At 43.0% G+C, this 67,829-nt stretch overlaps 4 protein-coding genes across 4 annotated transcripts; all 4 read right to left on the reverse strand.

Moving 5' to 3' along the window:
• Positions 1 to 2,656: 2,656 nt before the first annotated feature.
• Positions 2,657 to 33,693, reverse strand: mark4a (MAP/microtubule affinity-regulating kinase 4a). Its single transcript, XM_028421043.1, has 19 exons — positions 33,575 to 33,693; positions 24,199 to 24,262; positions 22,972 to 23,262; positions 20,667 to 20,864; positions 19,892 to 19,945; positions 16,407 to 16,455; positions 15,981 to 16,046; positions 12,771 to 12,841; positions 12,621 to 12,677; positions 11,929 to 12,165; positions 10,101 to 10,220; positions 9,916 to 10,015; positions 9,712 to 9,821; positions 8,247 to 8,433; positions 7,791 to 8,002; positions 6,809 to 6,912; positions 6,085 to 6,369; positions 3,600 to 3,644; positions 2,657 to 3,502 (listed from the first exon to the last, which is right to left on the reverse strand). The coding sequence occupies exons 3-19, from the start codon at positions 23,023 to 23,025 to the stop codon at positions 3,166 to 3,168; spliced, it is 2,286 nt and encodes a 761-aa protein (XP_028276844.1). The 5' UTR covers positions 23,026 to 23,262; positions 24,199 to 24,262; positions 33,575 to 33,693; the 3' UTR covers positions 2,657 to 3,165.
• A 3,349-nt stretch (positions 33,694 to 37,042) lies between these two features.
• Positions 37,043 to 45,963, reverse strand: exoc3l2a (exocyst complex component 3-like 2a). Its single transcript, XM_028422401.1, has 13 exons — positions 45,758 to 45,963; positions 43,643 to 44,203; positions 42,864 to 43,081; positions 41,713 to 42,463; positions 41,519 to 41,633; positions 41,336 to 41,446; positions 41,150 to 41,250; positions 40,945 to 41,055; positions 40,712 to 40,847; positions 40,474 to 40,596; positions 40,246 to 40,401; positions 39,304 to 39,425; positions 37,043 to 38,162 (listed from the first exon to the last, which is right to left on the reverse strand). Exons 2-13 carry the CDS (start codon positions 44,176 to 44,178, stop codon positions 37,850 to 37,852), a joined length of 2,793 nt encoding a protein of 930 aa, XP_028278202.1. The 5' UTR covers positions 44,179 to 44,203; positions 45,758 to 45,963; the 3' UTR covers positions 37,043 to 37,849.
• A 4,035-nt stretch (positions 45,964 to 49,998) lies between these two features.
• Positions 49,999 to 54,611, reverse strand: ppp1r14aa (protein phosphatase 1, regulatory (inhibitor) subunit 14Aa). The gene is made up of 4 exons (XM_028422233.1): positions 54,306 to 54,611; positions 52,741 to 52,821; positions 52,581 to 52,613; positions 49,999 to 51,053 (listed from the first exon to the last, which is right to left on the reverse strand). Exons 1-4 carry the CDS (start codon positions 54,501 to 54,503, stop codon positions 50,841 to 50,843), a joined length of 525 nt encoding a protein of 174 aa, XP_028278034.1. The 5' UTR covers positions 54,504 to 54,611; the 3' UTR covers positions 49,999 to 50,840.
• A 1,863-nt stretch (positions 54,612 to 56,474) lies between these two features.
• Positions 56,475 to 60,228, reverse strand: dlb (deltaB). The gene is made up of 7 exons (XM_028422232.1): positions 60,138 to 60,228; positions 59,809 to 60,048; positions 59,661 to 59,718; positions 59,292 to 59,549; positions 57,867 to 58,228; positions 57,554 to 57,770; positions 56,475 to 57,361 (listed from the first exon to the last, which is right to left on the reverse strand). Exons 1-7 carry the CDS (start codon positions 60,186 to 60,188, stop codon positions 56,646 to 56,648), a joined length of 1,902 nt encoding a protein of 633 aa, XP_028278033.1. The 5' UTR covers positions 60,189 to 60,228; the 3' UTR covers positions 56,475 to 56,645.
• Between the last annotated feature and the right edge of the window lie 7,601 nt (positions 60,229 to 67,829).

A 67,829-nucleotide genomic window follows, 5' to 3' on the forward strand; every position in this document is an offset into this window, starting at 1 on the left:
CACTGAACCTATTCAACAAGTTGGAGTGAATTCACTGTATCTTGCCTGAGCCCTTCTGTTTGTTTTTGTGAAAGGGGAAGAATCTGGAGCTTCATCTAGCAATTCATGGCTAAAAACTGACTGTGTGTCTGCATTTCACAAAGCTTCTGATCCAAGGTGTGCATCATGTTTCATTTTTTCCCCCCTAAAACCCAAACTCTGACGACATGCAGGATTGCAGGTTGGTTTTGTTCCTCATTGTCACTGACAGAAACAGCTTTAATCTAGATTTACTTCCCTTGCTCTAGCTATAAATAAACCTTGAGCTCTAAGATATATACTATATTCATATATTTTATATACAGCCATCAACTGACTGATATAAATCCTGTTTTTTTAATGATATTATTCTAAAAAATAAATAAAGTACCTGTGCAAATATCCACAAATTGAAGTGTTTCACATTTAAGACATTGGCGCCCTCCAGTGGCTAGTTCTGGGTATTACCTATACAGGTACACTGGAAGGAGCTGATTCAAGTCAAAGCAAAGTGCATTGAGGTCTATATTACCAGATGCTAATATACACCACAATGAGAAACGTCCAGGGAGAGGACGAGGACAGACTCCTGGTGTCCACTTTGGTGTCTGCGTCTCACCTAGAGGGAAGGGGGTGGAAGGGCAGGTCAGAACCTGGCCTGAAACAGCACACACCAAACAGGACTGAGAAGACGTCACGCGACGTGAGAGAGTGGATGAGAGCCTCAGTGTGACGACAGAAAAAAGTCGGTGGTACAGTATGAAGGTGACGGACAGATGAGGTCGGCGTCCCCGTTAAAGGCAGGGAGTTTATGATGGGTGGGAGTGGGATGGGGTGGGTGGTTGGGGTCACCATGAGCAAAGCCACAACTGAGAGATAGTACTAACAGTAAATCAGCAGCCAAACAACATGATCTCTGTAGCCTACGTAAATATCACAGTACGTTATTCACTAAAAACAGGGAGGGAGAATAGAAAGCTTTCTCCGTTTTTTTCTCTCTTTTTGTTTTTTTTTACATTAATATGTACTGTATGAAGGCGCTGGGGGTACTTCACTTTAAAGGCAACTGAACTAACAAGAAGAAAACACTGTCCACACTGCCTTCACTTTGCCTTCCTAGATACAGAACACTCCCCCTGATCCCCACAGTCATCAATAATGGACAGAGCGGTTTATATAGTGTGCCACTAGAAGAAGAGGGTGGACATTTTGGCGTGTATGTTACTGTATATGTGTGTGTGTGTGTGTTAAGGTGAGTGTGTAATCTGAGAGGTTTCGCTACTTGGCTGATCCATTTGAGTGTTTCCCTCTGACATACTGAGATGATGACTAAGGTGAGATCACATGGCACAAAAGAAGACTAATAGAAAAGTGACACTGCACTGGAAATACAACAGCATCACTCTTGTTAAATTTGCAGTGGGGTGATTTGTGGGGCCCATTGAAAGTTTCAACAGCTGATTTGTTTTTTTTTTTACTGCTGCTTATATGAAGAAAGGTAAAGGGATGAAACAGGAAGAGGATGGAAAAACTGAATGTCTGATGTCACTGACGAGCACTGACAGACAGCGAATCCAGCCAATCAGAGAGCAACTAGTTCTTGTTCCAAGCCATTTGGTTTGACTCTTGACCCTTTATGGTATTAAATTGTGGAGTCCTAAAATATGTAGAGTATGACAGTGTATTAGGGCTGTGTTAAAAAAAAAAAACCCGTACATTAAAAAAACAAAACCATGGGGGAATGGGGTAACAATAAAAATTAAATTAAATTAAATAAAAAACATTTTCCTTTGATATTAAAGTGTTACATTTTTAAGCTAATTAAGAACGTGTTTTCACACTTTAGTGAGACATTGGAGCTGCAAATACATAAGAAAATTCACAAATTGATGAGAAAAATTTCAGATATTCTGACATCAAACTCACAAATTACAAGAAAAAACATGGGATATTCTGTGACATTGTAGTCATAAATTTCCATGTCAAATTGCCAAATACTTAAAAGGGAAAAAATTGGAAATTTAAAAAAAAAAAAAACCCTGACCAAAAAAAACAAAAAAACCTCAATGTTCTCTGACATTAAAGCGATAAATTTAATGTCCATTTGTAAGAGAATCTAAGAAAATACTGGTGATTTTAGCTGAGCTTATCATCCTGACACCTTAGGATTGGGGTCTGTTCAGGTGAAAAGATAACTCTGGACAGTTGTAGTCATGACTTTCTCTGAAAACCTAAATGTTTTTTAGGAATTTACAACTCCCATCTAAACAATTCTATGTTTCTGTGTCCCTGGATTACCCCACCCCCACTGCGTGTGTTTTTTTTAATATGCTACTAAGAGTAAACAGAGCGAGAGGACAACAGTTCATGAAGCCCCAATCTGGCCTATTACGCTAGGAATACACCACTGATTGGCTGTCTGCTCCCCACACCCACCTCTGATTGGCTGTTTCAAAGGCCTGTCAACCCTGCTCCCACTGACCTTAATCCAGTGCAGTCGTCACTACTATATGTACACGAATCAAAGCACTGCGGCTGCTCGTCTGATCACTGAGTCAGACCATCTCCGTGTTTGTGCACGTTATTGTCCCCAGGTGATAAAAGAGTCAGCAGATAACCAGCGGTGAGGAAAGAAATGTGAACATAAAGGTGACATAAAAAAGAACAGCAAGACTGGTTGGTCGATGGTGTCAGATAGACAAGAGATGTTGTTCAGTAGTGGTTGAAAGTGACAGTGGGTAAAAACAAATATCGGAGCAATAAATAACAAAATAAAGAGTCATTATGGCTAAGAGTAGCAATAAAAAATATTCAACTAGATTCCATCTGATCCAGGTCCAGTTGGTGCAGCAGCTCAGTGAAGACGTTGGCTGAGCTTGGTGAGGGTGATTTTGGGTGGACGAGGGGGTGCTTCAGTCTGTGTGACTTCATGGATCGTCAGGTGTGTGTGTATCAGTGTATGTGTGTGTGCATGTGTGTGCAGGGGTGGGGGTAGTCTTGAAAGAGACAGAAGGAGAAGTCTTTTCTCTTGGGTCCAGCCCCTTTGCCCCTTCTCTTGTGTAATTTTTTTTTCTTCTTTCATTCCCTTTGCGCACACAAAACACACCCTCACACAGACACACACTCATACACAAACACACCCTTCGTTCAAAGTTCAAGGTCCTTAGAGATTTGGGTGGCAATGTCTCGAAAAGCTAGCGGTGCCCCCCAGAGTCGTGTGTAGCGCACCCCGTTAGAAGTCTCGGAGGTGCCCGTGGAAAGATGGCACACCTCAGCCTCGAAAGCCACGCGGCCCCCTGCCACGCCATGGGTGCAGGAGAGCAGAAAGGGGCCAGCATGGTGGACCTGACAGCCACATCCGAGTGCTGCCTCCCGCAGAGCCAGTACCACCTCTGCAGGGTCCCGCCGCCTACCGCCTCTCAGATCCCAGCCACGTCCGACGGCCCGGGGCTCGGACGCTTTTTGATACCCAGGTAGATGGCAACTGTGGAGAGGAGGAAAACAATGATGCACCGGACCACGACTCACACTACTAATCTCGTATCTTGTATTTTCTGAGCAGGTGGAACACCTGTACTAACCTTGTGACCGCAAATCTCCTGATTCCCTCAGATTCATTTGTGACCCTGTAGGACAAACAGGCAGAGTAAGAGGTAATCCACCGATGCACGAGCCTCATGACCAACTCACAGCTCTCAGATGAGATGGCATCCAGCAGCGAATAAAATATAGTGAGACCAAGCAAGCATCAGCAACAACAAGCACATGATGTGCAGAACAGTGTGTCCTCGCCTTACAGGAATGCACTGATTTTCCCTTTCTCTTACTCATAACTCTGAAAGCATGCAGAGAAGTGCTGTCCTCATCACTTCTGTGCTACACATTCTGACTGTCCCCAACAACACACACAGTTTCAACACAGCGACAACCACAAAATCAAAACATCACTTCAAAGGGTAACAGGAAGAGTCAAAGTCTTGATGTCTTCTTATGACAGTGATCGTGAGACTTTGAAACATAATGAATCTTCCTTGCTTGCAACCATGCTTTAGTGTGCAGGACCTATAAGCAGAATGAAGATGATTCACAAGGCATGCACACAAACTCCAGTTCCAGTGTGACCAGGCAGACAGATGGGGCAGCACAGGCAGACAAGAAAGAAGCGAGAGACATGGGAACTTACTAACTGTTTTTGATCCTTGTGGAAGAGTACAACCCGAGACTGATTTGTTTGAACCCTGGCGCTTGGAGGGGTCAAGGTTGACCCTGATGCCATGACAGTGAGGAGGAGGATGGGGAGAGGGGAGGAGCAGAACAAGATAAAGATGGGGGAAAAAAGAGGGGGAGTAAAAGCAGGGGTGGAGGGGGAGGGAAGCAAGAGAGAATATAATTGAATCACAGGAGAGCAAGTGGTGGAAAAGAGCGCAGCGCGAGAGCTGATTGGCAAGGATAAAGCTGAGGTTTGATAAGATTAGACATGTGTGATTATGACGACTGGGGAGGGAGAGGGGAGCAGAGGATAATCCAGCGCCACAGAAGGGCTTGCCAAAAGGCCTGGGTGAACAAAATGTTTTGATAAGCATGGATCCATACCGGGCCTGTGCTCAAGCTGGAAGGCAGAACTTCACAACGCTACATGATTTCATATCAGATGTTCGTTGACCTCAGACTGGTTTAAGGAGAATCTATTTAATTATTAATTTATCTTATTACCACTTTTGTAATGTGAAAGGAAGCATGCAAGTAATGTATGAGACAATACACTTCTTTGAATTTTGAAGAGACACAAATCTTAAACAATAAATATATGTGAGAAATACATAGAAGTATGTGCTATTTTCAGCTGAGAATGACCCTATATATCTGACTTCATGCCTGCAGCAGCAACTATAAATGCCTCATTTCATGTAATAATAATGCACAACAACATTATTTTAACCTTCATGCCCAACGGATTTGTTTGTTGAGCAGCAAACGAGGGAACTTTCCCTGACAATCCCTCCTGTGTGACATGAACATAAGACACAGGGCCTGTTTCAGACTGGAATGTGATAAAAAAACAGCTAACTAACAATACACATGGAGGTTTGTTGTGTGGCTGCCAGCTTCTAGTGTTTATACTAAGCTATGACATGATATACAGTAGGTGTGCCCCCCCCCCCTCACGTCTGAATAACACAAGTGTTTAAGTCAAACATGTGACAGATGGTTGAACAGAGACAGTTCTCTCCTATGTGGCAATGTATGGATGTATATCACACACTGTGAAACCTTTAATACAGGACATATAGGTGACATGTTGGAATGGCATACATACAGTTTTTAGATATATGAAGAAACCAGCAAAGTACAATTTATTTAAGTAAAGTAGATTCAAATCTGCAGTTTTTTTTGTGTTAGCGCAGGAGCCAAAAATTCAATAATTCAATACGTCAATAAATTTCACCATGTAAAATTTAGTTTTTGCTTTAGTGACAAGCTTGTGGGACAGAAACTGGTTTAATATGCACGAAGAGGAACAAGGTCGCGTAGACAGTATTGGCCATGTAATAGCATGTGAAATTCAAATTGACATATTTATATGTCAATATATAAAACTGTTCTAGTTTCTGAAAGGGTTTATATACAGTTATATATATTGATGTAACTCATAGTTGTAACTGCTGTGAGGCTCTAAATCACAGTGTTCAAACCAAACAGACATGAATTTGAGTTGGGTTTGATCTCAGGTTGGTTTTGTTGTGTTTGAATTTCTGAGACTGGGTTCTGTTAAAAATGGATAGAAACAGAATATTTTCTGTTGAAATGAGGCCAAGTTTGTGTTAACAAAATATAGAACAATATAGAAATATTCTATGTGGATAAATGTCCTTTTAGTTAGAAGATGGTTAGCTAAGCTTAGCATAAAGACAGGAAGCATGGGCACAGTCAGGTTAGCTGTAAGCACGATTAGATATCAGAATCGTCTTGATCGGTTAATTTAAAACCACCTAATTACTATATACCACCACAAGTGCCAGTGCCTATTGCTCCTGATGTGATGTGGGACGTGTAGTGCACGTCTACCTGCGAGTGAGTTTCGAGGTCAGCTTGGTGAAGAGGTTGGAGGTGGCCCTGGTGCGAGCGTGGGGCAGCGGGCTGGCTTCATGGTGGGACAGGGTGGGTGATGTGGGCGGAGCAGAGTAGACCGGTGGGCCGCGATCCCTCAGCTGTCCTCCATGAAAGGTGCTTCGGATTGTGGAGCCACGAGTCAGGCGGCATCGGTCCGAAGAGGAAGAGGAGGAAGCGGCTCCGGCCCCGGAGATGCTGAGCGTGGAGGGGGACGCTGCAGCCATACGGTGGCTCAGGGAGCTGCAGGGAAGAACAAGAACTTTGCTTTTTAATTTATTTAGTTTGATTTATTTTGTAAGATAAATAACAAAACATATTATATCATCAAGAGATTTTTATTTGGACCATTCTTCCAAAAAACACTAGCTCCTACCTTCCAAGCCAAGAAATGTTTTTCTACCCCTGCCTGATTTTGAGGATGCAGGCGTAATGTTAAGAGGGCCGGCAAGCTTCCAAGACACGAAAAGTACTGACAACTTCTATTTCAGATTTTCACACATCCTCCAAACAACACAGCAACTGAAGGTGGCGGCGGCAGCTACCCTTTAAAGTATCTTCTAATGACTGAAGCACCTACCTTTGCAAGTTAATGTATGATTTATGCCTGTATAATCTGTCAAATGCCTGCTAGGACAAATCTGCGCTGGATGAATGCATGAATATTAAAACAAAGTGATACCTGTTGTCTTTGCCGTTCTGCAGGAGAGAATGTCTGTCAGCGCCCGAGCGGTCGGTGCACACGTATGTATTCCGGCGTGTCATTGCGCTTCCAGGGATGTTATTCTACAGATAGAGGGATTATTAGTTAAAATTGTTACAATGCTCATGATAAGAAATCAAACACATATGCACTGTATCTATATTTTCTTTTCAAAGGCAGCATTGAAGCTTCCTGGAGCTCGACGTAACCATGCATCAGTGTGATTGCAGAGGACGTGCAGATGTTGTGTAATCAGAGGTTTGCCGGCTGTCAATTGTTTTCTGTAGAGCATTCCACTGTGGTGGCCTCACCCATTCACCAGTGGCCGATCTGCTTCTATTACTGCTACTACACCCATATAATAATATGTCTAACTTTACAGCAGAAATAAACATGTTTACAGCCTGCTAAAACAGGTTTTGGTCTTTTTTAATAAGTTCCATTTTTCTGACAACTGTACAGAGGTGAATTTGTATATACCATAACGGTCTCATTTTAAATAAATTAAGTCTCAGAACTATGGGTGTGACCACTTTGAGTCAATGGTGGGTGCCAGTTGCCCACCTGCCAACTCAGCTTCACCTGCTTTTGGATCAACCAAGAGTTTAGGTGGACTGTGACAACACAGTGATGATGTAAAAGAAAAGAATAGAAAAAAACACTTCACATTTCTTTTACAAAGGTTTTCATTAAAAACTGGTGATAATTCATACCATAATAATGTTAAGACAGTGCTTGGAAACATCTCATTGGGTCATGTTACATCATTTTTAAACAGCTTTTGTATGCACCTCGCAATTTTGGTCATATGTTAGTGTACCTGCAAGTCAGTATAAGTATGACTATATTGAGATTACGGCACACACTGTCCTTCAGTTAAACCTAGAAGTAAGGGTGTAATGTCTTCGGTGAAAACTGCAGTAAGTATTTGAGCTCCATCTTTACTCTCTGCATCCCTTACCGTGGTGGCAGTCATGTCTTTGCGGCGGTCGGGGATCTCAGACTTGTTGGGGTTGTTGGCACTGCTAACCATTGGGCTGGATGGGGGGAGGCTGTGGCTGCCCATCACGCTGCAGCTGGCCTTACGTGAAGGCATCCGACCCTCCCGCAGCTCCCGGTCGCCCGTGCTGGTTGGGCTCCGTTTGGGGTGCATGACGGGCATGGAGGGCCCGCCTTTGTTGTGGAGGACAGCAGAGCACAGACACACAGAGACTCACATAAGGAATATTCTGTAGCTACAGCAAGGGGTTGCACAGCTGATCCATACAGCTCATAACATAATAAGTCAAAATAATATGTGTGCAGCATCATGGTGGTCAGCAAGAGGCCAACAAAATTGTGTTTGATTTGTGGTCCCAGGACCACAATGGAAACGGATGATTCAGGGTTTTCGAATGAAGTCAGAAAAGAGACTCACAGAAGTCGCTATGTCGCCGCTGCCTGTGGTAGGTGGAGGCACTGCGCTGCGTCTTGCTGTGTGAGGAGGAGGTGGAGGAGGACGAAGAGCCAGTGGCCGAGGAGTGCTTATTGGTCCCGTTGGTGATGGGGCTGGGTCGTACCCTTACCAGGGACAGGCTACTAGCACTGCGGGCCTCACTGCCCTCCTGAAATGTTCCAGTGGGTTAAAAAAGGGAGAGTCAACAGGGAACTGTGGCTGTACACCCCAGTTATGATATTACCACAATATCTAATGAATATTTAAATATAATAAATTCATTAATTCACCCTTATACATTGGTATTAATCATTTTCAGTGTGTTTTGCAGCCTTTCTTATAAGCAAATACATACAATCTTACATTTCCTTTGTGTTAGCATCTAGTTACAATTTTATTAAAAAGTGACTGGTAGTAGAGTAATTTCGGTGAAGATTAGGGAGGAACCATATTACAGGCAACACATCGACATCTGCCTAACAATGAAATTATCACCCATCAGCTGACACTGGTGTCAAAAATTGCATCGTTACATTACTAAGTGTGTAAAAAGTGCAAGTATGTCCACAGTGTGGAGGATTGTAAAGGGCTCTGTTTGTGATTCCTTTGATATACAACGTAATGACATATGTGAATAAGTCAGTATGTTTATGTGTATGTTTACAGTGCCTTGAAAAAGTATTCCTTCCCTTGAACTTTTTCACTTTTCTTCACCTTACAACCACAAAGTTAAATGTATTTTATTGAGATTTTATGTGACACAACACAAAGTAGCACATCAAGTGGAACTATAATGATACATGGTCTACAAAATTTTAAGCAAATAAAAATCTGAAGTGTGGTGTGCAGCTCCTCCAGAGTGACCATTGGCCTTATGGTTGATTGCTCTGTCTGTCAGTTAAGGTGGACAGCCATGTCTTGGTAGGTTTGCAGTTGTGGTTTACTTTTCCATCTTTGGATGATGGATTGATCAGAGCTCCTTGAGATGTTCAAAGCTTGGGATATTCTTTTACAACCTAACCCTGCTTCAAACTTCTTCACACCTTCACTAGTGTTCTCTGACAAACCACAGCGGCCTCCACAGAACAGTATTTATACTGAGACTACATTACACACAGGTGGACTCTATTGAGTCATGAGGTGACTTCTGATTGGATTTTATTTAGGGGTGTCAGAGTACAGGGGGCTCGGTCCACTTCACAATGATGTGCTACTTCCTGTTGATCTATCACACACAATCTCAAAACACATTTAAGTTTGTGGTTGTAGGGTGACAAAGGGTGAAAAAGTTCAAGAGGTATGAATACTTTTTCAAGGTACTGTATATTACCCAAAACATTTTAACATCTACAATGAGTTCTAAAGGAAAAGGGTTAGCCTGCACTTGTTGGTAAGAGTCAGCTCCTATGCATAAATAATAAATATGAGGTGGATCTGTGGAACTCACATCGCCTTTGCGGCCCAGGAGTAAGTAGGTGGCGGTGACCTCATTGTATTTCTGATTGAGTAGTGAGTCTTTGATCTCTTCTGGAGTGAAGCCCATCCCGACCATCACCTCTGTGGAACACAAAAAGTAAGATGGTGAAGAAAAACACTTTTTGTGATGAATGCACAGCTGGAAACTGTAGCAGCAGTGGATCAGCGGACTCACCGATACGAGCTGCATCGCTGTAGTCCTCCACAGGTTCTATATGGGGCTTCAGATCGTCCCCCTCATACCCTGTGTTTATCCATTTGTCCTTCATGACTTGCTGTAGAAACAAGATCACAGAAAACTTCAGAATGTCACATTATAAGTTCTGCTTTGATGTGTTTTGTGCGACGCGCGCAGCTCACCTCGAGGGTGCAGCGTTTGGTGGGATTGAGCACCAGGAATCGACGAAGGATCCCCTCACAGTCTGTGGACATATAGAACGGCACGCGGTACTTTCCCCTGAGCACACGCTCCCTCAGCTCCTGTGGGTCACATCAAATACACATATATCAACAAGTACAAGACCTGACTAACACATCCTTAACTGCAGGCAGTATAGTAGGGTGCAGTCAGATATGAGTAGGGTTAAACACATATTTGTCTCCACCCTCTGGTAAAGCTCTGGGGGGCCATTCATTGCCATCTGCTAGATTTTGGACAAAAATAATATTTTTTAGTAGCAGGTTGCTCTACATAGTGAAAAAAAGACAAGAGGATGATGTTTTAATAATACTATCTGTAAAGGAATCTTGATCAGTAATTAGACAGGTATTATTCTTAAACAGGCTGTCGGCTTTTTAAGTCTGCAAAAACACTGAGAGGAAGCTGCATAAAAAGCCACGTTAACCGTGTCCTCCCCTCTCATGTCAGTGTGTGTCAGTGGGAATAAATACATGTAGAATCTCTCACATCCCATGATTTTCATCAGGACACGCATAACAGATGAGACCAAAATCCAGCTCTTTGACATCAAGTAATGCTGCCTATGACTCCAAGAACACCGTCCCCACCCTCAACCATGGAGGTGGAGACATTATGCTTTGAGGATGTTTTTCTGCCAAAGGGGACAGGACAACTGCACCGCATCAAAGGGAGGATGGATGGGGCCATGTGCTGTCAAAGCTTGGGTGAGAACCTCCTTCCCTCAGCCAGGGCATTGAAAATGGGTCATGGGTGGGTATTTCAGCATTGACAATGATCCAAAACACACACACACACACACCAAGGCAACAAAGGATCGATCAAGAACAAGCATATTAAGGTCTTGGAGTGGCCTAGTCAGTCTCCAGACCTTAATCCCATAGAAAATCTGTGGAGAGAGCTGAAGGTTCCAGCTGCCAAACATCAGCCACCAAACATGAATGACTTAAAAAGGATCTGCAAAGAGGAGTGGGACAAAATGCCCCTGAGCTGTGTGCAAACCCTGTGGCCAACTAACAGAATCGTCTGTGATTGAAACAAAGGTTTTGTCACCAAGTACTGAAAGGGATCAAATACTTATTTCATTCATGACAATGAGAATAAATGCATGTTTCTGGATTTGTTTGTTCAAATAAACCTACCATTGAAACTATGGACTGATCATTACTTTGTTAGTGGGGAAAGGGGAAATTATTATTATTATTTGTTGTATTGTTGAACTTTATCTGCTAATACCAATGTCGGCATTGTGCACGAAACTCCTTCTTAATAAGACCAAAGAAAATGTAAAAATAGAAGGAGGACAGGCCCGATACACCCTGACTCACTGGGATGTCCCTGGATTACAAATCTGCCTTTTGAGCCAGTTGGACCTGGCAGAAATTCTATCACCTGCTGCTACTGTAACCTGAACTCATCATTATCTAATATAAGATTTCACCTTTAAACACATGGGGTGTTTTTTTAAAACACTGTTACAGACTTTAAATAACCCAGGCAGATGAGACATATATTAAAATGATACATCTACACCCCAGACTCTGAGGCCTTTTTGGCTGGAATGTATCCCAGCAGGCATTGGGTGAGATGGCGGTGTACACCCTGGACTGGGCACCAGTCCATCAGAAGCTACCCAATTTAGTCAGCACAGTAATCACTAATCTAAGTCGCGTGCTTGTGTTCATTTTGTCGCACATTTACACAGTTTTTAAAAACCACACTGCATACATCACATGCTGCCTCAGACAGCCACCCCTCCCTTCCACTTGCCTTCAGGTTCTGCCCATCAAAGGGCAGCGAGCCGCTGACCAGCGTGTAGAGGATGACTCCCAGACTCCAGACGTCCACTTCAGGCCCGTCATATTTCTTCCCCTGGAAAAGCTCAGGTGCTGCGTATGGCGGCGAGCCACAGAACGTGTCCAGCTTGTTGCCCAGCGTGAACTCATTGCTGAAACCGAAGTCGGCAATCTTGATGTTGGAGTCGGCGTCCAACAAAAGGTTCTCTGCCTGCGTCATTCAGAGGTAAAGGCAGAGCAGTGGGGATGGACAGTTGTAAAGGGAGGAGAGAGGGGAGTGTGGAAAACAGGAGGATACGAGAATGTGAGCTGTGATGCAGGGAAAAAAAAAAAGAGCGTGAGCGAGAGGCAGATGGGGAGGGGTGGGGCTGTGCTTGTGTGTTGTCCAACAACACAGATATCGGACGTGACTCATAGTGTACTGAATATATGTCATTGTGTGTTTGGCTGCTTCCTTTCATCCCAGATTGCTTAAAAAAACAGCTTCTTCACTCATCAGTGGGATTAAGACGCTAAAGGACTATTTTCACAGACACAGATTAAGACTAGTCCCAGATTAGAACTTTCAGTGTAATCTGCCAGTGAAAGAAATTCACTAGTCTTGGCCTAAGCCTTAATTCCTCCGGCTCTGAAAGCAGCCCAAAACATCCGCTGAGCAACTCTCACCTTCAAATCTCTGTGGACAATGTTCTTCGTGTGGCAGTAGTGGACAGCGGAAACAATCTGTCAACACAAGGAGACACAGAATCATACATTATTCACACAGAGATGGGAGGACCAGTGCAAAGCTGGCACCATGAGGTTAAGTATTCGTACCTGTCGAAATTTGGCTCTGGCTTCAACCTCCTTCATTCTCCCATGAGACACGAGGTAGTCAAACACTTCACCTGTGAGTGAGAAGATCAGTCAGGTGATACAATCAGGAGCATTACAGTCACACTGATAGCTGATTAAATATTGCTGATGTGCACAACCTCTTTCAATCACACTGATCCTGTTTTAATATTTAATATGGCGTGAGTGCTTTTAATATATCAACATCAATTTTACTGTCCTCAGGGGGAAACTGTGTTGTAATCACAAAATATATTGAATGCACAGATGTAAAATGAATAGACGAGTAGATGAGTAAAATCTGAATCATGTTTTCATTATTCATTATCATCATTCATGTTTGGCTAATGCAGTATCAGTTATATGTCTGAACTGAACCCTCTTTCTTACAGGTGATATTTTGACCATAACACATTAGCATTCAGCTAATAGATGCTGATTGGTCAGTTCAGCACTGCAACAGGAGATTCAACGACAGCAGGAGTCCACGCATTCACATCACTGTAGGTTTTCTGCTGCTGCTGCTGGATCTATTAATTCAGAATGGCCTCATATCATAATACGTGTGTGTGATGTCACTAGTGATTACAGGACTTTTTTCTACATTTTTAAAGCCGTAACAATCTAAAAAAGTGAAGTGCATCTATTATTTTAGCCACTTACACAAAAAACATGATGACTGAATTGTTTAAATTACTGTAACTCCATGAACTTTAAAAGTTTGAGCTACACCTACATAGAGACCATGTTCATTCTGCCCCGCTACACTGAAATGCCTTTAGGCTACGATATATAGAAAGGTTTTGATAATATGGGCTACTATCATCCACCTGTGATACTATCATGCAACTGTTTAATTGTAAAGGACCTTTTTTCCACATCGAACTGAGGACTTCATGAATACTACATAACCTAAATTCAACAAGCAGTAACAATTAAACATTGTTACTTATGTATAGCCAGGCTGGCGATTTTCACCAATGTAAAAGGTCACAACTACTGTTGCCCAGATGTTAGTTGTTCTAATCCTTCTATGACTAAAGCATCTGCTGCCTGATATTGTTATGCACACTTTAAAGGTAGGGTAGGAGATTTTGAAAACTCAGTGAGAGTCAGCCAGATCAAGTAAACACATGCCCCTTTCTCTCGGAGCTCACCCCGAAGCCACGCCTCCCAACCAGTCTGTGACTTCGGCCATCATGCACGTACCTCTCTGGTGCGCGCAGAGCAGGAAGAGAGTGACAACCAGCCAACTCTACGCGCAGGGTCCACCCGGAGGATTGGCTGATGTTTTTAGTGTTTTATAGCTTCCACAGATGATTCATATTCTTCATTTTAAAGCGAAACTGCCGAACTAATCAGTCGCTATCGGATTGTAAAGAGAAGTTACACTAATTTAACAAAGAGTGCATCAGAATGAAATCTCCCACCCTACCTTTAACTGGATAAAACTATAATTTTTTTCTAATTTAATAATTATTTAATAATAATAATTATTTTATATATATATATATATATATATATATATATATATATATATATATATATATATATATATATATATATATATTGTATATTATTTTTCCTTAAATCTCTCTTACACATCTTACACATCCGTATGGTCTCTTTTCCCTGTCTTATATCTGTCTGAATCTGAAGGAAAGCCACATTTGAAACTGTTCCTGTGACATTCTACAAGGTCAGACAAAGCAAGTGATACAGTCTGTGCCAGAACACACACACACGCACACACAACGGATTGGTGACAAGAAACTGACCCAAATAGAAACATATAAAGACTCTAATAGACGCACAAAAGAAGAGGAGATGTTGGACACATCCGGTGCAAAGTGCTGGCACCGACTCTGTATTTAATGTCAGTTTAAACAGCAGCACAATTACAGCACACAGCCTGCTCAGTTATTTATGTTGCAGTTCCCACCATATTTAGCTGGAATTCACAACACCACTTAAAGTCATCTTTTATTTAAACATGTCTAAAGTGTCTCATTTTGGCTACTTCTATTAGTACACAGAGCATGTACTTTTTAGAGGGCAGTGCTGTTTAAAATCCAACACAGCGTGTTGTGCACTAACATGAAATGACAACAGTCTAACTGTTGGGATGGAGAATTATGTGTGTGAACATGCAGACACTCAAGCTTGTTCTTATAACTGTAGCTGGACTTGACAACACACACACACTTCCTTTACAGACCTTCAAAATATCAGTGTTCACCCAACATGACACAAACCTCAGCAACACATGATGATAACATGGGTTATGGATATTAAATTTAACAATTATGTTCACCAGTCAGAGATTTAAAGATAATTACTAAACTAAATTCATGTATATTTATGATGTGTATGAGCTTTAACTTAGGAACATTTCAGTGGCTCAGACCTGAGCTAATGCTCGCTGCTGCATTTATTTTGCATTAGAGCTGCTTAATTAGCCACATAAAGAAACTGTCCCACAACTGTGTGTGTATTAACAATGTGTGCATGAACTCAACATAAATATGATGTGGAGTTTTATTTAGAACAAAGCTCTTGTTCCCCTTGTCTAAGCAAACTGCTAGATCTCTTTATATTTTGCATATCATCATGAGTGTATGTTCTCCTTGACTTGACAGGCAAAACTGTCTATAATCTGCCTAATTCATGTGTGGAGGAGAAGTTATGGACAAAAAGCAGAGTTTTTATGTTTTTAAAAATGATCCTTTAGATACTCGATAAAATGGCTTACTAATGAGGGCCATTCTTTAATTTTTGCCTTCATTTTTGCTACAAAAAAGCTTAAATTAGGATGAAATAGAAATATTACATTAAAACATCTGGGCCCAGATTATGTTATGTTTTGGACAGAAGCTGTGGGCTGGACAGAGTGGGTCGGAAGTGACCCCCACACTGTCAGTTTGAGTCCCTTTAAAGAAACAAGAAAAAGAGTCCCTGTGTTTTCAGTTCCTGCTATGCTAAACTAAGCTAAGCTAATCTGCAGACATCAGATTGGAATGTTTGACAGTATCTCACAACTGGACAATCGGGCCTCTGTGTTGGGCCTCTGCTCTGGAGCAAACAACAAAATGATCCAAAGGCAGATCACATCCATAACATTTCTGAATTTACACCAGATCATCAAATCTGCATCATCCACGCATCACCACAGCGTAACAGCAATGTACCCACCTCCACTGGCGTACTCCATGATCAGGTAAAGTGTCTTATCTGTCTCAATCACCTCGAACAGCTGCACTGCAGGCCAAAACAGAGTCAGATTAAAATCACACAGATATATAAACAAATCCTGCTAACAATATAAATAATAGCACAGCGTCTGCCCGTCTGTCTTCATACTAATGGAGCCAGCACTAATGCTGTGGGGGGTTTTGATTCATGTGACATTTTAGCTTTAGAAAATCCAACCTCGTGACCTCTATACGAGGCGTGAGACGTCGCTCTCTGCAGTTCGGTCAATGAACACACTAAAGCTTATTCAAAGCATTATACTTCCATCTGGCCACACACACACTCCTCCTCTCTTCTCCGGCATGCGTGCATGCACATTCCACCCAGACACACAGACATAAAGCAGCATGCATACATGTGTCTTACCTATGTTAGGGTGATTTAAGCCTTTCATTATTCGTACCTCCCGAAAGAGCTAAAAAAAAAAAAGAAAGAGACATTTAATGTCATGAAAAATACACAATGACTGTGAGTAATTGTCGATATATTAATATGTTTTTTATGTTATTGGTGTGTCGATCTATGATCTGGTAATATTGGCTGACCACAGAATAATTTCTAACAGCATATATGTTTTACTGATAATGCAGAAAAGGACACTTCATCACTTTGTTTGAGTGTATTTCAAACCCTACTGTCAGCTCAGTCTTGGCCTGATGCTCATCAAATCTACTTCTTATGTTAGCAAGGCAGCTGGTTTGTAAGTGTATAAAAACAACAGCAACTGATGTGTGCAGTAAATTATTTTACTCCAAAAAATATCAGTACAACTGTTCCCCAGAATTCACAGGATCCCAGGAAACAGGTTGTCATGCCAGAGGCATACTTTCATATTTTCTATTTAAGCATTTTAAATTCACTGATTTTACAAAGGAAGACCAGTTAACCGTGGCACATGGCTCTACCAAACCAGTTGCTGCCGAGAACTGTTGCCACACTGGAAACATGGAGTGAAGGAGGACTTGCAGGTGGCATACAGGCTTGAACTGCATTATGGGAAGTGTAGGAACCAACCTGTGTTTTTTCCACTTTAAAGCATTAAAGTGTTAAAATAGTCAACTAACACAACACAGGTAATAATGATAAATTCATCACTTGAGCTTAACATGAATTTAGTGATTTTTACACATACAATGCAAACTCTCTGCTCCTTGTGTGTCATAAACATGGTGGACACACCAGCGATATGATCATTTTTAGACCGTCACACTTTATTTTTAACATATAGTTGTATATTCATGTCACACTTATGTGGTATTAATTGTGCTAGATCTAAGACCAGTACCAGCAGACACATTTATACTCATTCCTAAAAATAACACTCTTGCTTGTAGAATTTGTGAAAAGCACGTCATCAAAAAACACACACAACAAATGGCCCACACACAAATGTGATGAATCCACAGCCAAACTCAGACCAACTTGTACTCTGTCTGAGCACTCCTCCCTGCATGTGTTAAGTCTTCTCTGGGGGATATATTTGTAGACTTCAGTGAGAGCAGTGCAGAGGATTAAATTTGAGCCAGCTTCCCTGGTTTCATGTACATAACGGTACACTCCCTCAACAAATGACCATCACTTAGAACCATTTTCCTCCATGTTGTCACTCTAAAAAGAAAGTAAAAAGAAAAGGGGGGGATGCTCTCCCCCCCACCCCACCCCTTCAGACGTGTCTCCCTCTATTCCCTCCTCCTTCATTCAATTCCTCTCGCAGTCTTCAGCTCTAGCAGTGCCCCAACGTCACTGTTGCCATAGTGACCCAGGTATTAAGACTGGGCTCTTTCCCAGCTTCTCCAGCTGTGCTAGAGGGAATCTTGGGATACATAGTGCTGAAACATCCCATCATCCCTGCTCGTCATAGCGGGGCCGAGTGGGTCAAATCCGTCAAAACAATAAACAATCCCCCAGCAACATGTTCAACTCCGGCCGTCATTAACCACAAATACACACCATGTGCAGGAATGGATGCACATGCCGTGTGGCAGTACAGCAACTCTTGGCTGTAATTAAAATCTTGCAGATGGAAAAAAAAAATCACAAAAAAAACCTCTTTATGGATGTTGAGTTTTGATTTAACATCCCCTCCTTCTTCCTCCCCCTCTCATACCCATCCTGTACAATACATCATCCTCTTCCCTTCTTCCCTCTACATACATTACCGTCCAGATTATGCTAATATAGGCTCTTTCATGTCTTCAGTCCTAAGGATTTCCTCTAGCCCACGGGTATGTAAAGAAGGCCGCTATCATCACCGGCCAATTGTGGAGTATTCTCACCAATCAGCCGCCAATCCCTCGCTTCCTTTTCCCTTCAATCCCGTCCTAAATGTCGCACCATTGTTGCTTCTTCAACAGCAGCCAGTGCGGTCCAAAAAAAGCAGGCGGGCAGGAAGATGGGATCACATACGAGTCGGGATTACAGTTCCTGCAAAGCGGGTTATACTCCTGCCAGGTAAGGTAAAGGAAATCTATTTTCTCTCATGATATAAGCACCAAAAAAAAAAAAGATGAGTCAAAGTATCAGGATTACAGGAAGCCGCTGATCAAAAAGGCAAAGGAAAACAACGAGAACTTGCATTTGTGCACAAAAGCCTTGATAATACTGTTACAACTCAAGGTCACTGCTACTGCTGTGCTGGATACACACACACAGAAGATTAGGTACCAAAATAAAGTCAAATGAAAAATACATTTTCTGGGCATTGCTTCTCCTTATAAAGATCAGTCTGGGGGTTTTCTCTGCATGGAGCAAGACGTACAGGCTTCTTCCACTCACATATATAAATATATAGAGCACAATTATTTCATCCCTGATTTGATCCTTCTGGTTTGTTCACTGCTTGCCCACAGGCTGAGGCGCCTATGCAGGCTGAAGGAGGTGAAAGCAGAGAGAGGGAAGCAGAGACTTAAGGCTAAATGCTGCTGACACTTTGGCCCACATGTGCATATGGGCTGCAGCGTTGCCTGATGACAGTATTAATGGTCTTTTACTCAAAAGTTATAGTTTTTGAGATCCAGCTGCAAGAGGCACATGTTGGCCCAATATTCTCCTACCCAGGAAGTGACAGATGATAACGTTTTCCCTGGATGACACACGTATCAGCGTCCACAGAAACAGGTGCTGGCTGTAACTTTCTACCAGACTTTGACAGTCTAAAGATTTAGGAAAGGATTGTTATTGTGCGAACAGTGCATTTGACGTGCACTCTCTCCACATATGCACACACGGCTTGTTTATGAGAAACTGTGTCACCGTGTTGTGTTTGGATATCTCCCACTCTACATGTTAATGAATCCAGTCCCTGGATCTAAGTCGAGTGTCCATCTGTCCCTGACCTTCATGCGCAACAAACCTCAAGTGTCCACAATCCAGGCTAGACACGCTAAAACTGGAGAAAACAAGGCGACTGGTATAAAGTCAACCTTTAAAAGTGATACAATATCGATATCAGTCGCGTTTTCTTTGTTATGTACAACCATGCATTTTAGGCAACTACAAATTAAGAACACACACACAAAAAAAAGAAGAAAACACGGGTTGGTTGACCGCGGTTTCCGAGATGAGTCACTCCCCTCTCAGGGCAGCGATTAGCTCAGAGAGAGCCGAGAGATCATCTCTGAAGCAGAGGTCTCCTCTCGCTCCCATCCAGTTCCTAGCACCTGCCAAACAGCATCACATCCCATGAGCCCTCTCTCTTTCTCCCTCTCTCCATCAGCTGCTCTCTCCTTCCTGCCCCTTCTGAGGGAGGGGGGGGGAGGCAGCTGAGGATAAACCTGAAACCCAGCCCCCACACCCAACAGACAGACCAGTGGTTCGTTTCTGAAGATACACAATATGAGGAAAAAACTCACCTTTTGTAGGCTGGTTGGGTTCAACTGAGTTTTGTCAATGATTTTTATTGCAACCTGGAGGACACATCGAGAAGGAGTTGATGAGAAAAAACTGATTCATATGTATAAATCGATTCTTTTTAACATCCACATATGCAGACCCTAAACACTGCCTACTAAACCGCAGATTGTGGCCACTCTGAACATTTACTTCAACAAGCTGCAGTCAAGTAAATTTGAGTGGTTCTAATCCCTGCTGAATAGAATTGGCACAGCTAACCCAGGCTATAATGATAGTTCTCTGCCAATCTCTGAAGAAAAAAAAGTGTTTCAGGGATCATAGGGACACAGCCTAAAAAAATCCATCCTGAAACTAATTATATAACATCCCTTTTACCCTATTTTACAACATAACAGTGCACAATATCATACAAGCATTATCAAAATTGTGTGAAATCAGTCCACAGGTATGGTCATATGAGATGTATTTGTACAAGCTAGCATACCAACCAGTCGTTCTTAATGGTTTACAACTCATCTCTAAAGCTTGAATATTTGATTTATTCATTATAAATGTAGACATAAGTTACCACGTGCAGAATAAATCCTATATTATTTATACATTTGCATTCAGAATGTAAAATTGACTGTTTTTGAATAATCTCTGGTTTTTAAGATTAAATTAGGATTAAATAATTATCTGCTAATGACGAAGACTCACGCCCCTAACATCAGTTCCTATCATCTACTCATAGGCCCCTCTTCCTCCCACCCTGTGGTCCCGCCCGCGTCTCACCTCCCTGCCCGTCAGGATGTGGCGGGCCAGCTTGACCTTGGCGAAGTTTCCCTTGCCGATGGTCTTGAGCAGACGGTAGTTGCCGATGTGAGGCTGCTCGTCGGAGCAGGAGGCGATGGAGTTCCTACACCGGGCACCCAGCGAGCGGCTGGATTGGCTGGTGGGCTTGTCTGAGCGGCTAGCCCCCAGTGACACATGCTGGAAGGAAATGAAGGAGGAGGAGGTTAAAGAGGATAAAGAGGAAGAGGATGTTTACTGATGATGGTCCAAACACCTGTATCACACAGAGCAGGAGCAGGGACCTCCAGGAACACCAGCAGCCTTGGGGCACTGATGGTCTCCAGAACCAAAATAATCTGGGTTAGTCCCTGCTGGCTCTGCGTACCGTTCACCAAACAACATGAAGCTACTGCACATAATTCTTATTAGTAATCTACAGATATGTTATTGCAATATCACAGTAATTCCACCAGATGTTGGCTTCATAAAGACAAAAATGAGCTGAGCTGAATGTGAATACATGCCCCTCATTTGTGTGCTAACAGCTGTTGTCCAGCACTCAGAACATATTGTTTCCATTTTGGGTTCAGCATCATCTCTTTTCAAGGTCTACTGACTGCTGAAGGATGTCTTCATGCTCTGTGACAGAGGATGCAGACAATGCTGTTGCTGCAACGTGTGGCAGCCCTGAAGCTTTCACACTCGATTCCGGACCTCAGTGCTTGGGAGCATTGTTGTGCGCCACTGATGGGAGACCTGAGTTTGAGTCACTGATCTTTTTCAGCAAGGAACCAGAGCAGAAGAGACACTGTGCATGTACACAAACACAGCTTGTTAGCGTGAAGCAGATTCCTGTCATGTGACAAGGAAGATGGAGGAGGCAGGGAGAGGAAAGAAATCAGGATATCGGGTAAAAAAAGAGTAAAAAAAAAAAAAAAAAAAGGGAGCAGATGCCGGCACAGTGGTCCCTGGCCAGCTTCAGGCCCTGAGGCATCACACTTCCACCCTCCCAACATGTTATCTTGCTCTCAGCTTCACACACACACACACAACCACGCAGCCACGGAAGTCCCACCTTCTGACACTCCCTCTCCTCTCCGTGCATTCATTTTCCCACGCCCCACCAAGAGCCAATTTGGACCCACAACCCACTAGTCCCAAAAACAACACACACAAACACACACACACAGACAGAAGAGTGCATTATAATCCTCTGTACGCTTGCACATCAAGCCAAGCCTCACCTGTACCTATATGGCAAGACAACATTCCATCCAGCTCCATTCACTCATCTGTCTGTTATTGTCGCTTAACTGTACAGCGATGGCAGCAGATCCAGATCCATTCTAATGGAGGATCTGCATTCACAATCAATCATGCACCTCGTAAACTTACACACTTCTGCACATTCACATTCACACACACACACAGGCTTAACCATCCTTCTGTGCTGAGAGCTCTGCTATAACAAACAGATGGGAGGGGAGTCTTGCCAGAAGTGTTTAGGGGCAGTAAAATGACATAATGCAACGTCAATCAGTGGTGTCACCATTTTGATACTATAATGTGGAGCATAGATAGATAGATAGATTCTACATATGCAGAACCTGTTATTCCGTCTTCTAGCCTCCTGCCTTCCTGCAGGCCGCTACTGTTTTCCACTGTACTGAATGTATGGCGCTGTCTGACACCCACTGGCTCTGGGGTTGGGCGCTTTGTAGGCTGCGCAGCAATGGACTGCACATCATTTTACGCAGTAATCCCCTCGCTTCATACGAACAACCCAGATATTCGCTGTACATTTATTTTGGCCTCTTGTGCTCTCGTCCCACCCATCAGATTTCGGGGGAATACACACACACACACGCACGCAGACACACGCACAGAAGGAGAAGCAGCAGCAGCAGCAGCAAGGAGTATAATGTGACATCACTATCTCTCCACAGCCTTATAATAAGAGGTGACGGCTGGTTTTCAGGCTTTCTGCGCATATCCGCGGAGCGTTATCGTATGCGGATGGGCTCATTCTGGGCTGTTTGCCTGCCATCAGCTCTTTCCCTGCGCAGACACTCAAGGTTAGCCCATTTCCAAATGAGCCTGTTCTGCTTAAACGTCCGCCCGGTACCACCTCCAGGGCCATTTCTGTCTTTAACAAGGAAAAATAGCACCATCCATGACCCCCATCTGCACTGAGACTATAACCCACAGGACGCACATATGAAGGGATCTTTGTCTGAGGATGCACAATTTATCATTTGCATGCACACACACACAAATGCAGGCTGTAGACTGTAATTGCACTTACATGGTCTCCAGTACTCCTGTCGTTTCCAGGCGGTAATGCAGATCGAGAAGACATGTTGTTTTCTTTCTCCTTTTTTCCCTGAGTTAGAATCACGTTGTGTTTGCGCGGATGATATTTACAGGCTCCACGGGCGGAATAACATCCGCAGACGCGACCCACCGTCCCAAATCAATCTGCCTGTTCTCCAGCCGGCCGAGCCGCGGTCCAGAGGAGACCTCTGCCTATCATGGCAGCGATGGATATGTGGAAAAGGGGGTGTCCTCAAACAAGCTGCATTTTCCAGCATGCACCCTGCAGAAAAACGGCCGATCAGCGATGCAGCAGATGCAATGCAATGCAAATCCCGAGCATCGAATAAGTGCTAAAATGCGGTGATGTTTGGCCGGAGCCCAGCGTCTCTGTGGCGACTCTCCACCCCCTGCCTCATTTCGCCATACAAAACAAACACGGCTCCTTCTGGATGTGTGTCATCCCGGTTTGTCATAATACTGACCGACGGGATCGTTCTGTTCAGCCCCGCGACGCCAGTGCAACCCGCTCCGGTTTGCAGCAGCTCGCAGGAAAACACAGCTTACGGTGCAGCGGGGGAAAAGGCCGGAATGTTCAGAAATCGGTATTCCCGGTCGGTGAGATGCGCACGACCGTCATGTTAAGAAATGTGCACAGGAGACTACACTTCCGGGGTTTCTTTTGGAAATAAAAGCCTTCATGGTCAAAAGATAGAATACGATAATCCTTTTGTTTGTGTACAGAGAATTCTCCGTGATATCAAACACGATTCGATTAAACAATAATATACTTTAAGGAAAAAATGAAAATGTTTAAGATTAAACATTTTCATTTTTTCCGCCCAAAACTGTAAACTGTAAAATTACAGTTTTGGAATTTGAAACTGTGTTCAAAGCAAAATACGATAAGTAAAATAAAATAAAGCACATAACTATAACGCATTATTGTTAGAATCAGTGGCGTAGGAAGCATTAATATAGTATATTATGAAATATAATAATATGAAGTAGTTGTGATTTCCTGTGGATTTTAACAGGTTGTTAAACTATTTTACCTACAGAAGTAAACACTTAATGACTATTTCAGAGACAGATTCAACAAAAACTCATTGATTTTAAAACACGGTGACAAACAGAAACAGTTTGGTCAACCACACTGGTGGCACTACACTAACAGATGATACAAAGCCTCCATATCTGTTTCCCCGTCATCACTCACCTCAGCAGTAGAACTTCCTCCACTGGCCCTCTGGCCCTGCCTGTGACTCACTCTCAGTACCAACCTAAAATATCAAGAGATGGAGAGATTGCACATTACTTTTCAATTAACAACCAATATAAGTGAGCTTTAAAATATATCATCAATGAGATAACATCAGCATGTTGATTTAACACAGTGGTCTTCTCATCATCTGAGTTTCAAAAAGGACCATGAACCAAACTCTACTTAATGCAGATAATACTGAAACACTAAAAATACTAACTTACAAAAAAATGGATGTCTTTATTTTGACTTGCTTATGTATTTTATTCTTGCTGATAAGAATAGGAGCAGGTGTCTATGTGCACTGGCTAGGAGAGGCTGAAGCTAGCAGGCTAACAGGAGCTAACCTGCCTCATTACAATATGGGTTAATGCTGAAAACAACTCTAACCAACTTTTCTAAGTTGATTTAACATCAACCTAACGTCACCTGGGTCCATGTGACAAACAGTCAGCATGAGCTGGACACTGATGTCACCTCCTCCAGCTTCGACGGTTCTCTTTGCGGTGTTTTACGCTCGCTTGAAGAAAGCCCCTGGCTTCGTTAGCTCCGTTACTATAGTAACGGTATTGTAGTGCTGTGGTAACCAGAAATACTTGGAGTGGATTTCATTGGTGAGGTTATTTTCTAATGAATCACGTGGGACAGATTTTTTTCACGAGCAATCGAAACAGCGGGGTGTGGGGGGGGGGGCACGTCCCCCTCTGATATAATGGTAGCTACGCCTATGGAATTATACATCAACTATTTTCAACATTAGTAAGCTGCTATTAAAAGCACAAAAACCTGTATAAAATATTTATAGCCTATAAAAACGATCAAGTTTAGCATCTTTTGAATAAGTAATGCAGAATATATATAAAAAATAAATCAGCTACAGCTTGCATTAAAAAGTCAAAATCCAAAAACAATCGTTTCTTTGTATGAGCTAAGAACCTGGTGGAAATCATTCAGTGTATTACACATAGCTACTCTAATGCCTCCATTCTCTGAGGCCACATCCTTTTATTTTGGAAACCAGTTTTCTAAACTTCCGGTCTGAGCTGTCTAATCATAATTTACTTGACGCAGCTGAGATGCGCCACATCAGAGATGCTGACAGCTCCAACACAACACAGCCACAGCCGGTTACCAGCGTAGATTTGTGCGTAAATTAGCATAAACTCTCCAAAGATGGCCGAAGACATACATCCACACCTCTGATTCAAGAAGCAGCCCTCTGCTTTGATAAGACCAGGTGTGTGTGTGGACCAGGGTGGTGTGGCAGCAGGGCGGGGGAGGAGGGGGAGAGGGCTGCACGGGGAGAGGAGCAGGGTCTCCTGTGGGTGCCAACGCTCTGCTGTCTGTAAGAGCAAATCATTTAACAAGGCAGTGGGGGGCCCTCATTAAACCCTGAACCCTCTCCCTCTAATTGTTATCTTACATATTATCTGAATGTCTAGATAAATGTTGTGGAATGAGAAGAATGAACCTCAGCATATAGCAGACATAACCTCAGCTGCTGGAATGACACTTGTCCTCACTGTCCATGAAGTACTTCCTGTTTGGTTTACTTATACTAATGACCTTTTTGTCTTTCAGTAGTTATCTCAGGGGTTGGCGGAGGGAAACACATTATGAGCTGATATGGTACCTCACAAAATACACCTATCAACCATACCATTAATATTTTGTAGGTCTGTATCCACTACCCACGGAGACATGGACTTCAAAGAGCTCTGAAGGTGTGCCGTGGTATCTGCACCAAGATGTTAGAATCCTCCTTTAAGTCCTAGGGACGTTGTGAGGAGGGGCCTCCTTGGATGGGACTTGTCCAGTAAATCCCATATATGCTGCATTAAAATGAGATCTGGGGGGTTCGGAGGCCAACTTAACACCCTGAAGTGGTTGTTGTGTTGTTTTGTGACAGTGAGAATTATCATGCTGCCATCGGGGAGTACTGATTCTATGAAAGGGTGTGCATGGTCTGCACCAATACTTAGCTACGTGCTACATGTCAAAGTAACATCCACATGGATGGCAGAATCCAATAGGTTCAAAATGTGTGCCCCTCTCCTAATGGACACAAGACTGTCCATAGGACTGAGAATGTTGATGCTGTGTTGATTTGATTCTGCTGCTGCTGTTTCTGTGGGTTGTAAAATCCATGTGTTTCTTAAGTTTTTATTATGAATTAGTAAATTAGAGTAGAGTAGAGTTCCCCCCTTTCACCTGGATCTATTTCCCCCAACATCATCATTCTCCAGACTCCTGACCCTTCACCAGCCCTCACTGTAGAGGCTTGTTTCAAAGGATCAGAGTAAGGTGTGTCACTACATCCACCACTCCCCACCCATTCCTGAGACACTCGGGCCTCTCATTTGCTCCAGTGGCTACACTATGATCTTTATAATAGCAGGTTAGTTCTACAGGAAGCCTCAGGAAGATCCAGCATGTTTCATTGTAAAGCCCTCCTGTCTGCTCACTGATAGCCCTCTATCCAAGCTGTAGCACTGAGTGAGCTGATCAAATGGACGATGGTAAGGTAGTATTAGAATGTCTCTAAACATTCATCTCAACTGACCACACGCATCAGATCTGTGACCCACAAAAAAAGTGATGAAATAACGATGAAAACTGATTTGCATGAAGTTAGTAAGCTGTGTATCTGCCTTTACTTTCCATTGTCTTGCTGATAATTGTGTATATTTATAATATTCCAAGGTTTTGATTATATTTAAAATGTACCATTTATATTATCTATGTATAATTTGGACTTATGACGAGTATAAGAAGGTGATCTCAGTGACTGTCAATGATCAGAAAAAGAAAAAATATCCAGGGAGCAGCAGTTCTCTGTTGATGTCAGAGGTCAGAGGAGAATGGTCAGACTGGCTGGAGCTGATATAGAAAGACAACACTGTTCTAACAGAGGCCTGTGGAACATTAGGCCCCTAGAACCAACTGAGTCTGGTTTAAAGACCACAGTCTTGCTGACCATGTCCATCCCTTTATAAGCACAGTGAACCATCTTCTGATGGATATTTCCAGCAGGAAACACACCATGACACAAACATCAGAGCATCTTAAACATGACAATGAGTTCTCTGCACTCAAATGTCCTCCACAGTCTGCAGATCTTGGTCCAATAAAGAACCAGTCAGATGTGGTGAAACAGGAGATTCACATCATGGATGTGCAGCTGACAAATCTGCAGCAGCTGTGTGATGCTGTCATGTCAATGGATGGTGCAGCACCTTGTTGGGTCTATGACACCAAGAATTAAGGCCGTTCTGGAGGTAATGTAATGCCTCTAAAAGACCACCAGAGGGAGACAATGTGTTACTAATTCTGTCTCTAAAAACTGTGTTGGTTTAAAATGAAAATAAAAAGCAACGATAAACCTACAAAATTAATACATCAATAATTTATAATATTAATAATATATTTTATGTGTAGACATTATCACTTATCTCACGGTTTGTGAGGTTATTGTGTCACGGGAGTGTAAGATATAAAGGCAAAGCATCTAGAATGCATTGTTTTATTACTAAACGATGTACTCTATATACTGGGAGTAAATCCTCTTGCTGATTGGACAAACATTAGAAATAATACCTTGCTTTGCCATACCTCTGTCTGCCACTAGGTTTCACCACTGAGCCTTATTTTAACACTAAATACCTCCAGGCTTTGTTCCAGCGAGGCAGATGCCCCACTGCCCTTCAGCTGTTTTTTTAGGCTCTACACAGTTAGTGCTTTTGACCGGTTAGGTAACACAGTCAGGAGAAGAACACAGGGTGCTCAGCAGAGACAGTGAAAAAAGACAAGAGGGTTCATGTGTCAGAGGCCAAACAGACCAATTGTGAGTGTGAGAGGGCAAGTTTGCAGGAGCGCAACGTCAGCAGGAGGGTAGAGAGGATGTGGAGTCATTAGGCTCAAACCTCTCTGCTGATGAAAGATGGAGAGAGTGGGAGTGGTGGAGGTCATGAAGGGGTGACAGAAGCTGCTGTGGCCTCATATATTCAATATTTAAGGCTTTTACATAAGTATCTGACTTCGGCACAAATATGGGCATTTCTTAAAATTGGTGATAATTACTCTCTTTCACCTCTTTGCAGACACAACACACAACTATCTAACTATCTGAACTCCTACATCAGGCTACTAGTCAGCCAGCTCCACCACTGTGAACTGTACCAAATACAAAACCAGGAAAGAAACAGAGAGAGAGAGAGAGACACTACATCACCACCACTAGTTTATGTCAAAGCGACTGCGAGGCCAGCCACAGCTGTGTTTTTGACATGACACAGACAACACTAGCAGCCATTTTTGTGATACAAAACATGGCTGAGCATAGCAATGGAATTTGTACCTTATAGTGCTGGTAAATAGTGGACCTTTGAATGCAACCACAGTCCACCATCGGAAGAAATTCAACACTCCAAGGATGAAAAACAACATCTACAGTTACTTATATCTAGCTAAATGGAGGTAAGTGGGCTTTTCTTCTGTGCTTCTTTATGTAAAACTTCCAATAATAAGTTAATAGCAAACAGCTCTCTATAAAAGTGTGGTGATCAAGTCCCATGACAAAATATTCACACTAGTGATTAATGTAAACACCAGTGTTTAATCTAAACCTGAACAGTTGCAGCAACTGGAACTCAAGCTGCAAGTCATGCAAACTGTCCATGACACAGCTCAGCATAAACAGATAGATAAACATAAATAATGATAATAATAATAATAATAACAATAAAAACATAAACAGAACAAAGACTTTCTTACTGTCCTTGAATGCACCATTTGTGACATTTGGATTTGTCTGAGAATGAACCCAAACCTTATCTTAACATCCTAATATTTCAACACAACTGTATTCACTAGTTAAGGAAAAGGTTTGCATTAAAAAAACAAAATGAACAAAACAAAAAATCAAAGAAGTCTGCACTCCAAGACATGATGAATCACTTGTAACCAGACGACAACAATGTACTGAGTCTATGGCTGATGTGCAGGCATTTATAGTGGATGTGCACTAGAGTGAGCATCTAGTAAGCACAGGCTGTAAATGTATATAGAGAACATGTGGAGGGTGCTTGTTTTTCATATATAGCCACTTTTTGATTAATTCTAATCTATTTTAATTTTTGTAAACTTGAGAAAAACAACTTTACAATTCTCTATTTGTAGCCATTATTATAATAATATAAAACAATAAAAAATGAGCCTAAGTGTTCTGTTTCTCCACTGGCTCCTACCATTGTGTAATACTGTTGAAACAAGGATACGACAAGAATACTTTTCATGTGACCAAGTTTACATTAAAGATGTTGACAACATTTTACATCTGTAATAAACTCTACTCCATACCAAAGTGTTGTTGTTGCTGCTTGCACCAAAAAGCAGGTTAATGATAATTATTCGTGGAATTAAACACAATGAGCGGTCTACACTGTGGGTCAGCATAACCTGCCAGCAATGTGAAAACAACAATCAAATCCAGCGGAGTCCATCTCTGGCTCCCTGTGGATTCTAGTGCACAGGTCACACTTGTGTTTACCCTTTTCTTCACCTCTCTCTGAGATCAGATAAGCTCTCTTTTGGGGTCTAATGCTGAGAGTTTACCTCAGATTTAAGTTTCCTGCAACACCTCTTCCTGATGGGGGGTACAGGACACAACCTGCTTACGTAAATAAGCTGGGGGAGAAGGCACAAGAAGCCAAAGGTGAGACCCTGTTGCCATATTTCACAAGAGGAACCATTGTTTTGCTCCAGACTTATTTCTTGCAATGCAAAGTAGTTTCCGTCCTCGCGTATGCCCCGAGCCAATAAATTTGCTGTGAGCGGTAGGAAGAGACAAGTTACTGGCAGGTGTGGGGGGTGGGGGGTGGACAATACATGTTCATGTGTGTGTTACTGTAGACATCAGGACTGATTTAAGCAGTTAAATGACAAACATGATAATCCAAATATTTCCAAGTCTTCACCAGCTCGACTAGGACTTGTCTGGTTTTGGGTTACAACAACAGAGATTCCTCCCAGAGAGTAAAGGTGAGGCCTCTAGGAGAGGCCGTGGACTTCCCTCACAAACACACAGCCTTTAAAGGATGTCCGTTTGTCCACCCTGTTTTCCATGAACAGATCTGACAGCACGGTCACTCACTGTCATCCCTGCTCTCTCTTCTTTCTTTCGCCTCTCTCATCATGTACCCCTCGTTTGTGTCAACCTCTAGCTGAAGCCCAGAAAATGCAACCGGCAGCAGACAAAGCTGTCTGCAGAGGAATTAACCCTGGAGTATGGTCTTCTGTCTAGAAATACAAACAACATTACCAGTTACACATTGTTCAACATATATATTACAGTAGTATGCCAAGTCATCCCGTCCTCTTACAGAGAAATCCATAGTTTTTGCATGTTATTTCCTGCTTTATGTGCCAAAAGCACAGGCCTGCCTCTGTCCCTGTGCCCAACTGTAATGTAGGAGGAACATGGCAGGCTGGAAAACCTCCCAAAGAGTTACAGATGAGGACATACAGTCTGTACAGTGTACAGTGCAGGATAATGGGGTATATTAAACTTGCAACAACAAAAAATTGGCATTGGTCTACATACACTAAATATACCTGGGAGAGGCTGATAATACTGAAGCCAGGCTATGTTCTTTGATCTGTGTCATGACCAAGTTCAAACAACACTTCTTTCTTACATTTTGCTTGGAGAACGCTTTAAACCCATGGCAAATTATGTCCAATAATCCTTCAGCCATTTTCATGGCTACCATGGTGACGAGTTAACACAACACATGCTTATACAACCAGCGGAGGGCGCCACATAAGAGAACGCTTTAAATCGCCGACCTGACGTTTTGCAGGTGAGGATGAGCTGCTTAGAACAAGGTGGTGGTGAAATCTTTACCAATTAGCCGTAACATTATAATCACCGACAGCTGACGTGAATAACACTAATTATCTGGTTACCATGGCACCTGCCTGTGTGAACAATTACCCCTCAAAGGTGATGCTATAGAAGCAGAAAAAACATGTATCAGAAGCCAAGCTGCAGCTCCTGTAGGGGCGTGCAGTTTGCGAAAGGCGAGCCAGGAGCAGGTTCATTGGTGGACCAAGGTTTCTGATGCAAGTAGGGAGTGACCGATCCAACAGACAGATGACTGCAGCTCAAAAACTGGTTTCAACAGAACGCACTGTGCATCTCAGTTTGTTTTATATGGGGCTGTGGATTCAGGGCGACCTATGTAAGGGCAGCTTAGCAAACGATTTAGGGCTAATCATAGCTCTTCTACTGTTGCACATAAAACTCATTCTTTGCAACAAGCTGTCCTGTAACGGCTTTTGAAGCTGATGCAGTGATTTCTGTATGCTAACCTACTTAAAAAAACATTTTCTACTATGCTGATGCAATGTAGCCGCATGCTAATGTAATCTTATATTTTCTTATCAATGAGGCTGATTGGACTGTCATTGTTTTTGTCTTTGAATGAGAGGTGGGGGAACACTTTTTTTTTTTTAGATACTGTATTAACCCCAGAGGGAAATTCTTCACGGCTGCTGCCAAGCAGTGTCATACAATGACTACTGCTATACCACTGCGCCACTGTTGTCCCCAAATTTCAAATTTCAAGTAGTAATTTTATAATTGGATTGTAATTTTATTGATGGAAGGGGGAGCCAATCATATTTGATCTGATGCAAGGTCTAATTTATCAAAAAAAAAGGAGCACAAACAATCCTTCTAGCAGGACAGACACCGATGGTTTTCCATCCCCACCTGGAGTTGTTGTTTTCTCCATCCTCTTATAAAGCACTGTATCACTGCATGGTTGTAGTTGATGCTGCGCGTCCTGCTGTAATGAGGCCAGGTCTGTGAGGCCAGGGGATGTGCTCACATAAATACAGACAATCAGGACCAACAAAGCCTCCCCCTGTTTCTTCTCACTATTATATAGACGTCAAAATAGTTTAAACAAAGGAAAACAAATAGCTCCACAGGTTGGGATGTTTACAGTGTGAGTGGCATCAGGCCAGCACAGACCTGAGCAAAATATTTATGTCCGTGCATCCACCCCGTGTAACTTTTAGCACAAATCCGATGTATCACAGATTCTTGTGCGATTTGTTGACGCATTTTTGAGAGAAATGCTTCAAGATATGTTCAGAGTTTATTTTAGATAGTGCCTGCCTTGAACAAAGGTGAACTTCCTCTGCTCTGCCTGAGGGCCATGATTAAATGTGGCCGTTGATAACGAAACAAACAGGTTGGCGTGTCTGTGCGGCCTGCTGTGGAGGTGAGCGGGCACGGGGAGGCAGGACCCTGCACCTAAATAAAGATCCACTTGATGGATACGCTTTAGATAACATAAATCAGGATATCCCATCAGGAGTGACGAAGTGCACCATTGTTTTGGTTCAAGTGGGCAGCCATCCTGACAGACAGTGTACACTGGACATGGGAGAGGACAGGAGGTTCTCTCTATTCTTGCCATGATGGGTCATGTCAGAACACGTTGTTTTAGCTGTTACGCAACGTGTCGGTGACAGAGCTATGCTTTACAAGAGGATGGCTTAGATCAGTGTGACCAGAGCTGGCTGCTTACAGAAAGTGCTGGAACCTTTCTGTACCAGGCTGTTTGTTTCTGCTTAAAGTTTGACATTTTAACACAACACCCAGGCTGACATGCACCTCCTCAGAACTCCTCAGTGTTGCTACGACTGAAAGCATGCCTTTTAAACAGCAGAAATGGGTTGGTCCACCCATCCATCATCTGGACCCGCTTTATCCTGCAGTGCAGGGTCACGGGGGGGGCTGGAACCTATCCCAGCTATCTACGGGTGAGAGGCGGGGTACACCCTGGACAGGTCACCAGTGCATCACAGGGCAACATGCAGACAAACAACCATTCACACTCACACTCGCCACGCAAATGGGTTGGTCATCCAGCAAAAAGAATTTATCTGTCAATACAGTCATTAGTTCGGAGCCCCACATGGGTGTGTGGATGGATGTGATGGATTCATGGTGCACAGAGGATGAACGTTATGCAATGTCCACATCTTTTTCTTTAGTGTCACAGTTAGAAATTTGAAAATTCATGTTCTCTTCAGCATCATTTGTAGTTTGTAGTTTTCTTAAAGCACCATCACCTTTTATTGATACTTTTTTCCCATCAGCCTCTTAGCATCTGGGCCTGCTAATGGCTGTGAGATTATAAACTCATATTTTATTAGCATGAACTTATTTTGTTTATCTAAGAACCACAAAGTTCTTCAACAGCCTGTAAGGTGTTGTGCAATCTTGTGTAAAGACAGCTGAACAGATATTAAATACCTGAGATAAGCTTCACACTGTTTCACTTTTTCTGCCCAAGTGGATCAACAGGGCATCTGGCCCAGCTCTTCCTCCAAGATACCGGCAGAGGAAGAGGAGGGGGTTCGTCCAAACCATGCCACCCCCAACATGCCGCTGCACTCATGGTTCTTTTCGCACAGCTCCCTAGGGAGACAGATTAAATTGTGAATATACATGACACATTGGTACAACATCATTGCTTTCTTCAAATGTAAAAAATCAATTGTCATGATTCTGTGTTTGTTTCCTTGTGTGTGCATGTGTGGCTGCTTGTGTGTTTCTAGGTGGCGATCCTTAAATGTAAAACCTTCTGGTTTCAGTACAGCTGATCTGCGTTAGTTCAATCAAGTCGAAACGAAGCACGTGCACCATGTCTATAAACAAGCCATTATCAATAGAGCGCCGATACCACGATTCACCATGGCAACAGGCACTGCAATAAAGAGGCCTGCCAGGCTAAGAGCTTGTTGGAGAATCCAGTGGAATGGCCCTTTAAATCAATGCAAGTAAATGCAATTTTGAATTTTACAGACTGAAACTAATGTGCTGTTCTAATATACCAAATGTCACAGCAGTATTTCAAAAAGCAGGGATATCACTTCAGACCAAGTTATCAGCAGAGAAACAGCAGAGCGGCCTGTCTAGACTAAACAAGCCCTGGTGCTCAGAACTGACCCTCTCAGCCACAACACAACCTCTTGATTACTTTTAAATACAACGAGCAATGCACAAGAAACAAGCGGAGAAGAGTGGAAGCATGAAAAGTGCATGACAGTGTGAACAAAGACAGGGCACGGCTAGCTTCCGAAAACAAACAGTGAACGCAGCCAGATGGATTTTCCATTGCAGAGCTGTGTTAATGAGAGGAAGCAGGGGAGTGCTTCCCAGGGACTGCATTGTGATACCGTGCACCGCTCCACCATCAGCAACCTGATCGAGGGAAACCTCCAAGAGTCAGGCCCTCGTTCCTACCTGCCCCTCTCAGTCATAGTGTGTAAGCCCCGCCTGGGATACTTGGAAAACAGCCGTCAAAGCATCCACACCTTCATCCTACTATGCTAAAGGATGTCTGATAATGCTCTAAGAAATACGTATGACTCAAAAGATACACTGCCAAACTTAATATTTAGTAAAGCCAATTTCACCTAATGTTCTTCCTGCTCTGTCCCACAGATTCTTGGAACATATTAAATAATAAAAACAAGTCCAAAGTGCAGGCATGGGTCAGTAATATAAACATCTGGTGTTGGTGAAAGGTGAACATCCTGAAAAAGACATTTCATTTATGGGCCAATGATGCGACGTGCCCACTTCAACGTCAACATAAAAAAGTGATTGTTTCCACTAATTCTGGGAAATAAACAAATAAACATATGAAAAAACAAAGTCATATATATCATACAACAGTGATTTTCTAATTCTAATGTTGGTGAGTGTGTGTGTGGCAGGAGTGGCATCAGCTGAGCTCTTCTGCTGCTGTGGTCCATCTGCTTGGAGGCTGTTGTGTGTTCAGAAACTCTTCTGCAGGCCTCTGTCAGAACCAGTGTTTATCTGAGTTCCTGTTGTCCTTCCATCAGCTCCAACCAGTCCGACCGTTCTCATCCAACCTCTGGCAAAGACATTTCAATCACCTTTCCTCTCCATTCTCATGCTCTCTCTGAACCTCAGCAGGTCATTTTCACCACGTCTACATGCTGCAATCTGATTGGCTAAATAGATTTTTCTTTAACAAGCCTAAACCTAATTAAGCAGCTGTGAGTGCATCACCTGTGGCAGGTGTGAGCACTAAAACAACATGTTTCCTGAAAGCCTGCTGATCTCACTTGAAATGAAGAAAAAGGAAAAATGAAAATGAGAACTTAACATATCCATAGGCCTAATAAGGCTAATAAATGTAAAGCATCTGCAGGAAAAGTGCTACACAAATATAGTTTAATTGATAGACTGATTAAAAAATATAAATCAATATATAAAGTAAAGGTTTATTTAGCGATGCAAATACATTTTTTATGTGAACCCCCTAAAAAAGAATTAGGTAAAAGATGACTTGTTTTAAAAAAATGGCAAGTATGACGTCAAATTAAGTAACCTGTCAGACATGCGCAGCTACTTATTCTTCTCCAAACCTAGTCAAAATAAATAAATAAATGAATAAATAACAAGCACGACCACCGCATCGTGCACCAAACTTATGATGACTGGTCACACTTCTCCATAAAAACACTCATTCCCTCCATTATATGCTGCATATTGTAACGATAAACAGGACTTACCCTGACAGAGATGCTAACTCCCAACGCATTGCGAGATAATCCAGTTATGAAACTTCATTTTCTGTCTTTTATTGGCGACCCGGTCTGTAGCTGCCAGTTTTTATTCTCCACAACGCTTCAAGCTATGGTGAAGGCTGCGCAGTTCACCTGTGCGCAGGTGGTCACCTCACCCGTGTGCACATGCGCAAACACAGGTAAATGTTTCTTTGTGTTGTACCCTATTTGTACGCTGTAAATTGCTGTGTTGTGCTTACGTATTTTTTGAGTTGTGAAGAAAAATATTTTTTTTGTCTCTCTTTTTGTCCTAACCCTTTCAAAAAAACACATTTTCCCCAGAAATGCAATGAATAGGTGTAATACAAGTATTTGACTTGACTTGATTTGATGATACTCGTATAATAAATGTAATCTATGCTCACTGAACTGTTTCTATATTTTGAATGCCTGATATGAAAAAGTACTTCTTCTTTCTTTTTTTTCCAACGTAAGACTCAAATTCAGCAAAATGGCCCAAAATGTAAAAGATCCACCGATCACATTTCAGCACCTCAAGCCAAAATTCCCACAAACCCACTCTTTCAGAGCATGCAGCCGGTCATTCAAATCCAGAGAGGTCAGCATGCAGCATGAGAGGTCAGCATGCAGCATGACCCCTGCTGAGGCTGGCGCACTTTGTTGTGAGAAGCCCACGAGCAGCTCGCACATGAAAAAGCAGAAGGGAAGTTCCCTCCTAACGCGCAATATAAACTTGGCTTCAATAAAAGCATCCGTTGGCACCTCGGTGGACAACAGGAAATCTTTGTTTATCAAAAAACATCCCGTTGTTGGCCCTGGGGTCTGTGGCGCTTTGTGTGGGCGGTTGCATGGAGCCCCATATATCAAGATACTGTATGTCTACTGAACAAAGCCGCCATATGAGCGAATGCAAAAAGTATGTGTTTATATGTACTGGCTGTACAGATTGTGCGTCAGTCAGAGAACCTCTTGGTATGTATTGTTTAACATAACAGTAGACTTTATGTCTGACACTCCCATGTTACGGGGTCACAGCGACCAAAGTTAGACTACATACCCGTTCTAAAAGCCGACTTATTTGTTGCCAGAAAAACACACAAAACACATTCACCTGAATTACACAGAATTTGAACGCACAATGACAGAGATGTTTAGTCAGTTCAGTCTACCCAGTCAATGGGTTTTTATTATGTTTCCAGCAATAGATCCATTTCGTTCACAGTGAGATTTCCATGTCCTCACATGCAGTGCTGGGCAAAGCAGTCTGGCACTAAGAGCAAGGTGAGGATGCTTTCAAAAATAATGCAAGAAATACTTTTTTTATAACTTCATACAAAGTGCACTAAAGAGAAGAAAAAAACACCCTTTACTAAAACAACAGCACTGGTTCTCCTCTGTACACTGTCTCCATGTCCTCATGTAATTCTAGACTGACTCCATGATATCTCTTCTTCTTGCCATGGCTGGATTTGGGACTTGTTATATGGTATTGTGTGATGGATAAGAATCTAGAGATCTAAAGTGCTGTAACTTCTGCACAGTAATGTGCACATGCATTATAATATACTAGAGAATGGGTATATATGATTGTGTAAATACATGTTGAACACTGTAGATCCTATTGCGTTGCATCTAATGGCAGTTTTTCTGTGATGATGTGAAAGAATAAAAGGTTAAAAAAAATCTGAGTTTAGATATTTTATAACACTTGTTTACTTCTGTAGATGAATATTCAAATACTATTCTAAATGGCAGGCGATTACAATACACAGTCTGTTTCACATTTCCATTAAAAAGCACATGTGTAGATGGAGGAATGTCTGTGAGCATGTACAGTACGAGCAGTACCTGAGGTCAAGTTTCTTTAAGTGGCTGGTAACAATATTGGTACAATCAGTTTTTGTGGTCAAGGTGCATGTACATCTCATTCACGGCACATCTGTGGCTGCCCTTCTAACACCAACAGCTAGTCGTCTCTGTGAAGTTTATTCGAGTCTTCCATGTTCTCGGGTTGAGCTGCTGTGCTTCTGGTGCTTGTCTGGCGGTTTAGCCTCAGCCGGTGTTCTGCGAACCAGTTGGAGATGGTCATGGCGATGCGGAGGAGACCCAGGCTGATGCAGTGCACCTCAGAAGTGATGGGGATGTCGGAGAAGAGGGCGTGGTCGCGGCACATGAGGGAAGTGCTGCATTCGAAGTCTTTCACGATATTAAGGATCTCCTGTCTCTCAGCCTGCCGCATCATCCCTCTGACATTCAGCAGGGTGGAGACGTGCTTTTTCCTGTGGGGAGGAAGGATGCAGGGAGGAAAGTCGGTAGACGGTTATTAATGGAAATTTTATATATTTGGTGTGGCCAAAAGCCCCCATGACTCTCTTGACATCTCTTTTGAGTCATAGCATCTGTTTCTGGTAATTTAGTCTGACACATTGTCTTTTATCAGAATCTGGAAATTTTAAAATCATACACTACGTGACCAAAAGTGCACCATGTGCAGCCTGCGTTCTCCTCTAAAGGCTGCAGTTTATAAACCTGCAGCTGATGACTGTTTGTAGGATTAATTGATTGTCTATGATTAATCATAAATTAATCAATGTATTCTGACATTTTATGGACAAACCAGTGGGACATTAGCTAAAAATGTTCCTGTTTCAAGACAGCACATAACAACTATTCGGATGATAACTTTGTATTTTTATTGGTTTCCTCCTATTTAAACTGCGTGTTGTCATGATAACATGGGCATGAATGGACTTCACTGAAGCACCCAGAAAGTTCAAGACCAGCCGGCAGCCTTTGATCTCCCAAAATACCAGCAGGGGATACCATACAGTAAACAAAAGGGGGCGTTTAAGCAGTGAGTTAGCATGTCTCCAGGTCTGAACTACGATGTTTTCTGCACACCTCTTCCCTCTTTGATTCCAAGTGTGGCACCAGTCTGTCTCCTGCAGGGTAGCAGGAACAGGAAGTACTCGGCAGCAGCTTCCTGTCTGCTCCTCGGAGGATAATGCGTCACACAGCGGTCGTAGGTTGCCAACCGTCACCTGAATTTTAATCTGTGCACAAACAGGCTGGGACTCACCCCCCGCCCCCCCTCTTGAGGCCTCTCTGCCTCATCCATTCTCAAAACAGACCCGCACTGCTCTCCAAAAATAGCAAAGTTAATGTAGATATGTTTCCGCGCCTCTTTCCTTGTTTTGATCCATTGTAACAAAAAAATGAAGAAAAAAAAAACCCATACATAGTCTTACATTTTTTTGTGGTGGCTCAGCGCCAAAAACAACATGGGGAATGTGTAGCGGTAAGCATAAAAGAATATTGGGCCTTTGGGAGAACAGTGAAGAGAATATCTGTTTTTATAGATGCTTCCTAGTTGCAACAGTAACATTTTAGCACTAACTACTAAGTTGTGAAAATCCTCACCGTATGTCTGGAAACTCTTTCACCAAGACTGCTACCTCCATCTGGATGGAGGGAGTGTCCTCCAGGAGGATGATGTCAGCCAGGTGGCAGAGGATGCTGTCCAACCAGGATGAGTTTGATTCCTAAAAAAAGAGAAAGAAGCAATGGGTTCATGTAGCATTTAAGCATTGATTTTATTTGTTGCACTAAAAGCCAAGTCTGGTTCTGCTCAGTGAACAATCGAACCTTCAGAGGAAACACAGATTAATGCCTCTAAAGGCCAGAAGCCAAACATTTAGGTGATCCACTAAGTGAATAACAAAACTCCACCTTTGTTTTCCTACTTCTTGTTTTTCCTTCAAACACTCAGGAAAAAGAAAGCAGAATTCTTTGGCTCGGTGTTCACTAAAAATAACGACGTCTTTTTTAGACAGCCATTAAAAAGTCATCCTCCCCAAGTTCCCAGTTTCCCCAGACACACTTCATCCCGCTCCTCAGTGAAAAAGGCCATCAAGGCCATCCCAGAGCCACATCAAAGCCAGCCAGCTGACAGGAACAGGAAGTTCCTTCCTAACACAGCGGCTTCCTGTTGTCAGCCGAGGTGACGGACACTTGTTTGAACTCACACATAGAAAGGGGCAAATGCCATGCTGTCAGGCCTAGTTGATTAACACCCTCTTCCCCCCTCTGGCAAGTGCTAACGTAAGCCCGGTTCATCCATCTCCATCTCACTGACAGCAGCCATTTTTCAGAGCACACTGTATCAACACTGTCTGAGTTATTCCTGACCTAGGAAGTTCCAGGGGCAGGCTCCACCACTATTCCCCTTTGCCAGCTCTGCTCTTGTGTTTTTTTTTAAGAATCAGCAGTTTAGAATTATTTAATGCCTGTGCTACCCAGAAAATGATTTCTTTGGGTTTCACTGAGCGGGACTTTTGCGGTCCACATGCGGACCAAACTCACCAGATCTTTAAAGAGTCCTTTGAGCTGCTTGGCCTCATCTTGCAGACGGAAAGCCATCCTCTTCCTCATCTTCGAAGATGTGCAGATGACCCGTCCCCGCATGATAGCTCGGACATACTCCACAAGGACCCGCCGGTGCACCTCACCCACCAGTGTCTGTCAGTCATAGCAGTATAAGCACTGAATCTGGAATCTAGCACAAACATGCCTGTGCTGTTATGTTTTTACCTGGTATGGAGGAGGGTCCATCCTTCTGAACTTCTTGAAGTGTTGTTTAATGCTGGCTTCAATTGCCTCAAATGCCTCTGTGTTGTTCAGCCATTTTCTCTTGACCAGTTTGTCAAAGAAAGGCTGAAATGACAAGAGAACACAGTTATAAGTTATATTATAGTTTTTCCTCTTGGTTCTGGTGGGAATCTTCATGAAAAGGAAGGACAGAGAGAAATCTTTCCAGTGCCTTACTCACCCTAATATGCTCAAACAGTCTGTCAGTCAGCACCCGCACTGACTGGTTGATGATCCGGTCCAAAGAGGAGTTAGCTCTCTGCGCTGACTCCTCGCTGCCCTGTGGGTCACACTGCCTGCAGCGCTCCACAAAGCATCTACAGGTTGCAAAAGAAGAGTGCAGTGTCACCTTAAGCTTACAATCTTTTTTCAAGTGTTTCAGTGTTTCAATGTTCACCATCACTGTTTGTCTACCTGAGAGGAGGGCAGGAGTTGACCAGAGCTATGGTCCTGGAAACATATCCATCCCCTCGGTCTCCAAACTCTGCCTGAGTCTCATGAAACATCTCCACCTTCCTCTGAAAACTGGACACAGTGGGGTTTTATGAGATCTTTTATGATAATCTAATCTTAATAACAGTCTAAAGAATTAAAATATCACATTTTTGGACAGTCTCACCTATAGAGAAAGTCAGCCAATCCTATAAGACTGCAGCGAGCCACCCTTGCTCCTAGAAACTGATTTACAGATGTAGATCTGTCCAAGTCCACCTTCAGCCTCTGGAATTGTTGAAGACATAATCAGTAAGATTGAATCACTCCTGGGTCTCTCCACAAAAAGTGAGGGCAGATTGCAACATTGTACCTGGATGACTGAGCGCGCTAGCTGTGACTGATACTCCTCTATGTGCAGAGTCTGTGCCCATCGTCTCTCCTCTTCATCCAGAACCTGGATCAGCTCTGTCGTCACCTTATCCTGATAATTACATCATGAAATTAAAATGCTGTACAGACATACCAAAGAACAGAAATGCAGTAACTGACTCACCCTGACAATACTAATGCAGTCCTGTTCCAGCCTGTCCACTGTGTCTTGAGCCAGAATTGGGTCCAGTGTGGCATAGTTGATGGGTGTGGTGGTCCCAATGGTTCCTAGTACATCTCTGGTGGAAGAAAATGAGGAAATATTAGATCGATAGGTTATTTCTACAGTGATGCAGTAAATACTGTGTGATCACCAACCTGTTATAGATGTTGTAGAACCAGTCCAGCAGAGAGTAAACATCTGTGATCTGCAGCGGTCCGCTGGTTATAGTCCGAAGACGTTTGGCCACAGCTCGATGGTAACTTTCCACATACACCTGAAAGGCTGCAAACTCCTCTGGGTAAATGGATACCGCATTCCTCCTTGCCGCGTCCAGGTCATCCACCATTCGAGACCTCAGGCGCTCCAGGTATGAGGCCAGCTGGCCTGCATGGGTGTCCATCTGATGTGGCAGGCTCCAGTCTGCAGCCTCTGCCACTGCCTGCCTCCATTTCATCTTCAGTCGTCTGGGGCGATGGCTGGGCTGGGCGTGTGGGATGTCCCGCTCTGGCTTGGTCTCCTCCCTCAGGGCCCAGGCAGCATCAGCGTGGTCCTCCTGTTGGATCACCAGAACCACCAGACCGAGGTTGGGGCCAGCGCTAGGCTGGCGGAGGGACTCACGCACTACATCCCACATCTCTTTCTGCAGTGCTTCATACAGGAGCTCCACGTCCTTGGCCTTCCTCCGGCTGGAGTCCAGGGTTGCATTGGAGCTAAGGGACTCATCTAAGGATGAGGTTGACAGAAGGATCATGCCGGGTGGTGTGCTGGGAGACAAGGTAGGTGTGAGAGTGAGGGGAGATGTGGGTGGCAGTAGTGACAGCAGCTCACACTCTCGTTCCAGCTCCTGAATGTGTGTGTCAGCAAGGAGTAGGTCTCTGTGGTTGACCAACTGTAGGATCTCCAGAACTGTGAAGAGCCAGAAGAAACAGAACAACATTTGTGTTAATGTTTATTGAGGAGCTGTGCATGTGCCTGACTGACAAATAGGCCTATTTGTTGCTAATTCTACATGTTTATATGTTTCTTGCCAAGTTCCCAGTGGAGTCTGTGAACAGTAGCTTGGTGGGACTTCTATCTTGAGGATCCTGGGGTAGAAGGAAGTGTAGTCATTTCCTGATTTCACAGTCTGCTGGAGTGAACTCAGTGACTCAGGGATCTGGGGACCTCTTAGTCTCATTAGAGAGTGGTCTGATTATGGGAGGAAATACTGTCCAAACCTGACCAGGAAGAGCAAAGTTCTCCACAAAAAGTCTTCTAGGTTATTTGATAAGTAAACAAAGGTATTGTTGCTGCAGTGGATTATTACCTGAGAGCGGCTCTCTAGTTTTGACCACGGGTTCGTCTTCCTCCGTTTCCTCCTCGGTCTCTTGGGATGTCTTGTCTGACATGGATTCCCTCTTCAGCTTGCCGAGACTGACCATCCTGAGGAAGGAGGGTCGCCTGGATGCCTCCGCCTCGCTGATGGCGCTCAGGTCCCCACAGGGCAGGCTCTCTCTGCGCTCCTCCTTACGTCGTCCTGTGAAGCTGCACCACATCCACAGCAGCAACGACAAAGCACACAAATTAGGCGGGGACTAAGAACCAGCCAGAACACACTCAATCAGATTGCATGCAATTTGTATTGTACTGTACAGTGCGTCTGGTAGCAGCTATGTTTGGAATGCCACATTCACACATCTGCTAAACTGTGCTGCCGCAGAGCATAAACTAAAAATAGTCCCATTCAGTGAGCACAGTAAGTACACAAAATGTCACTGGAAAACAAAAGAGGTTCCGTAGATCAACAAGTTGCTAAAGCATATTATATAACCATCAGGAAATAAGCACACTATATGCTATTCTATTAGCGATAGCTAAGATAAAAGGGGATTTTCCATTTTCATCTTCTCCTCTGGGACGGCTGAAAGTAGAGCAAGACTAGAAGCTTTTTCCCACCATTTTTTTTCTCTCTCACTGAATTACAAGAATTGATTGGAGTATGGATATAGGAGAATCCTCACAAAAAGCTTTTTAAGGCAATAATATTCTAAGGCACATCCACAAACACAACAAAGTATGATCTAAGATAATACTCTTCCTCCTTACCGGAGCAGCGTCATAATTCCCTCGGAGCCCCTGCGTAGTCCTTTTCTTTTCTCCCTCTCTGCTGGGAGTGTATTTGAGTCTCCAGCATTGTAGTGGGGAATGTTGTTCCCCCATACGCTGCGTCCTGATATGCGGAGCCCCTTCCCCAATTTTCCAAGGGTTTTGAGAGGTGACACTCCACAGATCCGCTCCAGTGTCCCTTTGAGCGGCTTCCCTTTAGGGTTCCCGGCCCCATGCCTCTCTGCATTCACCTCATTTTCCTCCTCTTCTCCATCACGGGAGGACCTGAACTGGAGGTTGCCCCTGATGTCATCCATGATGAGGCCTCCGTTTCTCTCATCGTCATCCAGGTCCACATCCTCAAAAGGATTCAGGTTCTTGTTCAGATCCTTTAGGTCGTTCAATTCCTTCAGGTCATTGAGATCATTCAAGTCCCTGAGGTTCAGGTCCAGTCGGGGCAGAATAAGTTCTCCATTCACTCTGGGGAACTCGTGGCAGCTTTTGGATCTGCCTGGGAGCTTCTTCAGAATGGGCATGGTTGCAAACTGATACTTTAACAAACTGCAAGACATGGACAAAAACATATGAGCAGGTTTTGGATTCATCTTTTGCTCACAACAACCTCTCTATTTTTGATTGGACAGTATTGATACCACAGAGAATGCATAACCACAATAACTAAAATATTTCATTTATTAAACACTGAATCTGCCTTTCCGGTCGTCCATCAGCCAACAGACAGTTTATGTAACAAAAACATCCGTGCACATGCTGCTTATGCAATGCCATTCACAAAGTAAACAGGAAATATGCATGCAAAATATTGCTGTGTTAACACATGCTGGACGACAACCCAATATAAATATTATTTTGTGGAGTGAAAAATAATTATGTTAACATGCAGTCTGCTGAGGATTACCTGCATGAGTGGCAGGAGTGTTATGTGAAGCAAAAATTTCACCTTGAACTGACTTTGTTTAGTTTTCTCTTTGAATACATTATTTGTATGACATTTTATGTAAGATGATAAAAATCTGCAGGTTTAACTTTTCTTAATCTCTCTTTCTTAATCTTAAGCAACGGCCCTTTATATATGGTGTGACTGTTTCCTCTTCCAGTTGCGTGCCTAGACAGTAGAATTCACAATGCTGCATTCTAAAGTTAAGGCTAAGATGCAGCGTTAGTCCGTTTAAGCCAGATAAAGAAGCTCTACCATTGTCAAATTCTTTCTTTGTGCCATTATCCCAGAGTTCACAAGGGAAAATCAGCCCAAAATAACTCAGTAAAATGACAATTTAACTTAAACACATTTGATTCAAATGCTTAAGTTTTGAATAATTAAAGGGTGTTTTTAAAACACTGCTTCCTTTTCCTGTACAGTATCATTCAAAACTCATTTCTCCCATCTCCACTGTTGTGAAAGTTTTCATTTTGAAATAACCACATCCAATATCTAAAGAACTCTAAACAAATGTTTAACCTTTACATCTTAAAGGAAAATACATAAACTATTTTATTGAAACAAACCTTTATGCATTTGATTTGTAAAGCAAGGTGTTTTCTAAGTATTGCATGTATGACACTGTACAGGCTACACCTCTTCATTTACTGTCTGCTGAGCAGCCCTGCTAGTGGGCATAATAGCCAGATAAAAAGAAACCTCTCAGTCACTGACATTTTTTAGCTTAAATTGCTTTTTAAATGTTGTTGTGAGGAAAAACTCATTCAGCATTTTTACATTCAAAGAGGAACCGAGGAGACATCTGCTGTAAAGGAGCATTTATAGAAACAAGGGGTAAAATAAAGAGAAAGGCCCCCGTTACAGTCAGCTATGTATTAAGAGTTATTGTGTAAAGAAACATCTGACCAAAGGACAGTAACATTAAAAAATTGAACATTTGAATTTGCTCATTATCAGCCAACACTACATTCAACAGGCCGTCTAATCAAGCCTGTCTGAGCACAAACGGCAACAAAATAACAATAGAGACATGGAAAATATCAGTTTCATGTATTAAAGGTTTGTTTTTTTTCATCAGGATCAGCCAGGTTGAATGAACCGAACCAAACCTTTCTGTCAATCTAAGAACAAATGTACGCATCAATGGGACTTACCTGATGACAATGCTTTGCTGCGTCTCAGTCCAATGTCATCCTGAAGTGTGCTGGCTGTGAGAGCTGCCCGGCTGTGGAGTGTGTGCATGTGTGTGTGTGTGTAGGTGAGAGACAGACTGATGAGTGTGAGAGCGTGTCCGAAAGTCCTCGGCGGCTCAAGAGAGCAATGTGGCTGTTTGTGGTTTCCTGATGGGCTCTATTGTGGTGGAAGGTGATATGTTTTCCTGAGGAAAGGCCTGTCCCGTCCTTTCTCCCTCTCCTACGCCACCGTCTCTCCCGCCCCACCACCCCCAACCCCTGGGGACCCTTCTAATGACTCTAACTGCATTCACTGGACATTGAATGAGGACAGAACATTCTACTTCAGTTTGAAGGTTTTAAGGTTTTTGTCACTCTTGTGCACTCTCTAATTTCTGGAAAAGCAGACAATACAATGTGAGGATGATTCACTGTCAACAAACTTGGGTAAAAAATTCCATTCTTCCAATGTATCTTTCCTCAGCGGAAGACTTTCTGAACTAAAATGACACTGCTGCTTGCTTTACTGCAGAGCTTCAAGGTCACTGTAGGAGGACTGGGCTCTGTCCTACAACAGGTCAAAACAACACGCAAGGAGTGTGTGTGTGTGTGTGTGTGTGTGTGTGTGCATTTTTGAAATCACCAACATGTCAATAGGGGGCTTTAAGACACTCCATGGTGTCCTAAACATGCTTGTACTGTGTGAGGCTGCCCCTGCCACCCAGTGAGCAAAGTGCTGTAGGACAAGAACCAAGCAGTTAAATCCTTTTTAACAATCTGGTCTTAACCACACACTGCAAACACAGATGACACAGATGTACCTGTTTATGAGCAATCTGGTCTACTTTGCAACATTAAAATTCTAATGTTGCTCCTAAGATCAATTGTCTCTGTACAAATACAAAGTCTGCCTAATACCCACATGAATTATGCAAAATCTTCATATCCCGCCAAGACCAGATAAAAACAACACTTCCTGAATGAGACATCCCTCTAAATGTGGACAAAACCAACTTGTCAGTGCTCTCTGCTGGACATGTTATGCAATAGACACTGACTCCAAATAACATCAACACACAAACATACGATCATGAATACGCACAGTGAGGGTTACTGCTGAAGTCCAGTTAATAAACCTCAGCTGCCTGACCTACACTCCTCTTAGGTTCCTCAATAGTAGTTGGCTGGACCAAAACAAAAACTTTATAATGAAGTCCTGGATCACCTGCCCAGTGGTCACCTGGCATTTGTTGTGTGACCCAACGTAACAACTCAGCAGTTACAGTTGCTATGTGCTGGGCTCAATGGATTTGGATTTGTCGAAAGACAGAGAATACGTTCGGATTAATCATACACCAAGTTCTATGCTGTCACATCACATGATGCCTATGGACACAACTGTGACATTGCATCCTGTTTTAGGTTTGGTCTAGATCAGGGGTGTCCAAACTTTTTTCAGGGAGAGCCAGATTTGATAAAGGTCTCCGAGGGCCAACAGTCCCGATGACATTATTTTAAACAATAAAAGATGTGCATGCTGTTATGTAATATATTTCATTTTAGACAGCAAACAAAAAATTTACAGCATGAATTTAAAACATTCAGAAACTGTGTTGTTGTGATAATTGAGCAACAGGCAATGATTGACACATGATCTGATCATATATGGCAGGTCTGGTTTAAGAGCAGCAGTAGACATCGGTATAATGTCACGCAGATAGGTGGGAGTCATTTAGTGCTGACCTCAAGCGGGTCTTGTTTAATTTAATGTAATGTGTACACAGGTTTGCAGTGCATGCTAACGCGATGTAAAGTCGTAATGCCGTTCCTTACGACAGATGCGTACTGAATTACGGAGTCATTTTGAGTGAGTCTGTCTTCTGCAGGATCTCAAAAAGGAACAGAGGGAACTTCAACAAGAGCTGCGTGACAGGCAGGTGTTTTAAGTCCTGTGCTGTATTCATGCTGGTTTTTACATACTGACCATCACATAGAACAGAATAGAATTGATTTGTCACATGTGATACAAGGACAGATATACTATCAAATGACTTTAACAAGAGCCACTTTAATGATCGTTGTTTGATTCAACAACTGCTGAACATCTTGTAGCTCAGCACACTTCAATCAGCAGATATTTGCACTGAGTTGTGTGTTTTCTCTAAACTCCTTTAGTTGTTTGAGTGTTTCTGTTTAGTTGGTGGCGTAATGGTAGACAGGTGTCGAGGTGGCAGGTTGTGTTGCCATTGGTGTAGGCCTTTCTGCAGCATAGGTTAAATAATTCTGATAATGATTTGATAATGATAATGATTTCCTATCACCAGCTGCATCAGCCACTTCATTCTACGTTTAGCTATACATTTTTGTATTACATCATTACAACACCTCAGTTGTGTAAATACAAGCGAGCAATCCCTCGCTAAATGAGAATACCTCAGGAATGTACAAATACAAAGTGCAGGGATTGAGTAAATGTACTTTCCACAAAGAGGTGCAAAGATATTTCAGGTTACTTACATTTTACAAAGTCAGCTGTGCCTCTTGGCTCTAGAAGAGGAGTGTTGTCCAGCGCCATATCTTTACCTGCACATGAAGAAGCCCAGCGTTAGGTCAAGGTCAACTACACACACATGGGTCTTTCATTCTTTGCTCAAAGTGGTGTTCTGTGCTTTTAATTGAGGAAGATATGGGAGAATTAACTATTATGTAAAGCAGCAACAGCCACCAACAAAACTTCACCAGTGCTGATACTCTCCACAAACAAATCAGCCTATTAACCTTAGACAGCATCCTTCCTGCACATCAGGTGCGCTTCTGTGCATCTAACCTAAAACCTTAAAATTATTAACTGGGAAAAAAAATTTAAATTAATTAAAAGTATAGTATAGTACTATAATATACTGTAGTATAGGCTACTTACTATGGTAATATAGTATTGAAAATGTGTTGCCTGATGAACTGGCTGACTGGATTAGCTTGATGCTAAGAGCGTATAGATACAATGCAAAATCCCATAGGATAACAGACTTAGCTAACAGAATTAGCACCACACTATTTCACTTTATAAAATCACTTAAAGGTGAACACACAATGAAAACGAAAAACATGGCCACTTTCTCGATATGTCAGTAGGATTACCAAGCTAATAATTTAAACAAGGACAACAAAATCAAAACATGATACACCTACATCTGCTACACCTGTGTGGGGTGGTGAGTTAGCGGAACTCCGATTAGCTAAACGTAGTAGCTCAGCTACAGTACGTCCCAAAATCCCTAAAAAACGAAGCAAACACAGTCTAGCAAAGGACAAAAGGGGTGACATTTACCTTTACGTGGTACAGAAATCATGTGCGTAGTTAAACAAATACTGACATGTGAAAACAGAATTAAAAGAGGCAGCAGGACGTGTCCCTTCACTCAGTCTGAAAACCAAAACACATCAAGGCGTCTGACCCAGAACGCCCCCTTGTGGGATACATTAGAGTAGCAACCAAACGTGGGAAGATGGTGTGTATTATTAAAATATGTGAGTTTTTTTAACTGCAAGTAACTGTTAGATAGACCATGACTTTGCAGAGCTGTTAATGTAAATTCTTTATTGTGGTTTGGCTGGATGTTATTATAAAAACAATTTAGCCTTAAAATTATTACTTTTTATATTATATTATTATTATTTGTAGTAATATCCACCATCAATAACACAGCTTACAAATACATCAAACTCTCCCATCAAGTGTAGATCTGTGTATTGCAATTTGAGCACAACTTTTTGGTCATGATATTAAAAATAATATTGCAACTGAACATTTAGGGTAAAAGTTAAAGACAATTTAAATGTACTGGCTGAAATACAAACAGATCAGACAGGTTGTTTCGCTGTTGTTTGCACCTGGTTGCAGGAAATATGAAGGCTTTCATTTTTTCAATTTTTTCACACACTTGTCTCTTTTACATGCTCAAGGATGTAATGAATTTTTGATGTGTCCTCTAGGGACGCAGTGAGTGTTTATTAGTTATTACTCTGCTGACATCTCCATCCTATTGGTTGATGGCTGATATTTTGTTTTAAAGCTGATATCTGCCAATACTGATGCCTTCTGATAATATTGTGCATTCCTAGGTTACATAATAATGAAAGGTGTTATTGTGTTACACACAGAAAACCACCATGCTGTCAGTCCCTTCTGACCTGGTAAACTATACACAAAACAACACAGCAAAGTTGACAGAACTAATTTTATTAGCACTTTCTGCAAAAGACTGCAGAATCAACATTTAGTGGTCACCACTGCAAATGTTTTACATCACAAGTCGGAAACAGGGTTATTTCCAGTGTTACATCATACTGATACATTGGATCTCTGTCCATTCCCTGTAATCATGACAATAAATAACCATCATATGTTAAATAAGTCATACAGGAAGTGAAACTGATCCTATAAGTCTGCTCCTTCTGTATCAGAACAATCCACCATTATTTTAAAGTGAGGCGCTACACATCAGATTTTTCATGTTCATCCCACTTTCCTTTAAAGAATATTAGCAGTCAAAGCCAGAAAACGTGGAAGCGTGTGTACATAAAGAAAGCAAGGTAGTATTCCAGTCAAGTAAAAGTGAGAGGCACTTCAGAGACACTATTCCATGATGTACTTCCTTCTTCTTGCATGGTTAGTAAGTAGCATGGCATGAGAATGTATCTGTGTTTATGTCTAAAGCCTGGTCAGCGCTGCAGCCACACTGTGTAGTATGACATGTGTGGAAATGTGCTGAGTTAGAGCTTTGCTAAGAATAAACAGGGTGAAACAGTGAGCTTCTGTCCAATGGTAAATCAGCCTACCAGCAGCAGCTGTATTAGCACATTATATCTGCTTTGTTTAATCTGCACAGAAACGGAAGTGTGCAAGTGTGAGCTGTGGGGGTGCTGGTAGGTTTGTGGCTTTTGAACAGAGCTAGTTATAGCTGTGAGTTTGATGCTACAATATCCTTCATGAAGCTTTGCCTTCCTTAGTCCCATACAATGTGTGTGTGTGTGTGTGTGTGTGTGTGTGTGTGTGTCAGGGTCATCAGAGGGTCTGGTTCTGGCCTCGGGTGTGCTGCTGCTGCGGCTGGTGGTGGTGGTGGTGGGGGTGGTGCTGCTGCTGCGGTGGGTTGTTGAAGTGGTAGGGCTCATGGCGATAGTGGCTGTGGCAGATGACCGGGTGCTCGATGCCTTCGCTCTGCAGCTCGTCCTGCTTCTGAACTCCCTCCAGCTTCACCACCAGCTCTTTGATGAAGGCCTGAGGATGAACACAGACGCCAGAGCCAGAGCCACGTTTTTTTAATCTGATCTTATGACTGATGAGTCCCATGTTAAACTTGACATTTCACATACAGACGGAAAATATGTTGATGGCCTTTCTTTTCCAACCCAGTCTCATCCAGTAATGTGTAAAGGTCACATTATTTTGATGAATTGTTTAGTGCAATGCAATCATAAACGTTGTGACAGGCAGCACAAATATTTCATATATCTATACACACATATATTTAGTTTATCATGGAAGGTATTTTTAACTCAGTCATTTAAAATTAAGACTAACCATGAGTAGAGCTATTTGTCCACACCATTACTATGACTGCAAAAAAATATTCCCAATAATTCAAAGTCTTCAAAGTTTAAAGTTTACAATCTTAAAATGCAAGAACCAAACCCTCTAAACCTGGTTTAATTAAACCTGCAGTTCCTAACACAGCCTCTGGGGGCAGATTCCAAAAATCCATGTTAAATTGTTCCACTTTACACCACAAACAAACATGTTTATGGAGAAAATGTTACTTCAAAAATTAATTGAAAGATAAGAACAAGATGGGGGATGTATCTTGGTAAAAAGGCAGAGGAACGAGTTATTTAGTCATGTCCTGACTGAGATGTACTTTAAATAGAAGCATGTGGATCCCATTAGTCTAACATTTTTGCTCTGAGACCAGGCCCACGGCTTTTATCAGAACATTTAAAACAAACAGCATCGCTCATTAAACTGCAAAAAGTGGTGCCAAACAAATTCTCAGTCATTTGTCACTCATTCCTGTTTGAGTATTTTTAGTGTTAGTTTGTCCATAGATGGAAGAAGGCCTTGGAGGAGGAGCAGAGTCCAGGGAGGGTGACCTCTAAGTCCCGATGGAGAAAAATCCCCCCTTTGTCTGCTATTCTGCGTAAAAATGTGCTGCTTTGGAGCATCTTAACCTACTCCAAATAAGTCCGGCAGAATGACATGTGGATGCACATGCCGAACAAGAAGTTTTATTTCACTTCTTATTGTTTGTTATGGTAAAGATCTGATGAGTAACACGGCACTCCAGATTTACTGTGTTATGGCAACAGTACCAGCGCAGCTAAACAAAACAAGGAGTCCCGGTCACGCATGTGTTTGACTTTGTCTGTCTTAAGTCAATGCTCACCTAGCAACACGCAGACTGAGACAGTTTTTACTGGCTGTGATTATTCCTCCTGCTCACTAGTAAGACAGACCTGTAGACCTCGCTTCAGGTGAGCCTCCTCATTTCAATGGCACTGTTATGATCAAAACGAGGGTTGTGGATTTAGATTGGCGAGTTGTTAAACAACCTTCTGTTTTCCTTGTGTTTGCAACTTTGACCAGGACAATGTCCAATGTCCAATGTCCCACGTCCAGAAAGACTCATTGTTTCAGCAACTGAACTGGAAAGAAAGCAGCAGGATGGCACAGACAGCCATTGTTGAGGCAGGACCGTGGGATGAGAGGTATAAGTCTGCATGTGTGACGTGTGCATCGAGTTAAACGTACCTCTGTGCTTCGACTGCACTTCTGAAGAACGTCCTGTTAGGAAGGAAATAAATAATTACACCACAAATCAGCCATATAGTCACACAAATGTTACCAGTACCACAATCATTGGACTCTTTTAGTGTGAACATGTGACGTAAAGCTTGACAGAATGCTGTACCTGTAACTTTTTGACTCGCTCCCCATCATCAGGCAGATCGATCAGGTCGTCAATGTTCACCTCCTCTGGCATATCTCTCTCCTGAAGTCATGGACAAACAAACAAAACCTTGTCACGTCACAGTGTACTTTGAACAACCCTTTATCAGCTGAATCAGCCTCCAGAACATACTGTAGCTCTTCCCTTTAATCCCCCCCCCCCCCGACACGTTTTCCCAAATTGACCCAATCACACTAAAACATTTTAAGTCACACTGCAAAAAAAAAAAACATCTGTCAAACAATTACTGTAATTTACACAGTGACCTCTGTAACTCATACATAAAAGCGCACAGTATACAGTATACACCATAAGACAGGATGGAACATTCTGTGTCTCTTTGTCATAGCAATAATACACATAATTAATAATTATTATAATTCATCTGAGCCATTACTAACAAAGCAGAACTTTCCCCACACCAGGCTTGACAACACTGAAAGTGAAAACAAATTTCATCCTCAATGGAAACATGAAATGCTACACATGCCTATACAAAGGGTATCAAACTGTTGTCAGATGAAGCCCATCGGTTCGTGGTTAATTTAATCAGTACGGCAAATTCAAGATGCTAACTATCAAAAACCTCCGAAATAATACTTCTAGGAGCTGCAGAACTCTTCATATTTACATGGCACGTTGGTCAGCTGTGAGAGCTGAATAGGAACAATGTTCTGTAACAGTGGCCTGTTCAGTTTGAACAAACAGCCATTGTACCAGCTGAGTGAAGGGACGCTCTGCCCACCCACCCATCCACACACCACCCATCCACACACCACCCATCCACACACCACCCCACTGCACTGTCAGTGTGTGTGATCAGCTGTGCAGCTACCATCCCTACACACAGAATCCCTCCTCACCTTAAAAAACACAAGAAAATCCTGTTTCATGATGCAACAATGACACTTATCTGAGTGTTTCCGCGAGACATTTTGCAATAGAAACACATGACCCTTTATTATAACAACAGCCTCTGCAGAGCTGCCTTATCACTCTGATCGTCTGATTTCTATTTACAATCAATAAAACTGGCTCTAAAAGCAAACATCCTTCACCTCACATCTCCTCCTGCTCTAAACCTCCTGTCAGCTGTTTCTCTCACAGCCAGATGCACATTGTTTACCTTCTCCTGGGACCCTCAGCAGCACTCCTCCCCCTTCCTCTCTTCCTTTTTCTCATCATTCACCCTTCTCTCGGTTCCACGCTGCCCATGTAAGGCAGAAAGACCCGAGACAGATAAACATCTGTAGGAAGCCAGTTGACCTCACATCTACAGGATGCTTGGCCTTGTAAGGAGAAGTGAGCCACCCCACCTCTCCTCTGACATAAACACCTCACAGATCAGTGATGTCATGAACTCCTGTCAACACTTTTCATTTTCACTTTCCTCCAATTTTGCTTTTATTTTATTACAGACAACTTATTTCAAATGAACACAGAAGGTTTTGAAACTTTAAATTAAAGGATGAGAGAACTGTAATACCCCCATCAGCGTGGTCCTGCTCGTGGACACATCCACCCACCTGACCCTTGTACAGCCGGTCCAGACTTTCGTCTATCCACTTCTCCACGTCGAGCCTCCGCTGCAGCTCCTTCCTGTTGTACTTCACGGTGACCCGGGCATGTCTCTTCGGGATGTTACCCCCGTGAAAGGACTCCAGATCTGATGTATTAAACTCGTAGTTTTCCTCAAACTCCGTCCCGATCCGGTCGTCTGCCATGTCTGCTGCGCTGACTGGTCTGACTGGTTGAAGCACGAGGAGGAGAGAGGAGCGCTGGGAGGCGACGACGCGCACTGCTGACCGGGCGGAAGTTTCTCTCTTCTTCCTCCTCCTGAATGTTTATTTACAGAGTATCACAACAGCACAAAGGTGTTAACACGACTGAGACCACAGCAGACACTCACGCGTGATCAGCAGTTCTACATGTAAACAGTCCCACACACTAACCTCTGGCTTTTATAGTCTGAACTGAAAGTGTTAAATGGATTTCCAATTGTTGGATTTTGATTGTCGGTGGAACAACAAAGAGCGCACATTCAATGACAGAGGTAATGTAGAAGGGAGAAATACTTAGATTCAAACCATAACCCTCCTCCAACAGATTGAACAAAATCAAAACTGAGAAAATAAGAAACAGGAAACTTGGTGGTGAAAGCAAACAATATAGCAAGATAAAGAAATACAAAAAAGTACTAAACAGCAGCAACTGAACCTATGAGAATTCATCAGACTTCATTTGATGAATGTAATAATAAAAGCAGCTCTGCTCACCAGCTCGGAGGTTTACTACTGCCAGAGGATGGAGCCTGGGGCCACTCTGTTCCGTGACTGAACACACCAAACTACAACAATGGCCATGTTGAAGGAGTTTGTGTCGGCACATATCTGCTCCTAGAGACCCCCAGCCACCACAGGAGAGATGAGTGAGGGAAGCCAGCAGGTCGTTTTTATAGGATGGGCAGTCCCCAGGGCTGTATTCAGGATCCCCAGTCAAGGTCCATCCAGCCTATTCTAGCTGTGGGTTTATCACCACATTAACACAGTATATGTTGGTCTTTTTTACCTCAGCATGTACATAAAAACTCTACATCTGCCATTTTGTATCCTTGTAGGGGCCCTGCTTCTTCTTCAGCATGTAAAAATAGACTCAAACACTTGTATATGCTGCCAAGGCTCTTCCTGGCACAAACAGAGGTGGTACCATCCCAGTCACATGCGCATATACTGTGTACAACAACTGAGATGAAAGATTTTGTTAAAAACAAAATGCTTAATCAGCATAAACTAAACAGTAAACCAGTAATTTAAACAGTTAAACAGCAGATGCAGTATTAACCTGTGTCTTATGGAGCATGCACAGCACAGTATCCTGTCATGTCTTCCTCATTCTCTTTCAGCTAGGTACGCTTGTGCACACACTGTGGAGCAGAAACACTGTGTTCACAAGAAAGGATGTAAAGATGAATAAGGTGACATTAAAAGCATGATCCCCCCCCCCCCCCTGCACCTTGTGAAACAGAGACTTTACTCCAGAACTGCAACAAAGCAAATCTTTTATTCCACATCACAACCACAACGTGACACAACTTAAATAATATGAATGAAAACATAACACAAACTTTGGCATGAACACAAAAAAATGGCACATGAAAGAGCAATTTCAACTCTCATATATATGTGTATGTATAAATTACAGTACTGGCTGACTTTGTGTGGTAAAGCACATTTTCTTTATATCCCTGCACATTTTATCTTTGGGATATTTCACACAGCCCTTAAAACATCAAACGTCGGTCTTCATTCAGCATCATATAAATATATATTTCTACATCTGTGACAATCAAAGTGGAGCCTTAAACACAAGGTTTCAAATAAATAAATAATATAAAAGATAAAAATTAAAATGATGGTACGCACAATAAGGAAATAATGGCCAAAGGAAGATTGAAAAGCAAAACAAAATAAAACCAAACAAAACAAAGTGTACAACATAAAGATAATAACCCAGTAAAACATATTTTTTGGGGGAGTTTTTCCAGAATTTTGTATCTTCCTGTTTTTGGTTTGTGTTGTAGGTCCTGTGATCAGTGGGTCATATTATTTGTCTCTTTGGGTCTTAAACATGGAAGAGCTTTGCCCCATATACTTCTCCAATAATCTTTGTATAATCATCAGAAGTGTCCATTTGTCTGTTTTGTACATTTACATTTACATGTTTTTATCGGTTTATCATCTTCAGCATGAGCATGAGCAGGTTCAGCCCATGGATCTGCTCCTGTCCTCACTGTGCACACAGTGACAGAAGCAACAAGTGCTAATATATTTCATCTCCTGTTTGAACATCCGTGTGTTCTCCCTGTTTTATCTCAGCCCGGCTCCAGAGCCCAGGCCGGCCTCATCCCTCCACATGAAGTCCTGACGATCACCTCTAGCCACGCTGCTCTCCACTTGGCTGTGCCTGTACCCAGACCTGCCGTCGGGGCAGAGGGAGAGGCTGAGGCGTGCCGTGCTGTTGCTGATCTTGAAAAGGCCGTTGGGACCGAGGAAGGCTTCTCTCTCGTTTCCTCCCAAGTTGTTGACTGTCTCCAAGTCGTTGTAAACTGTCATGTCACTCAGCTGCTTCCTTCCCTGCATTCTCCTCTTCCTCCTCAGGAACAGAATCGTCGCCACCAAAACCAGGACCAGGATGGCCAGGATGCATGAGACGGTGAGGGTGGTGGAGGAGGGCTGGGAGGTTTGACGCAAAGCGGGCTTAAAGCTGGGCTGAAGCGTGAACTCACAGCTTGGACCCATGAAGCCCTTGGGGCACTGGCACACCGGCCCAGTGAAGTGAGTGAAGCATGTGCCACCATTTTGGCATGGTCGGATGCCGCAGGCGTCTGAACGCACGCTGCAATTCTTTCCCGTGTACCCCAGGGTGCAGGAGCAGGTGTAGTCGTTCACACCATCTTGGCAGGTTCCAGCATTCTGGCAAGGATTCGATGCGCAATCGTCGATGTTGAGCTGGCAGTTGGCACCAGTGAAGCCTGCCTGACAGCGGCACAAGATGCTCTGGCCAAGGTCCAGACACTCACCACCTGCAGAAGGGGAGAAACACTCTGCTTAGCATCCAATAACTGGGGGGTGGCCAGCCGTTTAAGAAAGGAGTGCTAATTGGATTATATTTGCTGCAACTGCACTCATGCAGAAGTGCTGACAGTGACACCTATTCACTAACTGCAAGTGTGCACTTCTGCCACAAGATGGCGCCAGAGGAGAGGCACACTCACCATTCAGACAGGGCCTGTTGCTGCAACGGTCAAGCTTCTTCTCACAGTTGGAACCAGTGTAGCTGGGAGGGCAGCGGCAGGTGTAGCCTCCGGTCATCGTCTCGACACAGGTGCCGCCGTTGAAGCATGGACCGTCCGCGCACGTCATGGCAATGATCTCACAGTTCTTACCATAGAATCCCTGTGGGCAGGTGCAGGAGTAGTCATTCTCCAGATCCTGGGGAAGGAAAGAAAAGGGTGGTGTTAGGGAGGGAGGATTTAGGGTATAGTTAGGTAGACCTGGGTTTTCAACAGAAACTCAGTGTGTTCTCACATTGCAGCTGCCTCCGTTCTTGCATGGGTTGCTGTCACACTCATTGGTCTCCAACTCACAGTTGGTGCCCCCAAAGCCAGGCCGGCAGGTGCAGGTGTAGCTGCCCTGGCCGGTGTTGGTGCAGGTTGCCCCGTTGGCGCAGGGCTTGTGGTTGGTGCAGTAGTTGAGGTCCTGGTCGCAGAAGAGGCCCCCCCAGCCCTCCTGACAGTTGCACTGCCACGGCTGGCTGCACGTCCCGTGGAGGCAGCCTGGGTAGCGGACGCACTCATTGCAGGAGGGGCCCTGCCATCCCATGCGACACGTACAGCCCCCTGGGGCCTCGCAGTAGCCGTGCTTCTCACTGCAGTCCGCTGAGCAGATGGCTGGAGAAGAGAGGGGGGGGGGGGGTGTGATTACAATGGGCACGCCTTGTCATACATCTCACACACGCACCTACAGGGCCCCTTGTCTGACCCCACTCACGCTCCAGACTTCACTGTTGGTTAAGTATTAACCCAAGCAGCTGGTAGGCACACTGCTGGTGAAAAAAAGCTTTCTTTTTTTCTGCCCCCCCATTGTGCACACACACACACACAAACACACACACATACACACAGATCACCTTGAAAAATGTGTGTGTCTAACAAGGGTTGCAGCTCTTTCTCTAACAGAACAAAAGGCAGATGGGACAGCACAGACATAACGCTACAGGACACCCCTCAGATAAAAGAAATACTCTGTATGCTATGAAAAGATCCCTGCCAGCAGTGTCAGCATAGGCAATCAAACATCAACCAAGCTGAGCAGCAAGATAAAAACATTTTCCATCCAACATCCAAACAAAACTTGATTTTTCAAGTTTCACATAATAAGAAATGGGTTTTCAAATACGGGGCCTCTTAATGTTCCTATTTTGTAATTTGGCTGCATGTATAAAAGCCTTTTTCACTCTACATTCCCTCAGTTTCATGTATTACACATCATTTAAATTTACAACAAATCAGCTAGAACCAAATTTTTGGCCAATTCCAAAACACACAGAAAATAACAGTTTATATTTTGGAGGGGTTCATTTATCACGTGTTTTATTGTTATTATTTTTGTTGTTTTTATGATTATGATTGTTATTATTATTAGTAGTAGTAGTAGTATATATTTTATTAAGTTTAATATTGTGCCAACTACTTTTATTCGCCAAATCTGATCAAAAATACTTTCCCCAAGTTAAGCAATATGCAACTTTATTTTGAAAGGTGAATAAGTCAATTGAGACATCATATATTACCTATACACTAAATTAATATTATAGTACAGAATAACATGGCCATCCTATGTAAATAGTACTATTGTACCATCCTTGACTTTAAGGAAACTTTATTGCTCCCTCTACAGGTGCGTCACTGAACTGCACACAAGAACTGCGCACCTCAGTAAATAAACACTTACGTTCAGAGCAGTAGTTTCCCTTCCAGCCCTCCAAGCAGATGCGGTTGCCCTCCTCGTCGCAGGTGTAGTGGCCCAGCGTGTCATCCCTCGGCCGGCAGTAGTCGGCGCAGCCGTCTCCAAAGTAATACTCGTCGCAGTAGACGTGATAAGAGTAGCGCAGCTCGCTCTGTTCGCCAAAGTGCACGTCCTGGGACCAGTCTTCGCCGATGGCAAGTCTCCTCCTGGTTGCCAGACGACTTACGAGGTTGTTTTGGTTGTCTGGAAAGAGTAGGGGGGGGAAGATTGTTTAAACTAACAGCAGGAAATCGGATTGAAATGACGCAAGACATCATTTATCTTCATCAGTAAGTTAGTAAAGAAACAACATACCCGTGTATTCAGTCGGAGATTCAGCGTTCCATGCTTCAATGATCAATGAAAATGTGCCCTACAACAGAAAAGGCTCGTCAGTATTTGGAAAGCGCAGAATTAAACGGAAGTATTTTACGCACGTAATGTAATATTGTTTAGCATTTACCGGCCACTTGAAGTGGAAGGGCACCCTGATGGGAGCGCTGCTAGAGATGGAGGTGTGATCAGCCCTGATGACGTTGGTGTGTCCGGTGCCAAAAGTACACGGTGGCTCTGCGGAGATCACATCCTCTGAGTGTTTTAGGCAAATCCTGAAAAAGATGTGGCAGTCCCGGTGTCTTCTGCAGATGCGCTGCGCCGTGTGGAATGAATTTATCTTCAGTTCAAATACACCGGAGGAAAAAACCTACAATAACAAACAAAAACAATGTTAGAAACCAAGTGCGTAAAAACATACAGATCATGTCATTTTGGCGCAAACAGAAGCTAACTTACTGTGTGCACTAATGCCAGAGCCAAGAGGTATCTCAGATACAGATGTGCCATCTTTCTTCAAGTTTGCTGTCCAATTCTATCTGGATGTTCTGATTCGTCTTGTGCAAAAAAAATCCCAAAATAGATTCTGCAGGGAACTCTCCAAAATACTCAAAAAAGTTTCATCCCTCTGATTTCCGTGATCCTTCCTGCGTGTCCTTAATCCCCCTGATAGTCCTGTCCTCCGTCCTTTCACTGCACGCTGCACTTTGTTTGGGTTCTGGTGCGTAAAGGCGCACCGTGTTTTTATACTCTGATGTTGCGCGTCACTGGCGAAGAGGTGGAGCCGTAACAGACCTCAGGGGAGCAGCCTGACACGCGTGGCCTGCCTGGGGATTTAGTCAACCCACATTGCATCTGGACAAAGTTTTTAGGAATATGCATAAGAAGCTGGCGTAAGGCAGATATGTTTGTCATTACTGAATAAATTAATCAGCCAGACAAATGCGAAATGATCAGAGGATTCAAGAAACAAATCTAAGTGTGTGTCTCTAAAGCATCTTGAGACGATTATGATATTGAAGCCTACGTAAGGCTAAATCAAACTGATGGCCATTGGAAACTTTTTATGAGTAGAGTGTTTGAGGTGAGGTTTCTTTTTATAAACTTAAATTCTGACATTGTAAAGTTTGTCAGACTGTGAGCATGCCACAGTTCATATCTCAGAGTAAAGCACTGGGCTGTAGATCATTGTGTACAAAATGTTTTTCACTTTGCACTAAACAGATCAGAAGGAAGCAGAGAAGAATAGCGTATAGCCCTTTATTCTTTACATCCAACATTATAATTGCTCTGACGCGTGTGTGCTGACAAAGAGTGGGCAGGTCCCGGATAAGTCCTTATTGTGTGTCTCAGGCCTCCTCTGTTGTGATGGGGGTTAGAGTGTGTGTGTGTGTGTGTGTGTGAAAAGGGGGGTCCTTGAGGGGTATCATGTTGCTTTTGTCTGGACCTCATGAGAACAGCTGTATGGTAATCAACGGCACATGGTCGGTCGCGGGGCTCCAAACCCGGCTATTGTCCCCGAAGCGTCTACTCCCTGGGCTCCCTGCACACACACACACACAGCGCTAACCCCTTATTGATTTAGGAAGATCCCTGGTCGGCTGTTGGGTCCAGCAGCACCTGTCGCTGTAAGGATGTGGTGGATGGTAAACACACCTACACTGTTATCTAGCCCACAGTGCGCACACACAGATGAGCTGCACTGAGCTGTATTATGAAAAACGACGAGCATCTGTTGACATCTGTGATTAAAATCTAAATTGGTGAAATGGAATGAAAATGGAAGATAAAAAATTTATATTTTAACAACCAAGAAGTCCAAGTTTGCAAGTGCGAGAAATTACAGCGGTGTTTACTAATTTCACACTGCAAACATGCGCAGTGTTCTCTGACTGTGTGCGCAGGCGCTGCCTATGGCGGGGGTCGTGGTGGGCTGGGGCTCATTGATATTAAAATGAGAAAAGGGGACGCGTGCCTGAAGTGACCCCCAGTATATCCTGGCACGCTTCCTTGCAGAACAGCAAGGACAATACAAGGAGGAAACACACACAATGTATAGCAAAGCTGAGTAAGGATGGAGAGATGTCAGAGTTCAGAGTCAAACTTTTAGCCTGGAAAAGGATGTTTTGAGGGGGGTTTCTAAAAGTGGGTTCAAAACCCTTAAAGGAATCAGGGGGGAGAAAAGAGATTCATTTGAATATTCTGGTACCAATGGAACTGCATTTGATCTGGGGCTATACAAATATGTGGTACCTTTTCGAGTGTTTTTTAGTTTTTCCCAGGAAATAATCTCCTTTAAAACCTTTACCTACTTTCCTACTTTCTTTGAGTGGGTGTTAGAAAGTATGCTTAACTGTAAAAAAAAATTGTAAAATGAATGATCTGCAACACAGCAATGAAGATCTGCTTTACTGATGCAGTCAAAAATGACCTCAGAAATTGCAAGACACAATATACTGTATATAGGCCTATATAATGTTCAACTTTTCTGCATTCTTGTTTATTCAAATTTGGAAATGCTATATGCGGCCAGAAGCTAAGTCTAACAGCTAGTCCCAAAAAAAAAACCTATTAGTTAGCTTTGTTAACTCTGGTTTATTGGCCTGTTCAGATTATCATTCTTCATGAGTTGGAAATAAATGTCAGATTTGGTAAATGTGTGTATAGGAACACTGTGTTGATCTTTAAGCATTTTCTGTGCAATATTATGACAATGACTAGGCTTTAATTAAAAAGATGCTATAGTGTTGTATTTGGTTTTATTATAGATAATGCAGATATGCAAATGTATGAGGAGAAGGTCTTCGTTGCCTATTTTTAGGGTGACAGACTTGGTTGTGAGTTTACCAGTTTGTTTCTTTGTATTTTCTATTGTTTGACAGTGACACTGTCAAACAATAGAAAATGTGTAAAACATGGAGGACTATATCAGGATTGGAAATCTTTTTTTACAGTCACTAATTGACCGACACATCATTTACAGCTTCACAGCTGTAATTGTTTGCTCATCAAATGATTTGACACTTGTATCTATGGCTTGTAGTGAGTCCCACCTGTTCCAATGTATCATATCTTATCTCCAACGCTCGTGTCACACACGTGACCCATACATCATCTTCTGTCGGGGTGAGACATTGTAAACGTGTGCACTCTGACCATCTACAGTATCAGCTGCGTCTCTGTGGATGAGTATGTTTCTGCCTTTGTGTTAAAGGAGCAGATGGACAGTGCACCCTCTCTGCTGTTGTCATCTGTATTACTTGCAGGAGTGTGACATGAGCCTGCTACGGGGCATGGGAACCAAAGACGAGTCACATCATCCCCCCCCTTCTTATCTCTCCTCCAGCCCTCCCATTAGTTTGAGTAGCCGGCATCTGCCTCATCTACAGCCCTGCAGCAGCTTGGAGCTCCTTCTCCCTAAGGACACTTACAGAGTAAAAGATAGGAGGGGGAGCTGCTGCAGATCTGACCCACGTAGGCCCTCGGGGGAGAAGTCGGCCTGTTGCAGCCACTTCTGTGGCCCTGGCCTGCTGTCTGACTGCGGGGACAATAGAAAGTGTGGAATGGCTGTCTGGTGGGTGTTAGTATGCAGCATTAAATTTATGCATGTCATCGGGCTGATTGGGTGATCTCATTAAGAGGCTGGATGCTGAAGTACTGTTGGGTACCAGAATGCACACACAGCCTGCCACCTCCCCCCTCAGTGCAGAGCAAAGGGGCATAATGATAGAAGATGCATATAAATTACAGGCTAACAATAATACTGGCAGATATACTGTATCTTATGACTGTTCCTGACTGCTCCTAGCAACAGGTCATGAAATCAGCGTTTCAAAGCACTTTACTTCTCATTTCCTCTGGCCATCTGTGCCCACTAAAGCAATCTACACTTCCTTTAGTCCTCCAGACTCCTGCAGGACAGCTGGCTTACAGTAAACCGAGAGAAGACTGTACTTATCCTTTATGCCTCTTGTTAGAAGTCAGTGTTTCTAATGATTTGAGGTCTATTGCTTTGCTTTTTTTGGCCATCTGCTTACTTTTATGCCAGTGTTCTTCTAGACACCGAAGTCCTCCCCTCTCCTTATACTGTCACAACACAGTATACAGTGAAATAAGCACAATATATATTAAAAAGTAGAATGAACTAGAATCGTTTTCTTCTTTTTGCTGTGGCTGTGGGTCTGTCCCAACTAGATCCATCACCTTACGTTTGTTATTGTGTGGCGAGTTTCTGCTTGTGTTTGTCAGGAGGGAGGTAAGATGGCGGACGCAGGTGCAAAACAGCAGGCAGAGATGTAGGCAAAAACACAGTCCTTTAATGCAAGGGTTGGTCAAAACACAGGTAGACAGTCAGCGAGGCAATATGACCAAAAAAACTGAGCAAAATGCCGGTCGAAAAACAAACCAAGGTCGTACGCTTAGGGCTAGGCAGAAGAGAAATCCAAAAACAGCGCTAAGGTCATACACTGGAGTCTTAGGATACAAGAGCTGAGGAGGCTGGTAAGGCCTGGGACAGATCACAAGACAAAGTGGCACAGAGTGAGGGGAAGACACACATGATATACAGAAGGAAGGCAGAGACACCGAGGCAAAGGTGAGACATTAGGCAGGAGCAGGTAATCACCAGGAGGAGGGAGCACACGAGGAGGGGAAGACAAGACACCTGAAACAAGAGGGAGGTCAGTGATTTCAAAATAAAACAGGAACTAATGCAAACATAATACAAATACAAAATAAAAGCCCTGGCTCATAACACCTGACAGTGTTATGATCTTTTAAGTTCGAATGTGGATTCTAACTCTTTTCGGTCCTGATGACACCTGGGCTTTGCATATTAGCTGATACCTCATGATCTGATACCATTTTCTTTGCAGACATTGAAGAACCATTGAACCCCATGCAATGCATGTTGCTCATTGTGTATTTAGGAAATATCAGGGCAGATATCCAATACTAATAAAAGACCTGGTACATTCTTGCTTTAATATCTGATTGTGATATAAAGTTGATGAGGATGTTTTCACACACTGCATGCGTTGTCTAGCTGCAGTGTGGTCACCTGTCTTTGTGGCCATACAGGACTGTAAAAACTGTCCTACATTAAACCATCCTTATTCCTTTTGTTTCATTATCAGCTGCAGTTTGATTAGAAAAGGGTCTACCATCTACAAGTTTCTTTGCCTTTTTCTTGACTCTAATCTCAGCTGTTGCCCTGATCAGAGGATTTCTTTTACCTGACACACCAGCACAGGTTTTTACAGGTTTTTAGGTCGATCAGGCCAATCGTGGTTATGGTGTGTCAGTTAAGAACAGGTCCAGATTAATGCCACTTCCTCTCTCCTCTTCTGCAGGGCTGATGTTCCTTTACAGGCTTTTATAATCCAGCAACACTGATAATGAAGCTCTGCAGCTAACTTTAGGTGGAGCTAATTATAAAGCAGTTATGTTTGGCTTTTTAGGACAACAGTGTATTAAACGACAACGTGAACACAATGTCACATTGTAAGAGGGGGTCACTGATAGTGATGAAACTATAGAGCCTTATCAGCTGGATCTGCAGCCCTGTTCCACTTTATGGTGTGTTCCACCTCAGAGTACAGCTGTCTGTCCACACTTTACTATTTTGGGTTTTCCTTGCTTCCTCTTACTGCAGCAGGATGCTGTTTTTCAGAGGTCAGAGAATAGCTATGCAAGAACATGTAACTGTAATTAGTACAGAGATTTCCATATAAGCGTCTAACAGAATCCAAAAACCAAACACCATCAAAAATCCAGATGTACTTATGCAAATATGAATGATGGGTTTCAGGCCCCAGGGCTGCAGACTACATCTGGGCTCAGATCATTAGCTAATGGGGGTGCAGGAAAACTGACTAATAATATTGACTTTATAAGCATGTGTTAATTACTTTTGGTAATTACCCTGAAATCTGCAATTTTCCTCTTCAGTCCACATTACACCCCAAACAATGGCTGTCTTTAAACTACAGCAGGTCATCAGTAATGTGAGCAACCACTGCACAAAACAAGACTGCGAGCAGACTACTAAGCCTGGCTAAGAGGCAGTGAAACAGGCTTGGTGCAATATTAATCTGTATATCTGTCAGGGTTCGTCAGGGGGAGGACACAAATGCAGAGGCACAGAGCGGTTAGAGCTAACAAAAGCTCCCAGCGTGGTCAAAAGGAAAAGTACAAAATAACTAACTAAAAATCACACGTCGCGTGGCAAAACTAGATTAAGGAAAACAGGCACAGGGAAAAAAAGGCAAGAACATAAAACAAAGCATGAACAAGGCTACTACCTGGAGCACCCCGAGGTCAGGCAGAAGAACATGGCATGGCATGGCATGGACGAGACATAGACAGAAACAAACCCTACACCAGAGGAAACGAACTAGCAATGACAGCGGGGAAGACACAGACTATATACAAAGGGAGCAGGGAAGACAACGAGGCACAGGTGGCACACATTAGGGCAGGGCAGGTGATCACACAAGGAGGGAAAACACAGGAAGTAAAACACAAGACAATGCACGAGGACAAGGCTATCAAAATAAAACAGGAAGCACAAGACAACATCACAAAAACAGAAACCCAGGGGACAGAACAACAACCTAACAAAGATAACAGGACACAGGATAAACAGAAAACCCAAAACAAGGAAACAAAACCAGAACTAAACACCAAGGGTGACCTGGCCAAGTGGTCAGCAGCACACGTCAAAAACAGATACAGAGACAGATCTTAAAAACACAGGCACTGGTGAATAGACACTTTTTGCTTACGTAACAACGAGTAAAAAGCTTTAAATGAGATAAGTTCAGAGATTTTCAACTGGGTTTGGAGGGTATTCCAGGCAGGAGGAGCAGAGAAGCTAAAGGCCTGTTTTCCCAGCTCACTCCGAACACAAGGAACCTGCAGGTGGTAAATGTCACTGGATCGCAGGGCATAGTGGCTGGTAGTTCTCTGAAGAAGAGTACAGTACAGTACTTATAGACCAATGTCATCCAGTGAGTGTACCTTCTTGTGCTCAGGGAAGGCCACTCAGCTTTGGCATACAGCTCACAATGATGGGTGAGGAGGCTACAACCAGTCACACACCTCAAGGCTCATGGTCGACAGTGTTCAAAGACTGCAGGCATTTGGACGACTAGTAAAACTGGCAGTCACACAATAAGGCACAGAGGTTTTTCTTGAAGAAGCAGAACCTGTAGGGAGAATCTACAGCTACTGGCTGACGTAGACATGGTGAAGACGACCTGCTGAAGGGCAAAGTGAGCATCAGAATGAGAAGGAATGGTGATCTTAGTGACTGTGAATGTGGTGTATTTGTTGGTCTGTTTCAGAAACTGCTGATCTACTGGGATTTTACCACGCAACCATCTCTAGTGTTTATGATCAGAAAAAGAGAACATATGCAGGGAGCAGCAGTTCTCTGTTGATGTCTGATGTCAGAGACCAAACGAAAACGGTCAGACTGGTTGGAGATAATAGAAAGACAACAGGAACTCAGAGAAGCACTGGTTCTAACAGAGGCCTGCAGAAGAACATCTCTGAAAACACAACACATCCTTGAAGCAGAAGAGCACACCAGGTGCCACGCATGTCAGCTAAGAACAGCAAACTGAGGCTACAATTCACACAGACTCACCAACATTAGACAGTAGAAGGTTAGAAAACCACTGTCTGGCCTGATGAGTCTCCATTTCTGCTGACACATTCAGCTGGTCCAGCACAATAGCACACCATGACACAAACATCATCTTAAACATGACAATGACTTCACTGCACTCAAATGTCCTCCACAGTCAGCAGATCTCCCAATAGAACCTTTCAGATGTGGTGAAACAGGAGATTCACATAATGCTTTTGCAGCAACTGTGTGATATTGTTATGTCAATATGGAGGAAAAATCTCGCGTGTATTCACTGACTATAAGAATGGTAGAATTTCCTCAGCTTGTAGAGGACATTTTGTTGTAATTTAAAATGAATGTGAAGTTACTTTTTTATTACAATAACAACAATCAGTCTGCATCTGTTCAATATGCATAATGTAATCTTACAACCTGTTAGCCATGTGTGTACAAGCAACAATAAAAACACATTTTCTGTAAGACAAAGTGTGATCATCACTTAAACATATGGAACA

The sequence above is a fragment of the Parambassis ranga genome, chromosome 14 (genome assembly GCF_900634625.1).
Source record: "Parambassis ranga chromosome 14, fParRan2.1, whole genome shotgun sequence".
NCBI classification, from domain to species: Eukaryota; Metazoa; Chordata; class Actinopteri; family Ambassidae; genus Parambassis; species Parambassis ranga.

What these genes read in the sequence shown, in the direction of transcription:
- mark4a (XM_028421043.1), bottom strand. Translation starts at nt 23,025, where the DNA reads ATGTCTTCTCGATCTGCATTACCGCCTGGAAACGACAGGAGTACTGGA. An exon ending in CCAGAGCCAAATTTCGACAG is followed by an intron (nt 12,678 to 12,770) that starts GTACGAATACTT and finishes TTGTGTTGACAG; the next exon opens with ATTGTTTCCGCTGTCCACTA. An exon ending in ACCTCGAAACTCACTCGCAG is followed by an intron (nt 3,645 to 6,084) that starts GTAGACGTGCAC and finishes TTTGTCCTACAG; the next exon opens with GGTCACAAATGAATCTGAGG.
- exoc3l2a (XM_028422401.1), bottom strand. Translation starts at nt 44,178, where the DNA reads ATGCCCATTCTGAAGAAGCTCCCAGGCAGATCCAAAAGCTGCCACGAG. An exon ending in TAGCGCGCTCAGTCATCCAG is followed by an intron (nt 41,251 to 41,335) that starts GTACAATGTTGC and finishes CAACAATTCCAG; the next exon opens with AGGCTGAAGGTGGACTTGGA. An exon ending in AAAGAGTTTCCAGACATACG is followed by an intron (nt 38,163 to 39,303) that starts GTGAGGATTTTC and finishes TCCTCCCCACAG; the next exon opens with GAAAAAGCACGTCTCCACCC.
- ppp1r14aa (XM_028422233.1), bottom strand. Translation starts at nt 54,503, where the DNA reads ATGGCAGACGACCGGATCGGGACGGAGTTTGAGGAAAACTACGAGTTT. An exon ending in ACCGGCTGTACAAGGGTCAG is followed by an intron (nt 52,822 to 54,305) that starts GTGGGTGGATGT and finishes CCATGACTTCAG; the next exon opens with GAGAGAGATATGCCAGAGGA. An exon ending in AGTGCAGTCGAAGCACAGAG is followed by an intron (nt 51,054 to 52,580) that starts GTACGTTTAACT and finishes GTTCATCCTCAG; the next exon opens with GCCTTCATCAAAGAGCTGGT.
- dlb (XM_028422232.1), bottom strand. Translation starts at nt 60,188, where the DNA reads ATGGCACATCTGTATCTGAGATACCTCTTGGCTCTGGCATTAGTGCAC. An exon ending in GGGAAACTACTGCTCTGAAC is followed by an intron (nt 58,229 to 59,291) that starts GTAAGTGTTTAT and finishes TCTCTTCTCCAG; the next exon opens with CCATCTGCTCAGCGGACTGC. An exon ending in AGAACGGAGGCAGCTGCAAT is followed by an intron (nt 57,771 to 57,866) that starts GTGAGAACACAC and finishes TTCCTTCCCCAG; the next exon opens with GATCTGGAGAATGACTACTC.